Below are 60448 nucleotides of genomic sequence, written 5' to 3'. Positions count from 1 at the left end.
CAGCTACATAATGACTCACATTCATGATATTCCATCACTGAGGAAAACTGCTAAGAATGGTCCGTGTGTGAAATAATTCCTTAGAGAAACACGGAGTTGGAAAAATAATCACTGATTAGACCTTAAAAATAGTTCACTGCATAACATGACAAAAAGCACAAAGGCTCATTCAGAGAACATACTCGTTGTTCTCCTACACTGTAATAGTTATAATTTCACCATGACAAACACCAGACATTAAGATTAAGCTAACACTGGTGTTTCTTTTGCTCCCCCCCTTTAAAAACAAAATATATAACTGCATGTCACTATAGCAACATCCAAAACAAATCAATTTGTTACAATCACTATTTGGTAGAGCAAACTTTACCCCCAAAAGGAAAAATTAAATTAAAAAAAAAACTTTAAAAAATTTGAAGACTTAATTTTTTGTCATAGGAATACATAACACCTACAGTATAAGTTAATAAATTTCAAGCTACTGTATAGAAATACAACACTAGCATGCACAATATTGTATCAGTGGAGTAATGGAGGCGTAATCATTTCACTGGAGAGACAGTATCATAGGCAAGTGCATTTCTTTTAAAATAAAGAAAAGAAAAGAAACCATTCAAGCTGCTTAAATATCAAGTCTCCCATTCCCTCTTCATTTTTAGCCCTCAAGTATGATTTGATCTTGCATTATTCTAAAAAGCAGCCAGAGCCAAAGCTGAAATTTAAAGGAAAAATAGGTTTTGTAATTCCAGTAAATCATTTCCAAATGCTACAAGGAAGGACACAACACTGCTCACTGGACATGAAGATAAGTTAGGGAAAGCCCACCTACCCACCCCCCTCCCCAAGTCGGCAAAGCTTCCTTCAATTAGCTCTTCCGGTCAGCTTCAGTTAGATAGGACTTCTGCTCTAGCGTAAGGAGGGGGCCTTCTAAGGAAAGTCATGCTGGGTAAACTGTGCAATGTTACAGAGCATATTGATTCTATGGTCATCACCAGGCTTCTATCTTCACTGTCACCTGTATCCTGTTACACATACTCAGTTCATAATTGTAAACTCAATTTTGGTATTAGCAAAAGCATCTGTCAGTTTTTCCTCCATTATTACTCATGCCTCTCCTTGCCTAAATAAAAGAACAAACAAAAACTAGTCTGGGGTTATTACCATCTCAGGATTTCTCACTGTTACTGATTTTATTTAAAAAAACAAAAGGAAACAAAAAAAAACCCTGAACACACATGTAGCAGGTCATGTTTACAGATAGACAGATTTATCCAAAATGAGAATGAGGTACCCCTAAGACTAACTAAAACAAATGTGTGGAAATAGCAATGTAATTTCCATCAATTCCAAAATCTGCACTAACTGCACAAGAGAGAAGTCAATCTCCAGTTTCTGTGCTTTCATTTTAAAAAGAAAAAAATAGAAGTAGTTTTGGTCAAGTAGGAACTAAGTATTTATTACCTGGTAATGGTTTTAGTTTATCTTCCTACAACAATTACTTAGGGAAGTAGTATTTTCAGGGAGGAAAAACTGACATACTTACAAGGCTCCTGAAATTTGACAGAATGGTTTATGAATATAGCTCTTCCTTTTGGATTTTTCTACCAGTAAGCTTCTAGCACCTGAATTTTCACACGCTGCACCACAAACCTTCTCAAAACGACCACCCAGCTTCTGCCGTCCGAGGCTTCTCAACCCGACTGCTCGCCACCAGCGCGAGGCACGGTGGGGAAGACCCAAGGGAAGCGGAACGGCAGTGTGATCCCTGAGGAAGGAGCCGTGGCAGCTTCGAAAGCAGGATATTCTCAGCAAATACCAACATGATAAATGACATACAGACCTGAATTTTCTCTATTTGTGTGGAGTTTAGCATTTCTAGTAAAATGGTTAATTACTTTTGTGGTGGATTTGAGTTTAAGAAGAAAGAAGGACAAAAATCCCACAGCCACCTGCCAAGCACCTATTAACCAAAACCTAAAGTAGCTTTGATTCTCCTCAGGCAAGTCTTTTAGCCTAGGAGACTGAGACAGCAAAACCAACCTAGATAAGGCTGAATAAGGATGTAAAGCCAAAATAACTAGCAAAGAAAAATACACGTCAATGGCTTGATGTCACATATGGCTGTAATGTAGAAATACTGTAAACTGCAATTTAGTGTTAATACTGTCAACTAATCAGAGACTTCAGAAACCGGCAAGGCCTAAACCATAAGGGTGAATATACCTTACGTTCTAAGTCTGTCAGTTTGGGATTTAAACTGTTTCCATGTCTGGTGGAGTACACCCTGAAAAAAATGCACAGCTAAAACAGATGAGATAGAAAGTACTCAGAACCGAAGACACGAGCATATGTACATAAAAATCCTTACTGGAACCACAGAACTTACTGAATGAGGGCCATTCCGTGTTTAAGTTTTCTTTTCATCTTAAAACCCTATTATCTAGCAATAAGTTAAATTAGAGACAGACAGCTCCACTTGCATTAATCTACAGAACAGTCCATACGCCAGTGTGAGGCTGCTATTCCAATTCCAGCACAGCTAGCCTGACTTTCCACTAGTGGTATTTTGGCAAAAATGTCAAAGAGGCGATCAAAGACAGGACAGGTCGTGGGTTTCTCCCTGGGAAGGTCATCCCTCCCTTTCCCTCCCCCACCCGACCCCCAACTCATGGGAAAAAAATAAAGACTGCAGTAGTAGCATCAGCGTGCGCTGCCAGTCCACCTGGGGGCCTTAATTGTTGCCTTCTCCACCATCGTCGTCTTGCTGATCGCTTGTCCAGAGCGTTAGGTTGTCGCGGAGGAGCTGCATGATGAGAGTAGAGTCCTTGTAGGAGTCCTCGTTCAGAGTGTCGAGCTCAGCGATGGCGTCATCAAAAGCGGTCTTGGCCAAGTGGCATGCTTGCTCCGGGGCATTCTGGATCTCGTAGTAGAAAACGGAGTAGTTAAGAGCCAGGCCTAACCTGATAGGGTGGGTGGGCTGCATGTGCTCCTTGCTGATCTCATGGGCTTCGCTATAGGCCTTCTCAGAGGACTCCACGACAGTTGCCCGTTTCTCTCCAGTGGCTACTTCGGCCAGGTAGCGGTAATAGTCCCCTTTCATCTTCAGGTAAAACACTTTGCTCTCGTATTGGGTCTCACTGCAATTCTTGATCAGGTAGTTATCCAGCAGGCTCAGCACATCCTGACACACTGCTTCCAGCTCCTTCTCTATTTTTTCACGGTAAGCACGGACCATCTCTATCTTCTTCTCATTGCCATCTGCAGATGTCTTCTGCTCAATGCTACTAATGACCCTCCAGGAAGAACGGCGTGCCCCAACGACATTCTTGTAGGCCACTGAGAGAAGGTTTCGTTCTTCATTGGACAGTGGCTCATTCAGCTCTGTCACCTGTTAGGAGGAAAGAATAAAAAATTGTCAGGCCACTAAAACCCAACGGATCTATCAGCTGATTAAAGTGATTAGCAGAAACTTGTGCTGTGTGGGTGCAGAGAAAGGGGATGGGGTGGACCAAGCACAAAGAAGGGACAACGACGTAGCTGGTGTCTGAACCCCAGCTTCCTTGCTAATATACATCAGGAATCCCAGGTCACTCCTGGTTTTATAAATCTTACAGAAGATCAGATACTTCCCAATCCTCATCCTCTCATGTACCTGTGCACCGGTCATGACAAGCTAACTGCAAAAACTTCATACTTCTGTCAATCTGTCTGTTCTGCTCCTACCTAGAACATTCTCCAGGATTCCTGCCCAGCAGCAAACACACAACTATCAAGAATGAAGTTACTACACACTCTTCCTCTATGGAATCTTCCCCATCTCTCCTCTCTTCACCCCACATCAACTGGCTACTCTCTCTCCTTGGGGTACCCAGTGTTCCCTATGTAGATGGACGACAGCATCTGTGTAACATCATGAAGGGTAGGGAGATGACACTTTAATGAGAAATACTAAACTGTTATGAAGGGCGCTACCAAGAGACTTCTTCCTATGTTTGAATAATTTACATTCAGTATGTATTCCACTTTTATAAATGGGGGAGGGGATATGTTTAATGAAACTGGTTAAAGTTACTACTTCAAATAGCATGTACTCCGAGATAATTACATGAGAACACAAACCAAATTACACTTTTAAGTTTACTGCAAGCAATTCATTTCTTGAATGAATTGATCAGCAAATGATACATACTCAAATATTTCCTAAACAGATTGGTAGTTTTTCTTTCCCCCCACCCCCCGCCACCCCGCAGCCTTTTTAGGAGACAAGGGTCTCACTATATTGCCCAGGCTGGTCTTGAACTCCTCCCTAGTAGCTGGGATTACAGACAGGTGAAAGCCACCACATATGGCTTAGTTTTAAAAAGTTAACCTTTTACTATCCACTATTGATTCTCCATTATAATGCCAGAGAACAGTACTTCTAGACATAGCTTAAGTGAAACAGACTGAAGAGCGGGAAAGAACAGTGCTTTGGTACTACTGGAATTCAGAGCCCAAGGAAACCAAGAAAGATGCTTTTGCTCTACAAGCTCCTTTGCCACCCCCTTCTGCAAACATCACATTTGCTGATCTCATCTCATGTCCAATTATTTACACAGTGACTATTTCTCACCCCTCACTCCTGCTGAGTTCTGATGTACACACAAATAACTCAGAAGATGGGGGCTTTCCTGGGCCCACTGTTTGCTAAGTGCCGTGGGAGGCAAGGCACTTCATTTCTCTAGGTCTTGGGGTTTTCTTATCTGCAAAACAGGGATTTCTGCCTCTTTGATAAGTTTATTACACAGCTGTATCAGAGGAATCATAAAGTGTTTCTTGGTACAGCAAAGCACTACAGAAATGTGAGCAATTACTTCTGAGAATGGCTTAACGATTTTCCTTCTTTGTAGTTCCCACCACAGGTGGTATCTACATTTCTTGCAAAATAATCTCCTAGCTTATCTTCCTGTATCGAATGTCTCTTCTCCATTTCACCCTCTTCCCTATTCTAAATTGAAACTTCCTTAGCCACCTTACATCATAACCCTTAGCATCGCACAGCCTGAAATACACTCCCTGACTGGCTGTGAAACACACTGAGGCCTTGGGCACTCCTGCCACAAGTCTGTCAGATTGTCACTGAATGTGCCGACAGCGCAGACCAGACACCCTCAGTGCAACCCAGCAACTGTCTCCACTGCCAGGAGAGGAGAGGCTAGCGTGCCGAAGGCCACTGAGATCAAGTTCTGGCCTTTCCCCTAAATCATGCTGTCCTTATTTCAAGAGCCAGGAACTATTTAAAGCTCCAGTTACTTCACCAGCACACTATACGGTTAAGTCTCCTGCTGCAAGTGAAGTCTGGCTGCAGAGCCAGGAGGTAGCAATTTGTTCTTATGTAAAGTTTGTCTAGTTGCCTCAGACAAACTGGAACATGGAGATTATGAAAGCCAGAATCACCTTTAGATGCAGTAACTCAACCACATTTGGAACATACCCAGATGGTCTCTGACAGTGAAAAACTAAGTTACAAGGAAAGGCTTCAAGCTCTAAAAAGTCTGCTCAAAAGAAAAGGAAAGTTTCTCTAAAAACCTTACATAAGAATTTTAAAAATCCTTTAGATCAAAACAACTTGTACAAGAATTAATCTCTCCTTTTTATGTTAAAATAAGAGATCCCAACCATACTAAGATAGGAGATATGTATCATTTGGGAAGGGAGGTGACATTTTTCACAACAGTCATAAAACTGCTTCTGAGAATGCAACACGTGTAAATATGGTCCCCAAAATTTACTGTCATGGCTGTTGGAAAATACAGAAAGTGTAAGTTTATGTTCTCCAGAGTTGGATGTTCTGCTTAAAAATAAAACTGAAGTTTCTCCCTTCTCAACTCCTCTAAGCTCAAGTTCAAATTTCTTTTGATGATTTAAAGATGTTACAGATAGAGAGCCTATGAGTAAAAGGTCAGAAAATCTGTGATTCTCACAAACAACTTAAAACGTAAAACCCTGTCAACTGTTCTCCCCTAAGAGTTGATGAGAGAAACCTTTTCTACTTCAGATTAGCAACTCTTTGGATTCTTGGAAAGCTACTTAGATGACTTTCTGATCTTAAGTCTTTGAGTACCAGGTCATTCACAATTTCTTTCACTTTATATACCAAGAACCTTAAGTTGTAACGAATGCAACTTTAAATTTTTAAACTTCTTAAGATAAATATTCAAAACAATCTGATAATTAATTCAAGATAAACATTGAATTAATCTTACATTATTTAAAATGTATTTCTAGGCTGGGCAAAGGCTCACATCTGTAATCCTAGCACTTTGGGAGGCCGAAGCAGGAGGACTGCTTGAGGTCAGAAGTTTAAGACCAGGCTGGGCAACATAGCAAGATCCCTGTTTCTACAAAATATAGAAAAATCAGCCAGGAGTGGTGGCACACACCTGTTGTCCCAGCTACTCAGGAGGCTGAGGCAGGAGAATCACTTGAGCCCAGGAGTTTGAGGTTGCAGTGAGCTGTGATGACGCCACTTCCCTCATGCCTAAGCAACAGAATGACACCCGTCTTATCTCCAAAAAAACCCCAAAACAAATAAAATGTATTTCTATCTTGCCGAATCTTATATAAAAGTTACAAAATAATAGTGAACACACATAAGATGCACTGATTTAATAATACTGAAGATCTCTACAAAGAAAGAACATAGGCTGGGCACGGTGGCTCACACCTGTAATCCTAGCATTCTGGGAGGCTGAGGCCGGAGGATCCCTGGAGCTCAGGAGTTCAAGACCAGCCTGAGCAAGAGCAAGACCCGGTCTCTACTAAAAATAGAAAAGAAATTAATTGGTCAACTAAAAATATATAGAAAAAAATTAGTGCATGTCTGTAGTCCCAGCTACTCGGGAGGCTGAGGCAGAAGGATTGCTTGAGCCCAGGAGTTTGAGGTTGCTATGAGCTAGGTTGATGTCACAGCACTCTAGCCCGGGCAACAGAGTCTCTGTCTAAAAAAAAAAAAAAGAAAGAAAAGAAAAAACATAAATAAGTTCACATCCAAAAACTAACCTAGGACAGATGAATAACAAGCAGAGCCTAGAGGATTTTTAGGACAGTGAAACTATTATGTATAATATTAATACTATAACGGTGGATACACGTCATACATTTGTCAAAATCCGCAGAATGCACAACGCCAACCGCAAACTGTGGACTTTGATTGAAAATGACCTGGTTATTGGGTGATAATGTAAGTCCATTAACTGTAATAAATGCAACACTCTGGTGGGGGGTGCTGACAGTGAGGGAGGCTGTGCTTTGCGTAGAGGAAGGAGTATAGAAGAACTCCACTCAACTCTGCTGTGAACCTGAAACTGATCTAAAGCTAACAGACACCAGGTATACTATTATACTATTTGGCTCTATCATACATTTTCTGGCCTCCTAGGATTCTCAAATTCTATCATCTGAAAGGGCCAAGAGGCCATAAAAAAGGTAAATGCAGTGACTGCTTTATATGAACACTACACCCTAAACACAGAAGATAAAAGATGACAAGGGGCAAGTCGTGCATCCATGTTCATGTTAATGGACTCAGTATCTATATATCATGTGGGCCGTGGAATAAACCACTGCAAATAGATGGGACATAGTTCAGCTTGATTATAATTGTGTATTCTAAAGGCAATCTATTCTTCTAAATAATAAGCTAAAAAGTTTGAAAATAATCTTTAGTCCTATCTGACATATCTGAGTAAGACGTATTAAACTTGAATTCTACCCTGTGTAGAGAAGAGTTAACACAGCAGGCTCAAGACTGCCAGCTTTAGAAAGGCTAAGTGCAAGGCTGGCCCCTGGTTGGCATCTGAGAATCTGGATACAGGGCAGATTCCCACCATTCCCAGATGACAATGGCTCCTGTCCTTAAATTAGGCAAACAATGTGGTTTATGCTTAACACCTATTTTCCGACTGGGAAAAAGCAGGAATTTTGGCATGGGCTAGTAAGCAGAGGGTACCTACACAACCACCCCAATAATAAAAACCTTGGCCACTGGCCGGGCATGGTGGCTCACGCCTGTAATCCTAGCACTTTGGGAGGCTGAGGCCAGCGGATTGCTCAAGGTCAGGAGTTCGAAACCAGCCTGAGCGAGACCCCGTCTCTACCAAAAATAGAAATAAATTAATTGACCAACTAAAAATATATAATACAAAAAATTAGCCGGGGATGGTGGTGCATGCCTGTAGTCCCAGCTACTCAGGAGGCTGAGGCAGCAGGATCGCTAAGCCCCGGAGATTGAGGTTGCTGTGAGCCAGGCTGACGCCACGGCACTCACTCTAGCCTGGGCAACAAAAGTGAGACTCTGTCTCAAAAAAAAAAATAAAAAAATAAAATAAAATAAAATAAAATAAAATAAAATAAAATAAAATAAAATAAAACCTTGGCCACTGAGTCTCTAACAGGCTTCCCTGGTAGACAACATTTCTCACATGTCACAACTTGCTGGGGGAATTAAGTGCATCCTGATTGACTTCCCTGGAAGAGGACTCTTGAAAGTTGTGCCTGGTTTCCTCTGATTTTCACTCCATCCATCTTTTCCCTTTGCCAATTTAGCTTTGCATAATTTCACTGTAACAAATCATAACTATGAGTACAACTATACACTAAGTCCCAGAAAAATCACTGAACCTCAGGGGGGTACTCTTGGGGACCCCAACACAAATTCATTCTAGAGGCCGGGCGCTGTGGCTCACGCCTGTAATCCTAGCTCTTGGGAGGCCGAGGCGGGCGGATTGCTCAAGGTCAGGAGTTCAAAACCAGCCTGAGCAAGAGCGAGACCCCGTCTCTACTATAAATAGAAAGAAATCAATTGGCCAACTGATATATATATAAAAAAATTAGCCGGGCATGGTGGCACATGCCTGTAGTCCCAGCTACCAGGGAGGCTGAGGCAGAAGGATCGCTCGAGCCCAGGAGTTTGAGGTTGCTGTGAGCTAGGCTGACGCCACGGCACTCACTCTAGCCTGGGCAACAAAGCGAGACTCTGTCTCAAAAAAAAAAAAAAAAAAAAAAAAAATTCATTCTAGAAAGCTATAAGGTCTGATGACAACATGGCCACTAACTTATCAAATAATTCACCAAGCATTCATGGAGTATCTAGTGAATATGTCATATAGTACCACACTGTGCTGAAGGCAAATTAGTGAGATATTACATACTCAAAGTACTCAGTCTACAAGGAGGAAACACAACTTATTCATATTAGACTATCTCAGCCACAGAGAAGTATTCTTAAGATAGCAAAGCTATCTGGAAAGCTTAGGGGAAATTTTAATTAGAAAGTTAACAACTTTAGCACAGTTTTCCCAGCAGCAATTGCCCTGGATAAAAACTGCACAAAAGGGAAACTTTCCAGGAAGAGGAACATCCTACTAGAGTCAGGAAGCATCTATAGCATATTCAGAGCCAAGCTCAAGGTCCAAGGTGAGAGAATGGGGTGAGAACCTGGGTTTTGCTGACAGCCACCAAGTCTTACCTTCTCTTCACAACTACCCCATTCAAGGTGGGTATTATACTCACATTCATGACTCAGAGGAATGAAATGACTTCTCCCAAAGTCACACCATAAACACACAGCATAGCTGGGAAACAAACTTGAACCCTTCAGCTTCAAATCGTGTACTTTCTCCTATGCTGAGTCTCTGATGATGTAAATACTGCAACACCTCAAAGAAAGGGCTAATTTCTCTAATATAGAAAAACCTCCTAAGAATTTATAAGATCAACTGTAATAAAAAAAATAGGCAAAAGAAATGGTCAGTTCAGAGAAAGTGAAAATAGAAAAAATGCCCAACCTCACTCATTACAAATGTTAAATTTTCTCCTATAAGATGGCCAAAGCTTAAACTTTAATGACTCATTCACTGTGAAGATGACAGTGGAACAACCTAAACAATCTTTGATTATGAGAACTAGTTAGATGATATATGTACACCATAAAATTCTAGATAGCCATTAAAAATTACTTGTATATTCACAGTGTACTTCTAGGAGGGTCTGAAAACAGGCTGGGAAGCAGTCAAGGTTGATTAGGTTGAATTTTGTAGCAGGTACCAGTAGCACCTATTCAAACAAACCCTCTCCACAATTCATCCTGTTATTCACACCTACAATTAAAGTTTAAATCCAATCGTGACAACCAAGTTTTCAAAAAAAAAGCCCAAAGCCAGTAATTTTATATAAACAAGTTTATAGGCCAGGCGTATCCTAGCACTTTGGGAGGCCAAGGCAGGAGGATTGCTTGAGGCCAGGAGTTTCAGACCAGCCTAGGCAACATAGTGAGACCTCATCTCTACAAAAAAACAGCAAAAAAAAAATTAGTTGGGTGTGGTGGTTCACACCTGTAGTCCCAGGTACTCAGGAGGAGGCTAAGGCAGGAGGATCACTGGAGCCCAGGAGTTCAAGGCCACAGTGAACTATGATTGTGCCACTGCACTCCAGCCTGGGTGACCAAGTGAGATGAACCTGTCTGTGGAAGACAAGACAAAAGAAAATAAACCCCCTCCAAGTTTATGGATGTATACAACTAACTCAAACCCACACTTTTCTGCTTTGTGCTCACTACCCAACCTCCATAAAGAATACCAATTTCATGGCCGGGTGCGGTGGCTCACGCCTGTAATCCTAGCACTCCAGGAGGCCAAGGCGGGCGGATTGCTCGAGGTCAGGAGTTCGAAACCAGCCTGAGCAAGAGCAAGACCCCGTCTCTACTATAAATAGAAAGAAATTAATTGGCCAACTAATATATATAGAAAAAATTAGCCGGGTACGGTGGCGCATGCCTGTAGTCCCAGCTACTCGGGAGGCTGAGGCAGGAGGATTGCTTGAGCCTAGGAGTTTGAGGTTGCTGTGAGCTAGGCTGATGCCACGGTACTCACTCTAGCCTGGGCAACAAAGTGAGACCCTGTCTCAAAAAAAAAAAAAAAAGAATACCAATTTCTTTAAACTCAGTTATATAAAAATCCTTCATTATATCTGTACACAAATTAGGGCTGGTTGGGACGGTCATGGTGATTCACGCCTGTAATCCTAACACTCTGGGAGGCTGAAGTGGGAGGATCGCTTGAGGTCAGGAGTTCAAGATCAACCTGAGCAACAGCAAGACCTTGTCTCTACTAAAAATAAAAAAAATTAGCCAGGCATAGTGGCACACACCCGTAGTCCCAGCTACTTGGGGAGCTAAGACAGGAGAATCACCTGAGCCCAGGAGTTTGAGGTTGCAGTGACCTATGATGATGCCACTTCACTCAAGCTTGGGCAACAGAATGAGACTCTGTCTCAAAAAAAACAAAAACAAGAGCAAGATCCCGTCTCTACTATAAATAGAAAGAAATTAATTGGCCAACTAACATATATAGAAAAAATTAGCTGGGCATGGTGGCGCATGCCTGTAGTCCCAGTTACTTGGGAGGCTGAAGCAAGAGGATTGCTTGAGCCCAGGAGATTGAGGTTGCTGTGAGTTAGGCTGACGCCATGGCACTCACTCTAGCCAGGGCAACAAAGCAAGACTCTGTCTCAAAAACAAAAACAACAACATGGCCGGGCGCGGTGGCTCACACCTGTAATCCTAGCTCTCTGGCAGGCTGAGGTGGGCGGATTGTTCGAGGTCAGGAGTTCTAAACCAGCCTGAGCAAGAGCAAGACCCTGTCTCTACTATAAAAAGAAATTAATTGGCCAACTAATATATATAGAAAAAACTAGCAGGGCATGGTGGTGCATGCCTGTAGTCCCAGCTACTCGGGAGGCTGAGACAGTAGGATTGCCTGAGCCCAGGAGTTTGAGGTTGCTGTGAGCTAAGCTGACACCACGGCACTCACTCTAGCCAGGACAACAAAGCAAGACTCTGTCTCAAAAAAACAAAAACAAAAAAAAAAAAACAACAACAACAGCAGCAGCAAATTAGGGCTGGTATATAGAATATATACTTGCACAGTTGATCCCTAAACTGATGGGTTTTAACTGCACAGGTCCACTTTACAGGACAGCAAGACCAATCCCTCCTCTTCTGACCTACTCAACATGAAGACCTTTATGATGATCTACCTCCACTTAATGAATAGTAAATATATTAACAGTTTCTCTTCCTTATGATTTTCTTAATAACATTCTTCTCTCCAGTTTATACATATAACATACAAAATTTGTTAATTAACTGTTTATGCTATCAGTAAGGCTTCTGATTAACAGTAGGCTATTAGTAGTTAAGTTTGGTGGCAATCAAAAGTTATATACTGATTTATTTATATACTGTTATTTATATATATTTATTTATATACTGACAGCACTCCTAACCCCTGTGTTGTTTAAGGATCAACTGTATAGTTCAGCCCTGTTTTGGTGAACTAACAATTCTAATATTTTCCCAGTTTATTCTCTACATACATAATCTTATGGTTTCCAAATATCACTTGTCCTTTCCTGTAATTATACCTCTTATACCTATATCACATCTTACTACATGGACAATGTCAATAACACTTTTGCTTATGAGCATTTTGTTTTGTTCTGAATTTAATGGGACTGTTTCCAGTGTTTCATTCTTAAATATTAACTCTTTTTTTTGTGGAAACAGAGTCTCACTGCGTTGGCTGGGCTAGAGTGCCATTGGCGTCAGCCTAGCTCACAGCAACCTCAAACTCCTGGGCTCAAGCAATCCTCATGTCTCAGCCTCTGGAATAACTGGGACTACAGGCATGCGCCACCATGCCCGGCTAATTTTTTCTATATATATTTTTTAACTGGCCAATTAATTTCTTTCTATTTTTAGTAGAGATGGGGGTCTCGCTTTTGCTCAGGCTGGGTTTCGAACTCCTGACTTTGAGCAATCCGCCCGCCTGGCCTTAAATAGTAACTCTTAGTTTAAACTGTATTTTTCTCTATCATGTTAAGTATTCCTCTATTCCATAATTTTCTAATAAACTTTTGTAATCAGAAATCGATTCTTTAACAAAATTATAATTCCTCTTCTAACCCTTAAGATATTCGTTTATGATTATTATTATTCCTATTCTAAAGATAAGAAAATTAAGGCTCAGAGCCAAAGAATGGAAGCCAAAGCTGACTCCACACCCCACATGCTTTCCACTATACAACTAGTTCTTAACAAAGGAAGGGAAGCTTTTTATAAAATACTCTCCCAGGCAGCCCTGCCCCTTGAAGATTCAGACCAGTACTGCATAGGAACCACATGTATCTATTTCTCCACGTTAAGAACAGTAGCATTATTCTTCAAAATGCTGAGTTAGCCACAAAGACCAAATATTTCAAGATTCCAGTTATATGAAATGTCCCGAATAGGCAAATCTATAGAAAAAGAAAGCAGATGAATGGCTACTTAGGTCTGGTTTCTTTTTTGTGGTGGGCAGGGGTTAAGGTTGCTTTTTGGGTTGATGAAAATGTTTCAAGCTAGGCGCGCGGTGGCTCACGCCTGTAATCCTAGCACTCTGGGAGGCCAAGGTGGGCGGATTGCTCAAGGTCAGGAGCTCGAAATCAGCCTGAGCAAGAGCAAGACCCCATCTCTACTATAAATAGAAAGAAATTAATTGGCCAAGTAATATACATAGAAAAAATTAGCAAGGCATGGTGGCGCATGTCTGTAGTCCCAGCTACTTGGGAGGCTGAGGCAGTAGGATCGCTTAAGCCCAGAAGTTTGAGGTTGCTGTGAGTTAGGCTGACGCCACGGCACTCACTCTAGCCTGGGCAACAAAGTGAGACTCTGTCTCTAAACAAATCACATCACACTGTGGTGATGGTTACACAAGTCTGAACATACTAAAAACCATTAAATTGTAGCCTGTAAATAGGTGAATTGTATCTCAATAAAGCTATAAAAAATTGCTGCCCTATACTGTAGTTTATATGGCACTTTCACACATACCAGTGATTGAGTATTAGCTCATTTGTTTGATGAGTTCAGAATTCCAAATACTTCATGCACTTACACAAACAAAACCCACTATAACAGAGCATGGACCTCTGGCTCTTGTATTTAATTGTAGAACTGTAATTCTCTCTCTCCCTTGTAGAGAGAGAGAAAAAAATTAGAGGTAGAGAAACCTGCTGCAAGTTATCAATATCTAGGTCATGATACTCAAACTCTTCCTCCTGTTACATACCTCCCTGCTTTTTCACATTTACACAATGCTCATACTCTACCCCTATAACCTGAGCTCGAACATGTGAATCACCAATGAATAACCATGGTACCTCAGTAATCTCTTTTGAATGTGTGTTGAGTGACACGAATCTATACATGATGTACCCAGCCCAGATTATTTGTAAAAATGGCTCTGATAATTCCTCCCAACCTCCCTTCCTTTACAATAAGATTTTGCCGCTCCTCGCATCAAAAGGTGAATGTATTTCTCCACCCCTGCAAGCTGAGCTTGGTCATGTGACATGCCTTGGCTAACGGAACCTTGGCAAGTACCAAGCAAGCCAGCCAGCCTTGCACACTTGGACTTGCTGGACCTTCCACCACCACACAAAGCAGCCTGGGTTAATCTGGAGGTGAGAGACTATGAGGGTAAGGCCATTACAGTTCATCTAGCCCCAGTGGAGCTGGCCCAGAGCAGCTACTCACTCAGCCAACCCACAGAATTGTGAGAAATAACAAATATTTGCTTTGGGTAGTTTGATACAAGCAAAACGTAACGTTAAATATACGTGTGTTTGGTTTTTTTTTGAGACAGAGTCTCACTTTTGTTGCCTGGGCTAGAGTGTCGTGGTGTCAGCCTAGCTCACAGCAACCTCAAACTCCTGGGCTCAAGCGATCCTCCTGCCTCAGCCTCCCAAATAGTTGGGACTACAGGCATGTACCACCATGCCTGGTTAATTTTATATATATATATTTAGTTGGCCAATTAATTTCTTTCTATTTATAGTAGAGATGGGGGTCTCGCTCTTGCTCAGTCTGGTTTCGAACACCTGACCTCGAGCAATCCGCCCGCCTCAGCCTCCCAGAAACCTAGGATTACAGGCGTGAGCCACCGCGCCCGTCAACAGTGTATTTCACAGCTCTAAGATCAAATGACTTCTGAAAATCAAATCATACCCAACTGAGATGTCAGTCATAGCCCTGTATCTATTTTCCCCACAAGTGCTATTGCTAAGTGCCATCTACACCAAACGAAATGAACAGTTGCATTGTGGGACCAAGGTACAGGACTTTAAGCAAAAATAAGGACACTTTATTTGCCTACCTTCATTCACCCATTGCTCCAGTCTGATCTCACTTTTAACATTAGGAATATAGGGTACAATGTACATTACTTGGGTGACAGGTACACTAAAGCCCTGACTTCATCACTAAACAATTCATCCATGTAACAAACAAACACTTGTACCCCCTAAATCTACTGAAATTAAATAAAACAAGAAAACAAATTAGGTATACGGCAAAGCTCTGCAGAAAGAAACCTCATCAATGCCTCGAAAAACTCCAGATAGACTATGTTTTAATTCTCCTTGGCTAGTCAAATAACACTATTCCAAAATTAAGTAAATCAAAATTAGTCCAAAATGTTTTTAAATGTACCCATATTGACTTCTTCATAACAATCTCCTCTTTCAGGTCTTTTCTTTGCTTCTACAATTTCTTGTGGAATCAGTGTCATGTTCACTTTCTAGAGAATTGTTTACTGGTGTCCAGACCTCTGGTCCTAATTCATTATCCTAAGGCTATTCTCAAAAATTAATTATAAACATTAGTTTAATGAACTCATCAATTCTGACAACTCACCCCAAACCACACCTTTGACCTTACTCAGAATCATTCGGTTTTAAAAGCAAACTCTTATAACCTCCAAGAGTTCCAGTCTCCACTTCTGCCTACTGGACTCACTCTTGAACCCTACCACCATCCTTCCCTCAGCCTGTTCCCCACAGGCTTTATTCTTTCTTTCCAAGGTTCATGAGGATCCATCAATTCAATTATGAATATTAACTTTCTGGCCAGGCCAGGTGGCTCACGCCTATAATCCTAACACTCTGGGAGGCCGAGGCGGATGGATCACTCAGGGTCAGGAGTTTGAAAACAGCCAGAGCAAAATCGAGACCCCCTCATCTACTAAAAATAGAAAGAAATTAACTGGCCAACTAATATATATGGAAAAAATTAGCCGGGCATGGTGGCACATGCCTATAGTCCCAACTACTCAGGAGGTTAAGGCAGAAGTTTCACTTGAGCCCAGGAGTTTGAGGTTGCTGTGAGCTAGGCTGACGCCACGGCACTCACTCTAGCCCCACTCACTCTAGCCCGGGGAACAAAGAGACTCCGTCTCAAAAAAAAAAAAAAAAAAAGCCGGGTGCGGTGGCTCACGCCTGTAATCCTAGCACTCTGGGAAGCTCAGGCAGGCAGACTGCTTGAGGTTGGGAGTTCGAAACCAGCCTGAGCAAGAGTGAGACCCCATCTCTACTATAAATTTAAAAAAAGAAATTAATTGGCCAACTATTATATATAGAAAAAAAAAATTAGCCGGGCATGGTGGCACATGCCTGTAGTCCCAGCTACTCGGGAGGCTGAGGCAGGAGGATTGCTTGAGCCCAGGAGTTTGAGGTTGCTGTAAGCTAGGCTGACTCCACGGCACTCTCTCTAGCCTGGGCAACAAAGTGAGACTCTGTCTCAAAAAAAAAACCAAAAAAAAAAAAACTTCCTTGTGCTTGTCCAGTTGGAATCACTACAAGCTGCCTGACAATCCTAGGTCACTCCTGCCTCTTCACAGAAGAATGTGATCACTAGTTAAGCCAATTATAAGGCCTTTTGTCTACAAATAACTATCCCTCCTAAGTCTGCCTCTTCTCTGAGGGCCAAAAAAGGTGTTTTTTCCCTGTGTATGCCCATTGGTCATTCTCCTTCCTGTATTCTCCCCTCTCCCATTCTTTCCTATTGACATATAGTCCACCTTCAGGTTTAAAATAAACAAACAATGCCTTTGATCCCATCCCTTCCTGTTTCCTTCAAAATCAACGTTCTGGAAATAATTCTAAACTTGTTACCATTTCTGCAATCTTTCATTGACTCCTCACTACCACTATAATCACTCTAAAGTCATCAAATTGTCTTCCTACTTCACAAATCTAGCACTTTGTCTTCACCTTAAATCCTAATTAACAAAAGAATCTAACTGATGACCACTGCTCCTTTGTGAGCACTCTTTCTGGTCTTTTCTTCCTCATTCCAGCCACTACTTAAGTACCAACCATTCCCCAGAGTTTCACATACTGACCTCAACTCTACATTTTCCCTAGGTGACAATGGTATGTGCAAGATTTCAACTACCACCGACAGACAAAAGATTCCCACTAGAATGTCAGTTCCATGAGGGCAGGGATATTACATTCTCCAGCTCTCAGACCAGCCTTGTTATTGGTGGGTCCTAAATATTTGTTTACTTAATGAATTAATAATAGGTAACACTGAGTACTTACACTGTGCCAGGCTGCCCTAAGTGCCTTTCATAAAACCTGTAGCCAAGTGAATTTGTTTCCACTTAAACATTTCCTCAACCTCAGCATAACCACAACTGAATTAATCTTTTCCATCATTTTCCCTCTTTACTCACTCCATCTCCAGCCATCCATTTCTTCCACTCATACCTGCCCTTCGGGTCCTTGTCCACGTACTCATCTCCTTTTTTTTTTTGAGACAGAGTCTTGCTCTGTTGCCAGAGCTAGAGTGAGTGCCATGGCATCAGCCTAGCTCACTTCAAACTCCTAATCTTGAGCGATCCTCCCACCTTAGCCTCCCAGAGTGTGCCTGGCCTGTGCTTATCCCTTAAGGTCCCTGCAATCTTGAACTAATCAGCCTCCCTCCTGGACTGCCTCACTGTCTTCCTATTCCATTTCCACATTGCTGCCCATGATCTGTGTAGACCAAAAATAACCTCTTTAACCTAAAATGGCTCTCCATAGCTTAAGGAAAAACAAAATTCCCCAAGGCCCTTCACGAACTGGTTCCTATTAACCTCTTTAGATTCATTTCCTGCTACCCCTCAAATCCACAAACTGCAGCATCCCCTGAATGCAACTTACAGTGAATAAATGAATCATGCAAAAGATTCCTGCTCCTTCTGCATCCTGAAATTAAATATGCTATTCCAGCCTGTGCAAGAGCTCTCTACAAAAAAACAAAAAACAAAAACACCTTAGCTAGGCATTGTGGCATATGCCCCTGTAGTTCCAGCCACTTGGGAGGCTGAGGCGGGAGGATTGCTTGAGCCCAGGAGTGTGAGGTTACAGTGAGCTATGATTACACCACGGCACTCTAGCCCAGGCAACAGAGCAAGACCCTGTCTCAAAAAACAAACAAAAAAACCATGCCTGGATATTCCTTCCTGTAACCTTTCCCCCTCCTTCCAGCCTCAAAAAAGACACTGCTCAGTCATCATTTTTCCTCTAGGAAACCTTCCCTGATGCCCAGTGTGGTGAATTCAATGTCCCGTGATTCACAGCACTCTGACATTACCTCCATTTTTTTTTGTAGAATATCCCTACAAATGTTCAATAATACCTGCATCACAATTCTATCTTCCCTATGTGATTTTTTTTGAGACAGAGCCTCGCTTTGTTGCCCAGGCTAGAGTGAGTACCATGGTGTCAGCCTAGCTCACAGCAACCTCAAACTCCTGGGCTCAAGCAATCCTGCTGCCTCAGCCTCCCGAGTAGCTGGGACTACAGGCATGCACCACCATGCCCAGCTAATTTTTTCTATATATATATTTTTGAGCTGGCCAATTAATTTCTTCTTATTTATAGTAGAGACAGGGTCTCCCTCTTGCTCAAGCTGGTTTCGAACTCCTGACTTCAAGCAATCCGCCCACCTCGGCCTCCCAGAGTGATTTTCCATCAGTATCATTCATTTCTCCCACCTGCCTGGATGTCTACAAGATACTCAAATGCCTACATTCAAATGTCTATAAAAATATTTTATTCAAAATATAAAACCTAGCATCTTTCTTTAATTCACCTTCACCTAAATCCTCTCAAAACATGTTCCATATTCCAGTTTGTGAATTCCACACAAAACCATATTACTTTTGATATAAAAAAAATTATGTTCTTTCCAAATCTACTCCTTTTGAGTGAGGTTTAAGCTTCCATTCCATTCTGAGTGGCATCATTTCACTTCCTGGCAATACCTCTAAGACTCCAATACCCAAACTACAGTACTTACCTCCTCATGTTAAGAATCTTAAGTTCTCCTTTGTTAAATGGTACTTAAACACACTTGTATTGAGTAATATATCTTAGCACTAGTTCTAAAGGGAATTTGTCCTACTGTATCCAACCTAGACCATACACCACTGTCTCAAGGTCAACTAAATGGAAAATTTGTAAAATATGCCATAGCTTAAAGGATTTTCCATGCTTCTGCAAACAACTGAACATACACTAAAATTAACAGAAATAGATCAATTGAGACCACAGCTAAAACATCTTTACCTATAACCCCTTTTTGAAAACTAAAAACCTTTATTTTTATTTTGAGACAGAGTCTCACTTTGTTGCCCAGGCTAGAGTGAGTGCTGTGGCGTCAGCCTAGCTCACAGCAACCTCAATCTCCTGGGCTCAAGCGATCTTCCTGCCTCAGCCTCCCAAGCAGTTGAGACTACAGGCATGCGCCACCATGCCTGGCTAATTTTTTGTATATATATTTTTAGTTGGTCAACTAATTTCATTCTATTTTTAGTAGAGACAGGGACAGGGTCTCGCTCAGGCTGGTTTCGAACTCCTGACCTCGAGCAATCCACCCGCCTCGGCCTCCCAGAGTGCTAGGATTATAGGTGTGAGCCACCGCACCTGGCCTTAATAACCTTTTTTTAAAAAGAGCCTTTGATTTAGGGGAAAAAAACACTTTTAGCTCAAGCCTTAGGCAAATCAAACATATCCACCTATAAAATGGGAATAATATCACATTATAAAACCGTTGTGAAATTAAATGGGAAAAATATATAAAAGTGTTTCCCAAGGTGAGAGCATGTCAAACTAGTATTTTATCTAATAGTGTGTAACTTAAAATCTTCTAAAGATTCTGGTCAGTGCAGAAATTTACAGAACAGATGTTAAAAAATTCACTGAAAAGTATGCTAAGTTTTCCACTGCGGCCCAAATGCTTAGTTAACTCAACATTTCCGAGTAGGCAGGGCGCCGTGGCTCATACCTGTAATCCTAGCACTCTGGGAGGTTGAGGCGGGCAGATAGTTAAGCTCAGGAGTTCCAGACCAGCCTGAGCAAGGGCGAGACCCCAAGTCTCTACTAAAAATTAGAAAAAAATTAGCTGGGCATGCTGGTGCATGCCTATAGTCGCAGCTACTCGGGAGGCTGAGGGAGGGGATCACCTGAGCCTAGGAGTTTGAGGTTGCTGTGAGCTAGGTTGACACCATGGCAATCTAGCCCAGGTAACAGAATGAGACTCTCTGTCTCAAAAAAAAAAAATTTTTTTTTCGGAGTAATGCTATGCTGCAACAGCTCAGTAAATAATGGTACTGATTTAAATTTTTACAACAGATACCAAGACTTGCTAAAGAGTCTTCTGTCATCATTTATTAATTCTCACACACACAGCCAGATGAACAGAGAAAACCCAGATCAAAACACAAGGCACCGTAAAAGCAAAATTGTTTCTCAGGATCTATGTGCCACAGCTCTAAATAGTCAGTAAAAATAATATTTTAAAATACATTTAAAATGTATTTTTAAAATTGAATCTGTTACTATAGCTGTTTGAAGTTTACCACATTGTTTTTCCTTCCTCAATAAATGGATCTAGTTCCAAAAATCTATAGTCTCTTTCCACAGGATCATCAAATGATGAAAAATCATTAACTAGGTCAGCTCCACATTTCTGAACATGGATTCAAACCCAAGCTATCTGGGCCCAGACAGTGCATTATCTATTTACATACACACACAAAGCATTATTGTATTTATATATGTACACCATGTTTAAACTCTATGACAAGCAGTCATAGAGTAAACTATTAAGGCAAAAATTATTTTAAAAAATATCTGAGGGCCGGGCAGGGGTGGCTCACGCCTGTAATCCTAGCACTCTGGAAGGTCGAGGTGGAAGGATTGCTCGAGATCAGGAGTTCTAAACCAGCCTGAGCAAGAGCAAGACCCCGTCTCTACTATAAATAGAAAGAAATTAATTGGCCAATTAATATATATGTAAAAAATTAGCCGGGCACGGTGGTGCATGCCTGTTGTCCCAGCTACTTGGGAGGCTGAGGCAGGAGGATCGCTTGAACCCAGGAGTTTGAGGTTGCTGTGAGCTAGGCTAACACCACGGTACCCACTCTAGCCTGAGTGAGACTCTGTCTCAAAAACAAACCAAAGGCCGGGCGCGGTGGCTCACACCTGTAATCCTAGCTCTCTGGGAGGCCGAGGCGGGCGGATCGCTTGAGGTCGGGAGTTCAAAACCAGCCTGAGCAAGAGCGAGACCCCGTCTCTACTATAAATAGAAAGAAACTAATTGGCCAACTAATATATATAGAAAAAATTAGCCGGGCATGGTGGCTCATGCCTGTAGTCCCAGATACTTGGGAGGCTGAGACAGAAGGATCGCTTGAGCCCAGGAGTTTGAGGTTGCTGTGAGCTAGGCTGAGGCCACGGCACTCACTCTAGCCTAAGCAACAAAGCAAGACTCTGTCTCAAAAAAAAAAAAAAAAACAAACCAAAAAAATATTTGAGGCTGGACATGGTGGCTCACACCTGTAACCCTGGCACTCTGGGAGGTCAAGGCAGGAGGATCACTTGAGCTCAGGAGTTTGAGGTTGCAATGAACTATGACAATGCCACTGCACTCTAGCCTGGTAGTAGAGTGAGACTCTATCTCAAATAAAATTAAATTAAATTAAAATAAAATAAATGTTTGGCAGGCAACAAAACCAAAACTGGTTTATTCATATAGCCCTCAACAAAACAACTGGGTGTTAGCTCTTCTATCAAATTAGTAATCATTATCAAAAGCAACAGAATTGCCCATTAAAAAGAGGGGGGCACCAAAAATGGGGGCCAGAACAGTCCTGTGATGATAGTAGAACTCTGCCTTTAACCCACGACTGGGACACCATCTTTTCTCTACCCACTCAAGACCCAGCCAGCTTTCATCCCCCCATGGGAGTCAAGGCTGAGGAAGGCAGTGCGCCACTATCAATTTAAAGGAAGTGTTTCTTTTAAAATCAGGGAAAAAATTGTTATCAGCCATCTGGATTAAATAAATGCTTATGCAATAAACTACACCTTGAGGTTGCCAAATGTGAATATAAAGAGATTTTGCTAGTAATTTGAGCATTTGTGGCAAATAGGGATAATATTAGGTAGATAAAAAGTCATCTTCCAAAATGGTAAATGATCCCAAAGGAGGCAAGAAGAGTAGAAAAGTATATAAACACAAAACTGGCCGATATGTTGAAAACCGGTGAAACTGGGTGTATGGGGATTTATTGTATGATTCATCCGTATTTTTGTATGTTTGAAAGCTTCCATTAGTAAAAGAAAAAGGAAAAACAACCACAAGAAAGAAACAAGAGGGAGGTGGGGGGCCTTGCCCCAAGTAAGCGAGCAGTCACCCTCCCCTCTGCTTCAACATCATCTTTCTTTCTAGAGTAGAAAGGGCAATGGGTGCATTTCAAATTTTAAACCATTTGTATGTAATACCTGAACAAACAAATTTTTCAAAAAAATTTTTTTCTGGGAGGCCAAGACAGGAGGATTGCTTGTGGTCAGGAGTTAGAGACCAGCCTGAGCAAGAGCGAGACCCTGTCTCTACTAAAAATGGAAAAAATTAGCCAGGTAATTAAAAATAGAAAAAATTAGCTGGGCATGGTGGCTACTCAGGAGGCTAAGGCAAGAGGATCACTTGAGCTCAAGAATTTGAGGTTGCCGTGAGCTAAACAGACACCATGGCACTCCAGCACGGGCAACAGAGTGAGACCAGGCCCCCCCCCCCAAATTTTTTTCTTGGTAGAGACAGGGTCTCGCTCGGTCACCCAGATTGAAATTAAGTGGCTAGATCATAGCTCATTGCAGCCTCAAACTCCTGAGCTCAAGAGCTTCTCCTTTGGCCTCCCAAAGTGCTGGGATTACAGGCATGAGCCACCACACCCCACCTTTTTCAAAACTTTTAAAAGATAACGTTCAGTACAAGTGAGAGCCTTAAAAATTATTCTTATCTATTTTTCCAGCAATTCCACTTTTGAATGTGTCTTAAATGCATAAATTGTGTTTAAAGCTTTAGCCATAAAGACTCCAGATGCTCGTCAGACTTAACAATTGGTTTACAGGGACATAGCCACAGCGTACTGGAGGAGCTTACTGAATGTCTATCACTTGCCAACCATCAAATGTTCAAAAAATGATCACAAATAACTCTCTGCATTGATATCAATCTTTATAAATGTAAATTTGGAAAACAGCCAAAATGCTATATAAAAAATTAAATTATGACACATCCACAAGATTATTCAGTCATTAGTCAAATACTAACAACAGAGAAAATATCATTGAAATAATGTCAAGTGAAAAATCACAAGGTACAAAAGCAAGCTAAAAACTATAGAAAAAGACATTATGGAAATATTCTTGCATGTTAATCATTTATGGTGATTGTCATCCCCCTTCCCCCAAATTTCTAGCATCCTAAAGGCACTGATATTTTTGTCTTCAGTAATCCCATTGATGACAGCCTTCCAAAAACTAGACTCCCTTAGACAAGTATAAGCACTCCAAAATCCCAAGATATTCTAGAATATTCCTTTCCTACTCACTTGTCCCCAACTAGCTTTACTTGCCTCAGAACACCCTTTTCCATTGTTTGTATCTTCTTCTCCTGTTCTCTTTGCTCTTCTAGATAGGGTCATTTTTTTTAACCCAGTAGGAAAGAAACTAGTCTCTACTTCTATCACATGATATAGTTAGATCCGATGTAGGTCTTACATGAAGAGTGGGATATGATTTGAGAATAGTATCCACCCAATATAGCCTAACCATGCCAGGCAGGCGGCCCTCACAGAAACACACACTGCCAGGGTTTATGATTTGCATGGCTACTATCCATGCTGGACCTCCTGCAAAGATATGCTCACTATTTCATGCTACATTGCTACAAAAGGAGTACTGTATACAACCAATTTAGTCAAAAAAAACTTTAAGCTTAATTCTACATCTATAAAGTACTATACACTATAGGCAACTTTGTTTCCTAAGTCTAGGTTTTTTAAAATGGTAGCTTAATGTCATATTAATAATTGCTTTAGTAAGCTAAAGCAATTTAAATGACTTCTACGGCTTCAAAAGAAATCCGCCTTTTCAAAGCCTTCCCCTCAGCTCACTCTGCCAATCCTCACTACTCTGCCACTGCAGCTGCTCTTCACACTCAGCCTGTGGGGGGTGGTAAGTGACTCCTCTTCAGCCACTGTCATTACATGTTCAGCTGGTCACTGCTGTCACTGTCATTTTCCCAGCCTAGACACACCTGTTCAAAACAGAAAGCTGGGTACCTGGGTCTCACTCACTAAGACTGGCTTTAGAGCTCACCAAAGATGAAGATGACCAATTACTTTATTTGGGATTTTATTTTTAATGTCATGTTAAAAACCTACATTTCTATGAACACTCCAATTACTTTATTTGGGATTTTATTTTTAATGTCATATTAAAAACCTGCATTTCTAGGCCGGGCGCGGTGGCTCAAGCCAGTAATCCTAGCACTCTGGGAGGCCGAGGCGGGCGGATTGCTCGAGGTCAGGAGTTCGAAACCAGCCTGAGCAAGAGCAAGACCCCATCTCTACTATAAATAGAAAGAAATTAATTGGCCAACTAATATATATATATATAAAATTAGCCGGGCATGGTGGCGCATGCCTGTAGTCCCAGCTACTCGGGAGGCTGAGACAGAAGGATTGCTTGAGCCCAGGAGTTTGAGGTTGCTGTGAGCTAGGCTGACGCCACGGCACTCACTCTAGCCTGTGCAACAAAGTGAGACTCTGTCTCAAAAAAAAAAAAAAACAAAACAAAAAAACCTGCATTTCTATGAACACTTTCTTTTCTACTTACCTATTCACAACCAAACTTTTTTTTTTTTTTTGAGACAGAGTCTCACTTTGTTGCCCAGGCTAGAGTGAGTACCATGGTGTCAGCCTAGCTCACAGCAACCTCAAACTCCTGGGCTCAAGCAATCCTACTGCCTCAGCCTCCCAAGTCGCTGGGCTTACAGGCATGCACCACCATGTCAGGCTAATTTTTTCTATATATATTAGTTGGCCAATTAATTTCTTTCTATTTACAGCAGAGACAGGATCTCACTCTCGCTCAGGCTGGTTTAGAACTCCTGACCTCGAGCAATCAGCCCACCTCGGCCTTCCAGAGTGCTAGGATTACAGGCATGAGCCACTGCACCTGGCCGCAACCAAACTTAATGTATCTCTTTCTGCGAGATATACCCTCTTTACAAATGAAATGGTGATGCCAATTTGGCTTAGACTTCACCAGGTCTCTGAAAAGAAAAAAAGACTCATGCAAATGGTCTCTAAGATTTATAATATTTATTGTTTCTACAAAATCATGGTGATCAAACCAATTATTTAATTAATTATATTCAAATTAAAGCTTTCTTTGGGGAACTTTTATTTTTATCACTTTTCATGTAACTAGTTTTCTACCACTCAAATGTATAAATTAATTTAGTAAAATAACAAAAATTCCAAGATTTCTACAAATACCAATTTAAAGATAATATGGGTTGGTGGTTAATCACATAGGCTGGAATACCTGGTAAAGCAATACAAAATAGTTTTAAAAAGGCAAAAGAGAAGATAGTGGTTTATTAAATTAAAAGTGATTTTTCCCTTTGACTATTAAACATATAAAGCAGTCCTTGCTTCTTCTTTTCCATGTTTCATGGAATCTGGTAGGAAAACAGAAATAATCCTTGCCAGATAAAAGGTTAGGGCTGGTGATATTGGAGGTGAGAAGAAGGGAGGAAGGCAACTCTCATTCAATTTCTATTCACCTCTTGACAACAATGGATTTAGTATCTTATACACTGGTGTCCCATCAGTTTAGACTACCATGCTGGAATAGCTCACCCCTCTCAGGACTATATAGCGTTCATCAGAGCACTACCACCACAATGGAGGCACATCATTTATAATAAAGTCAGCCTTGGGGTTGAAAATGAGTCATGAGAACACCAGCAAAATTTCCATCATCTGCAAACAATTAATGGTTTGCTCAGACATCAATTATTCTTATTTATCTGGATGAACATCATATGGCTTTTAAGTTCTATAACTTTTTAAATGGAAATACAAAGCAAAGTTAGCTAAAGCTAAGGCCCTTCTTTCAGTTTACGCTAAAAACATTGAGATGTTAGAAAACAAAGACAAAGGGATAAACAATTATCACTGGCTGTGAGCTGTTGTGGGCACTTCATTATTGACACATTCCTGAATCTGTAATCATGTTTTTAAATCCAGCCAGCAGTCGGGTGCAGTGGTTCAGACTGGGTGCAGTGGTTCAGAGCTGGCTCACGCCTGTAATCCTAGCACTCTGGGAGGCCAAGGCAGGCAGATTGCTCGAGGTCATGAGTTCGAAACCAGCCTGAGCAAGAGCAAGACCCATCTCTACTATAAATAGAAATTAATTGGCCAACTAATATATATAGAAAAAATTAGCTGGGCATGGTGGTACATGCCTGTAGTCCCAGCAACTTGGGAGGCTGAGGCAGAAGGATCACTTGAGCCCAGGAGTTTGAGGTTGCTGTGAGCTAGGCTGACGCCACAGCACTCACTCTAGCCTGGACAAAGTGAGACTCTGTCTCAAAAAATTAAAAAAAAAAAAAAAAATCCAGCCAGCCATAATAGTCCAGACCAGCGTCACTTTTTAAAAATACCATTTTTTCATTTTTTGAACTACATAGAGGTGATGGCTGCACAACATTATGAGTGTACTAAATGCCACAAGTGTACACTTGAAATTTTATGTTATGTGACTATGTTAAGGTTATGTTATGTGACTTCTACCTCAATAAAAACAAAATCATTTATAATAATTTAGCAATTGGCCTAATAAATAAGGCTTCCCCAAATACTAGAGATAAAATCCCACCCTGGGTGAGCCATTAATCCAGAAGACTCTCATAAGGATGCTCGTTTAGCAACATCTCCTATCTCAATAGAAATCAAAAGACACATGAGATTTCTAAATCAGAAAAAGCACTTAATATTCATTTCAGTTATTTTGAAGGATAACACATACAAAGCAAACTGTTAGCTGTTCTTTCTACCCCAAGGAAGAGAACAATTCAAACCACATGACTTAGAATAATAATGGTTGGCAGAACTCCACCTCTGAAGGGCCTGCAGAGGTGTCATTACTCCATTAGTGATAATGGCTATTGATCTAGCCTCCTGGAAGAGCTAGCAGGAGAAATGGAATATTTAAGATAGTAAGAATTTTAAAGCCTATTGATTTCAGTAGAGAGATTTATATAAAATTACGATAGCTTTTTGCCACCCATGCCCACCCCCACTGACTTAAATTGCTTAACCCAGTAATTTCAACAAATTTAGTAGCCCAGAACCTTTTTCTCCCCCCTGAGGCAAGTACCAGTAGCCTACTTAGAATATTAACTTCTCAAGAGGCTATTAAAAAGCCAAAGGACAAGCCAGTATTGTCTAACAAGTAGGAATCATCTAGGTATTCAATCTCTCCTCAAATGCAAGACTAAACAGTTGTCTTAAAAGACCTAACTTTTCTCTTTCCCCCTTTTCAAAATACTGCACTAATTACAGTTATTTCTCTCCTGGTCACCTACATACAACTATCCCTTTGAATGGATCCCAACAGTGCCATTACTAGGATAATTTCCTTAAATGCAAATAAATTCTATCTCTTATCATCAGGATGATTTCAGCCTTTAGAGTTCACTTGAGCAATAAGACTGAGTTTTTTCTTTGTACTTTCCAAATTCTCCATGATGACTTTCATAAACAAGGGAAGAAATAGTTACCATTTTGGAAAACCAACTGCATTCTTCATTTAATCCACACAACTTTTTCAAGTAGTTACTGTCCCATTTTATAGATGAGGAAAATGAGGGTCAACGGGAAGCCTATTTCTTCAAAGTCACGATAAACAAGTTTGAAAAGGGTTTCTTATTTTACAAACTGTTCTTTTCTCATATTCTATCAAGAAGCAGAAGCATAAATATAGTAAAAGACTACCTTCTGAAATCCTGACCTAAAATGTTTAAAATTTCTATTTTTATTCTATCATTGTCCAACATTTTAAATAAGTGAGATGAAGGTTTAAAAATATTAAAGCATCTTATAAACTTTTGTGACAAAACTAGAAATAGGAAGGTGAAGAAGGCCTATCTAGAGGTCACTGATAGGCATGTCTAAGCGTAAATGAAATTTTTATTTTTTGACCAGCTCTTATCGGAAGGAAGATGAAGTGCTCAACTCCACCTGGCTTATCAGCTAATTTCTGCATTACCTTGGACAAATGCCATTTGCATACTCCCTACCAGCCCTTAGGTGCATTGCAGCCTCTGTGTCATTGTGTGTGACATCACTGAGTTGCTATGGATATAGGTGCGAGGTCACTCGCTTTCCTGTGGAACTAGAAATATGGAAAAATTAGAAGAATCAAAATAACACAAACTAAAGATATTTCCAATATTGATACCTATTAAAAGTGCAACTTACATCATCTGAGAATTAAAATGTAAGACACCAACTGTGGCCACATATTAATACAGCAGTATTCCCAATTTCAGAACCATTTCTCTTAATAAAATAAAAACCTTTTTTGGTTAATGTAAGTGGTTTAAACAGAAAGGCACTATCATCTTTTGAGAACTAGTGAAGTTATTCAAGAATTAATCTGTAATACCTACACTACTTCATTTAAAAGATTTAACATGCAAGGTACACTCCTGCATCCACTTCACACTGGAGATGGATTTTAAAACCTTTGTTACATAAGGCAGGAAGTCAAATATTAAGATCGTCAGAGACATAAATCATTAATTTTTCCACCTTTAACAATGCTAAATATTTCCCCCCTCTAATATTAAAACTGGGTGACAGCCCATTAGATAAACGTAGTGTTAGTGACAAAATGGTGCAACATAAGCAGCAATCTGCATCCCAGACAAAATGCGACAACTGGAGATCAGCATTCTCTTTTCATCAGTATGAGGATGCACTACCTTTTTCAAAAAGCCTCAAGATATATCTAACAAAACAAATTTTTAAAAAAGACTTTTTCCCCTTTAAAATAACTCCTCCCAGCCTCCACCCAGTCTAGGCTCTCTGCAATATGACAAATGCAGAATCTTCTGGAATGACTTGAGACTGCCTCCCACCACCGCTTTGTTTGCAATATCAGATCAGACAGAATATTTTTTTCAACTTATAGGAATTTCAACAGATGCGTGCCTGTATTCAAAAAAGAAACAGCATATGTCACAAATTGAACCAGTCAGCTAAATTCACAACCTTTATTTTAAAGGAAGTGCCTACCCTTTTCAATACAAAAGCATTAGGAAAAATGGAGATGACATGTTGAGATCAATGAAAATGCTAGCGAGACACACGTTCCCCCTTCCTAAAAGCCAGAGGACTTGCTTTGGGGAATGGAGAAAGAGGAGCCTTTTGTTAAGAAAAACGTGAGCAAGGAGGTTTCGATTTTGCACTATTAAGCCCAGGTTTTCAGGAGACTACATTTTTCCCGGGGAGGTTCTAAAGGATCTGTCAGGAGAGACCCTGGAGAAGATTTGGGGGTGGGGGGAGGTGTGGAAAACCGGGAGACCTGCTGAGTGAATGGGAAAGGCGCCGCCCAGACACCAGGGAGAGAAAGAGGAACCGCATCCATGCGGTCCCCCGCCCCCACGCCTAGGCTGGGAGGAGGGGAAGTGGGGCACAAAGGATGAGCACGACCCCCGCTCAAGTCCCCTGTGGACCCGCAGAAGTGGGGGCCAGAGACCCCGCTCCAGAGACCAGCCCAGCAAGATCCCGCCCCAGCGCGAGCCCGCGGAGCGCCTCGCGGAAGCTGGGGAGAGCCCGCGTCACAACCTGGGTCCATATCGCTATCACGACCCTCCCCAGCCCCTCACTGAGAGTGATGGGGCGGCCACCCTGCAGTAGCGACAGACGATTAGCCCCTGGGCCTTCCATGCCAATGTCCGAGTCTCTGGAGGGGCTGGAGCCAAACGGGGGGATGGGAGGAGATACTCACGTTCTTCATGGCCGCGGCCATGTCGTCGTAGCGCTCCGCCTGTTCGGCCAGCCGGGCTTTCTGCACCAGTTGCTCGCGGTCCACCATCTTCGCGGGCTTCGTCGAGCCGGAGGAGGAGACTGGGGCGACCTGAAGGGCTTGGAGGGCGGCTGCGGTGCGGCTGGAGCCCGTGTGCCGGAGGGACCGACTCACGAAGCGAGCTGCTGAAGCGACAGCGGCGGCACAGAGGAGGCGACTGGAGCTGCGACCGCGGGACCGGGCGCAAGGCGGCTGCGGCTGCTGTGCGTGCCGCGGGCGACAACCCCCTGAGGCCCCGCCCACGCCGCGTGACGCGAGCCGGCCCCGCCCACTCGCCCGCGCGCGCCCCGCCCAGGCCCCGCCCGGGACCTGCCGCGGCTTAGACTTCTGCTCCCCAAGGTGGTTCGCCGCCGGCGTCTTCTGAAAGTTTCTTCCGCTTTCCCCAGCGCCCCCCAACACTCCCCTTTCTTCACTTCACCCCCGGCCCTTCGCCCCAGTTTCTCCAGACACTCCTTTGCCCTTCCCCCTCACGCCCCGCCGTGCTAGGCCTCTGTCGCGTGGGCCCCTGGGAGTTGTAGTTCTTCCTTTGGGTGTGCTGACACGTTGAGGAGACCAAGGACAAAGGGGCGGTCAGGACTACAACTCCCAGCAGACATAGCGCGCAGGCGCAGGAAGAATGGGGGTTTCTAATCCGACGGCCGCTGGGGACCCCTGGCGGGGATGAGGGCTGCATCAATCCGGGCGAGTGCTGATTCACGGCCCCGCCCCATATTCTCCGGGAAATTACGAGAGAAGGGGGCAGGGACCTCAGTCCTAGACCCTGTTTCCGAGCTAAAGTAACAGATCATGGTGGGGGGCCGGTTAGGGGAAGGAGAGGAGGCATGTCCACTGTGGAACCAAACTGTCAGGGTGGGGCCCGCCCGCGGAATGGCCGAATTAAGAGGCCAAGCCTTGGGGACTGACAGCTCCTCCACCCACAAAGGTCCAGTTCCCCACCCCACCTTGAGGTTCTTGGGCCTGACTAGGTGAAAATATGGACGGACTAATATCGGCTGGCCATACTGGTTAATCTCTAGAAAGGATGCAGCTGTTTGCAGGCTGACCCTGAAGAGCCCCTTCTTCCTCTCCAGGGTGGGGTGCTAAAGATTTAGTTCAGTTACCAAAAGCCTACCCCTTGCTTAACACTGGGTTGTGCCTAGGGGTCGTTGGTTATCTAACCCTTACTTCCCCACCTGAGACACACATACTGAGGTCATAGTCTTGCATATTCTTGCTCATAGGCTTCCTTGTTAGACATTCCACGTAGCTCACACATCCCGTAGTTTTGACTGCATATTTTATTTATCTCATTTATTCAACAATTATCTATTGAGCACCTGTTATGTTCCAAGCACTCCTCTAAGCAATGAAGTACAGCAGTGAGAAAAACAGACAAAAAGCCCTGCCCAAGAAAATAGGCAAGATAAACCTGTAGAATATGTTAGAAAACGATAAGTGAAAAATAGATTATGAAGTGTGTATAAGAATTTAGAATGGGCCAGGTATAAGCACAGTTCTCAGTAACAGGGGTAGGGAGAATAAAACACACAATAAAAAAGCAACTAGCTGGGGCGGTGGCTTAAGCCTGTAATCCTAGCACTTTAGGAGGCCAAAGTGGGAGGATTGCTCAAGGTCAGGAGTTTGAAACCAGCCTGAGCAAGAGCTAGACCCATCTCTACTAAAAATAGAAAGAAATTAATTGGCCAACTAAAAAATATATATAGAAAAAATTAGCAGGGCATGGTGGCCATGCCTGTAGTCCCAGCTACTCGGGAGGCTGAGGCAGTAGAATCGCTTGAGCCCAGGAGTTGGAGGTTGCTGTGAGCTGGGCTGACACCACAGCACTCTAGCCCAGGCAACAGAGTGAGACTCTGTCTCAAAAAAAAAAAAAAAAAAGAGAAGAAGAACTTAGAATGAAAGAGTTTCTGTGAGGGAATATTCCAGGCTGTATCCTAGATGCTAGAGCAACCCTGTGCTCAAAGAAGTCAGAATGTGTTAAGTGCTGTACATACTTTGTCCAAAGAAATTATTTCAGGATGGATAGGAAGAGGTTCTGAAAAGCTTCTCCAGGGAAGGTGGTAACATTTCCAACCTAATCCTTAAAGGATTGTAGGATCTGAAAGCAGGCAGAAGGCACAGGCAGCAAGACTCAGAGGTAAGTTCCTCCCTGACTTACCTATTCACTTACTTATTTTTTTAGAAGTGAGGTCTTGCTGTATTGCCCAGGCTAGCCTCAAACTCCTGGGCTCAAGTGATCTTCCTGCCTCAGCCTCCCCAGTAGCTGGAGCTACAGGGTGCGTCACCGTGCTAGGCTTCCCTGACATGTCTGTTGATAGGCAGAGAATCTGATTTGTCCCGTGTCTTAGGTGATGGGTAATGGGGGTGGGGACAGACTCAAGGGTTAGAATATGAGAGGCAATGAATGGCAGGCTAAGGAGTGAAGCTGTTATTTTGAAATAAATAGCAAGCTTGAAAGAGATTTTACCAATGGCAGAAAATGATCAGATGTGTGTTTCGTTGTCTTCATCATCACCATTACCACTATACCCGGCACATGGTAAGTATGTAGAATAAATGAAATAAAGAAATGAATGAGGTAAGGAAGGAAGGAATGCACTTCAGGGACTCTGCTCTGGCAGGAGTGTAGGAGATGGACTGAGTGGGGAGAGAGTCTAGAAATAGTTTTCTCCCCCTCCTCCAACATAGGATCTGGCCTGGCCCCTCTTCTCTTACCACACCACCCAGCAAAATGCAATCCTGCTGGTGAATAAACCCTCCCACTTCCTTCTGTCTCTTGTATGAGTGTTCGCCAAGTCATTCCTCTTCCTTTCTCTTCCTCCCTGCAGGGCAGGCCTGAACCACTCTAGCCTGATCATTACAAGTCGTGGGAATGAGCCCTTACAGCCAACCCCTTCTTGTCCACATGTGGATTAAACATGTCAATGATCCAGGGCCAAATGATAAATCTCAGGAACTCTCTCTGACCTCTCCACCTCAGTTCCTTCCCACAACCAGTTTAATGCAATAAAAAAAAAAAAAAAAAGAAGAAGAAGAAGAAGGAAAAGAAAGAAAACAAAAAAGCTCAAGCCAAATCTGTTTGGCAAAAGTAAAGCAGATGCAAAGAAAAGGATGTTCCACAGCCAAACAGGAATGACATCTGCAATCTCCACTTCGAGACTTCCCTCCAATGGTGCAGGGGAGAGCCGGCCCTACTTTCCTTTCCCTTTGGACTGTTTAAAGCTCTAGGCTTATGCTGGAGCTGCCCAGCAGCCTTGGCTGTTTAGAGGGCTGCTTCACAGGCATGACGACATTACACAGAGCAAATGGCTTCAGATCCTGGCTGTCTCCTCCACTGCCTGATAGCGCTGAAAGAAACCCAGAGCAGGGAGGTGGAGAACTAGCATTCTGGCTTCTGCCTGGCTCCCAGCCCTGTGTGCAAGGCCTGCCCCTCTCTGGGTCTCAATTTCCCCGCCTTGAAAACAAGAAATTAAACTAAATGAGCACTAGCTGCCCCACCCAGCTGTGATGAGTCATAGTTCTAGATTTGGCATGTTCTTCTGAAATGGAAGGTACTGGCATTCTTTAGCTGTGGAAACAGGGAGTCTGTGCCTGCAGACTTGGGAGACAGTCAAGGCCCAAAGGTCAAGAGGCTCAGAATCATCCCTGTTTTTTAGACAAGGCAGCCGAGACACAGAGAGGCTGTGTGACCAGCCAAAGGTCACACAGCCAGTGACTGACAGAGCCTGAATACAAACCCAGGCAGACCTTCTGACTCCCAGTAGCAAAGGCGCACTTTCTTGCCCAGGCTGCGAGGATCTAACCTCCTTGGCATCTGCTCAGGAAAGGAAGGCCCTTGCCTTCTGATGCCTGACCTGACACAGGGGAACCCTCCACCCCCTTCTCCAGTGCTAGAGGACATGACCTTTTAAATGCATCCTCTCCAGCTGAGTTGGCAGACAAGCAGGCCAGCCAGGGACATTGTTGTCCTGCTGTTTCTGTGCAGTCGTAAATCACCACAGCCCCATCCCCTGGCTTCTGGCTTCCTCCTGCGGCTGGAAAGCTCCCTGATTAGTGTAGAAGCAGCAGCAGCATCTTCCAAAGCCGACCAGCAATGCTCCCTGCCCTGTCCTCTGGGAACATGTCCCCATCACTGCCCTAGTAGGCTGGCCTGCAGTAGGGGCAGAGAACACTACAGATTGAGAAGCAAAGATGATGGGAAATCTCAATAGTCTGCCTCACCTTTGGATAATCCTGGGCCAGTGGTGGAGGCCTATGCTGGGAGGCAGGATCCACAAGTTGAAGTCCTGACTTTGACATTAATCTTGCCAGGTGACCTTGGGCAAGTCACTTTACCTCTCTGCACCTCAGATTGTACATCCATAAAGTAAAGGCATTGGAAGGATGCTTCTTAAGTTCTTCCAGGCTCTAGCAACAGCCTTTCAATTAACTGCCTTGTCTCAGCATCTTCCCATCCGCCCCAGTGAAAGACCTGAAAGATCTTTCTAAATGTACATCTGATCTCCTCCTTCCCTTGCTTGGGCTGCACCATGCGTGCCACTTCTGTTGCACATGGGGCCAGAGTCCCTACTCTTTAGCCTGGAATTCAAGGCCTCTGCTGAGGGCCCCAGCGTACCTCTCCACCTGCATGTCACACATGGTAACTCAATGTACATTTCCCGACCACACAGTGCCTCTTCTAACCCTGGACCTTTCCAGAAGCTGCTCCTTCTGCTGGAAACTCCTTCTGCTGGAAACTCCTCCTATTCTCACTCCCTTTGGCTGCCACCTGCTCATCTCTCAGGCAGTGTAAGTTGAACTAACTGCTCCCTCCTTGGTCCTTGCAGGCTCTCATACTGTGTGCATCAGAGCAGGGCCTAGACCACCGTATTGCACTTACATGTGTATGAGCCTGTCTTCCTCAGGGTTATACAAATGAATTCCTCAAAGACAGACTCCATCTGAGCCACCTCTAATCTCTGAGCCTAGCATGGAGCAGGTGCTCAGGGAAGTTTTGTTCAATGAAAGAGACTCTCAGCTTTAAGAAAGGAATCACCAGGCCTGGTATAGTGGCTCATGCCTGTAATCCTAGTACTTTAGGAGGCTGAGGAGGGAAGATCGCTTGAGGTTAGGAGTGTGAGACCAGCCTGAATAAGAGTGAGACCCTGTCTCTACAAAAAATAGAATAACTAGCCAGGAGTGATGGCATGCACCTGTAGTCCCAGCTACTGGGGAGGCTGAGGCAGAAGAATCTGGGCTTGAGCCCAGGAGTTTGAGTTTGCAGTGAGCTATGATAATGCCACACACAGCACTCTACCCAGGAAGAAGGGAATCACCCTGGTGATGGTCTTACCTCTTGAGGAAGACTTGAAAGGTTTTGTCCCAAAACAAACATTCATAGCCAAGATGCAGGAAAAACCCAGAAAGGCAGAAATATAGACAATCCGAGGAGCAACTTGGGTCACAGCCAGAAAAAAAATGATCTTGAAGAAGATCCAGACAAAAGATTTTGAAGAAAGGCCTGTTGACATGGGGCTGACAACCCACAGAAATTCTCCGCTCCAATGCACTGGGGCCGACCATTCCTCACCAAACCAGTTTCTCTAATTCTAGGGCTTCACTCTCAGGTCCTGTAAAACTGACTGGGCTAGAGAGAGGGAGAGATTTAAAAGTCTAATACATCTTTGCATTTTAAGTTTTGCATTCTACTGAAAAGAGCCAACTTCAAAATTTACCCCACCAAGAGAATGTGTGTCACCATAAAAACTGGGCCACTGTCTCAAACACAGAGACAAGCCGTAAATTCTCAAGAGGCAGAGGAGTATGGGCTAGAATCTTCTTCTGAAACCCAGCCATGTGAACTTGGGCCAAATGCTTAACCAGTCTGGACCTTAGGTCCCCCACTGAATTGTAAAGAGAAATCTACACCCTGCCCTTTGAATTGGACTGTGGAGTGAATGGTGGTATTCTTTGCCTTGGTAGAAGGGTCTGGAGTGAGTGCTTTGATACTTGGAATTCCAACAGAGGGCAAATGACTCATGAGAGACCCACAGTAATGGGGCTGGTCACAGCCTGCTCATCACATGGGGTAAGCCAGGTGTTTTTTGTTTTTAGAGGACTCCAAGCTGCAGAGAGCCCATCAATTTCAGCTCAGTTCAAGGAAGCATTTTCTCCATCAGCTAGAGCTGTCCGGTGATGGCATGGGATTCAGGGGCCAGGGACCATAGATAAGCAGGGCTGGAAGACCAGCCACTCATAGGTGATGGTGAGCAGTGGTCCTCAGCCTGCCTGTGCATTGCAATCCCCCTCAACACTTGGGGAGAGCTAATGTAGACTAGAGTCCCAGACCCAACCTAGACGTAATAGGTCAGAATCTCCAATGGCAGGGTCTGAGAATCCGTATGTCTTCAAAGCTCTCTGGGGGATTTCTCTACCACCAGTGGATTTCTCCACCACCAGTGGTCTGCTGGGGTGACCACAGAAGGCTTTGGCAACTCTTAAGGAGTCTGGCCTGGGTTGCCCAAAAAGGAAGTGAAGTGGCCATGAGGCCATCTGGGAGCAGGCCGGAGTGGGTGGAGGAGCTGGCATTTTCTGGTGTTGGCCATTCTGCCAAGTCAGCCCAGCACTAATGCTTCAAGAGTGCAAATCCCACTTGGTCATGTAATAGGAACGCTGGTGCTGACACAGCAGGCAGACAAGCACCCAGGCTGCACCAGGGGCAGGACATAGGTACAGACACTCAGCACCAACTCCTTGCTCTATGCCTGGGGACAGGCAGGAGCAAAAGGCACCCTCTCCTCCCCAGTCTTCAGTGACTCAAGGTGACTCAGAAGCATGGAGCCTGCATTGCCTTCTGGTTTCAGAGCCAGCCAGGTGCCCTCCCTGTCTACCTGAAGTTTGGGGTTGGTGACCTAGAAGGGATTGCAGAGAGACTCTTTTTTGTCCAGTAATGGGAATTCCCAATGCAACATCCCAGCTCCTCGTTGTCAGCCCTAGCTAGCATACCCCCGGCCACAGGTGATTTAACATTTCCTGAGGTCCCCCACCATGGTGGGACAGCCCTCACTTTCCCATGTTCCTTTTTCTACCTTATGGTATTAAAAGAAAAAGCATAACCCTTCTTCTCCCCAACAGCATTTGCATATGAGGTCAGACTGCGTAAAGCCCTCTTGTCTGCACATTGGACAGTTCCCAGAAATAGGTTTGCACCAGGTGCTTTTCTCCTCCATAATGCCTGGTGCACGATGGGAATGGGAAGATGGCCAAGGACATGCATGGCCAGGACATGGGGTTCTCAGCTTCTGACACCACCCCCCTTTGAGATATGTGTGCAGAGAGCATAATACAAGGCCTAAAAGCACTTTATGACAAGTGAAGGTTTGGCCTCCAGCCCCAGGGCCACCACCTAGAGGGTGGGCTACATAAAAGGTCACCTTGGGGTCTATCATCAATGCTCTGTCTTCTTTCTCCCAAGTCCTCACCTCAGTCTGTAACACTCATACAGTAAGGAAAGGCCAGTAAGTGAGAAGAAACAGGGCAGCAAGTGTGTTTTCCCCCATGTCCCAGTGGACAGCAGGGAACCACAGTACATATGAGGAATCCAAGGCACCGCAAGGCAAAGTCACCTGTCCAGGCCACACCCCTAGTAAGTGGAGAGACCAGGTCAGAAACCAGGTTCAAGTGTCTCCTTTCCTCATCCCACCTTCCAGAAGCACCACCTCAGTGGAGAGGATTTCTTCTTTGTTGGCCTCTTTCAGAACCAGTGAAGCCCAGCCTGCCTCCCTCCACACAGTGGGGTTTGTATATAACCTCATCTGTGGCAGGATGCAGAGAAAGGTAGGTAGAGGTGGGAGGGGAGAGAGGGAGGAAGTGAGTGACCTGGTTACTCCTGGGAGTGAGAAGGAGTGTGGTCTCTGGGGACAGGGGGTGAGTGAGAGCCAAGGCCCTACCAGAGAAGCTGGAGGGAGAGCAGTTTCCCCGTGAACTGCCTAAGGCCACAGCCATCCACAATAGATTCAAGAGCCTGGGAGGCAGCAGACAGAATACTGGAGACCTGGTTCCACTGATAACTTGCTAAATATCCTTAAACAATTCCTTCTCTTCTTTGGATCTCTGTCCCTTCTTTGCAAAATGAGGAACCAATGATCCATCAGCTCAAAACAAAATGCTTCGGTTAATACTAACACCTTCACATTTTCTTGGCTTTGGTGAAATTATCTGAACTCTAGTCATCCTATGCAGATCAGAAGTGTTCAAGGAGTTGGGTGCATTGGCTCATGCCTGTGATTCCAGCTACTCAGGAGGCTGAGGTGGGAAGATCACTTGAGACCAGGAGTTCAAGACCAGCCTAGGCAACATAGCAAGACCCCATCTCATATAAAGAAAAAAGAAGAGAGAGAGAGAGAGAGAGAGAGAAGAAAGAAAGAAAGAAAGAAAGAAAGAAAGAAAGAAAGAAAGAAAGAAAGAAAGAAAGAAAGAAAGAAAGAAAGAAAGAAAGAAAGAAAGGAAAAGAAAAGAAAGAAAGAGGCCAGGCCCAGTGGCTCACACCTGTAATGACAGCACTCTGGGAAGCCAAGGCAGGAGGATCCCTTGAGGTCTGGAGTTCAAAACCAGTCTGAGCAAGAGCAAGATCTCATCTTTTTTAAAAATGGAAAAAATTAGCTAAGTGACTAAAAATAGGAAAAAATTAGGCGGGCATGGTGGCACATGCCTGTAGTCCCAGCTACTTGAGAGGCTGAGGCAATAGGAACGCTTAAGCACTGGAGTTGGAGGTTGTTGCGAGCTAGGCTGACACATGGCACTCTTGCCCAGGCAACAGAGCAAGACTCTGTCTCAGAAAAAGAAAGAGTAAAGAAGAGAAAGGACTCAATGACATTTTGGGGATTTCCTAGCTATCAGTGACATCATGGGGCTTTCCTAGGTTCTGGGGGGAGGGGAGGGGAGAACAAATAAAAAGCTTCTCAGAAGCACCAAGGTCAGGAACTTGAGGATGGGTTAGATGCTGCCCATCAGATTCTTCAGCCAAGGGGGATTTTAAGCAAAGGAGAGAAGGGGTTAGATTTGCATTCTAGAATGGTCACTCTGGCAGCTTGGGCTGACTTGGCTGTGGGAGGAGAGTGATGTCCAGATGTCTAGGAAATGAGTGGATGGGGACAGTCCCATTCTCTGAGATAGGGCGGGTTTAAGGGAAAGACAAGGGGTTCAGTGTGGGAAGTGCAGAGTGTGAAAGAGTATGCAGGAGAAATGCCCAGGTTGGGGCTGGAAATAGGAACTCGAGTTCTCAGCGGAGGAAGAGTCTTCAGCCCTAGAAGAGTGTAAATGACAGGGGGTGAGCTATTGGTGGGGGGCAGCAAAGGGGCCTAGAAAGAGACCTGGGGAGGCACTGGGGAGGACCTGGGGTCCACGTGTCACAGGGATCATGGGAGGATGTGGCCCACAGCACCCAACCACAGCACCAAGTGCCCCCAGAAAAGCCACACAAGGACAGAAGAAAGGGACTTTTCTTTTTTTTTTTGAGACAGAGTCTCGCTTTGCTGCCCAGGCTAGAGTGAGTGCCATGGCATCAGCCTAGCTCACAGCAACCTCAATCTCCTGGGCTCAAGCGATCCTACTGCCTCAGTCTCCTGAATAGCTGGGACTACAGGCATGTGCCACCATGCCTGGCTAATTTTTTCTATATATATTAGTTGGCCAATTAATTTCTTTCTATTTATAGTAGAGACGGGGTCTCGCTCTTGCTCAGACTGGTTTCAAACTCCTGACCTCGAGCAATTCCACCCGCCTCGGCCTCACAGAGTGCTAGGATTACAGGCGTGAGCCACCGCGCCCAGCCCTGAGTGGGACTTTTCATGCATTGGGGCATCTTTGTTGACCTTGGCAAGTGCATTTTGGAGGGACCAAGTATAGTGGTTCAGGGCAGCAGTGGCAGAGAGGCGAAGAATGAAGATTTGGAGACGACTGTTTTCAACCATCACTTAATGGTCAGATGAAGAAGGGAAGAGCTGATATTGCAGTGGCTCAGGGCAGGCGCAGGAGGAGGGTTTCCTTAGGTCGGAAGAGGCCTAGGGTAGTTTAAAGGCAGGAGCCTGGGAAGAGGGAGGCCGGAGAGAGAGGGGTGAGGTGGAGGGCACAGGTGGGCACTTGTGGCAAGAAAGGGCAGGGGCACTGGAGGAGAGTCCGCTGAGCTGGGAGGTGAGTGGATGGACTTCTGAGCAGAGAGCAGGGAGGTTCCTGGGACCCTGTTTCTCTGACAAGCAGAAGCTGAAGTCATCTGCTGAGTCATGGGAGGAGGAGGGGAACAGGCTGGAGCACAGGCTGGAGCCTTGCAGGAGCCTCCAGAGAGGGTGGGGAAGCGAGCTGGGGAAGGACTGGTCTGTCAAGGACCAGCTGTGCCTGGAGGCCACCTGCCCACCCCTCGGGTTTTCTCCTGTGGCTTTCAGCGGTGTGGGCTCCGTGTGGGCTGGGAGCCAAGAAAGTCAAAGTCAGACCACCCAGAGCAGGCAGTGGTTAGTTATGGCCCAGGGACGAGGGGACAGGGAGCCCAGGATGTCAAAGGAGTGAGTGCCCAGATTGGCTGAGGACCAGGCCAGGGTGGGGAGGGAAGGAAGGAAGGAAGGAAGGACGGAAGAAAGGAAGGAAGGAAGGAAGGAAGGAAGGAAGGAAGGAAGGAAGGAAGGAAGGAAGGAAGGAAGGAAGGAAGGAAGGAGGTGGTCAGGGGCTAGAGGCCTTGGAGACACAGGCAGAGGGGACAGTAGAGCAGGGTGCCAGAGAATGAGGAGAGTGGAGTGTCATGGTTCTGGGAGGTCCCCCAAGATCCACAGACGCCCCTGGGGAGGGAGTGCTGATGTAGACTGGAGCTGAGCCCCAGGTTTGAAGATGTTCACCCTGCAATGCTCTGATGGGGGACACTGTCTGTGTGTGCTGGACTCCCCAGGATGAAGAATGGCCTGGGGAAAGAGGAAAGCTGCAGTCAGGGGTCAAAGGCCTTGGAACCAGGCTGCCTGGGCTAGGTGACAGCTCCCAGACCTGAACCTGAAGAAAGGGGTTTGCCCAAGGTGTCTGGGAGCAGCAGCTTGGCAGGCGGCAGCTGGTCACCTGGGCTTTCACACCTTTCAGTTCTGCCTGGGACAGGGGTCCTGCCACCCTCCTGTGTTGCTCAGTAACTCTGATCTCTGGGTGGCACTTCCACTTCCGTAAGACGGGGACAATTTGGGACTCTTGGGCTTCATAGTGAGGAAAGAGGAAGCCACAACTATGGTACTCTCCTCCCTTGTCATTTTTTCTTATCTACTCACTCATGCAGGTGACTGAGGAGAGGCACTAGGCAGAGCAGGGGCAACTGTGATTCCCAGAGGTTTGGATGTCCTGAGCTTACTTCCGGGACAGGAGAAAGAGCAGGGTGGAAACCCCGAAGCAGACAAAAAACAAAAAGCGGAGATAAGAAAAGGGTGATGGCAGAGAAAGACACACAGTGGTGGAGACATAGCCCCAGAGAGAGACTGAGAGAGAGAGAGAGAGACAAGGACCTGACAGAGGGACAGACAAGGAGACAGATGCTCCAGACAGAGATGGGGAGAGAAAGTGCTGAGCAGCCTGGCCAGGTGCCCAAGACTCATCCCGGAAGCTGCTGGGCTGGGCCCAACCAGCGCAAGATGGATGGCTGCTCTGGGCAGGCTGAGGCCACCAGGCCAGGCAGCTGGGCCATCTCTTCCATCTGCACAAGCTGCTGCAGAAAGTCAGCCCAGTGACCCTGTTTCCCCACAGACAGACTAAGGCACGCACCTAAGGGCTTCCTCAAGGGCAGAATGAGGTCATAGAAGGTGCCGCTTTGGAGGCACAGACCTCAGTTCCGCCTCCCACTAGCTGTAGGTTTGGCAGCCACTGAGCCTCTTGTAGTCTTCATTCTCATCTGTAAAACAGGAACAACCACCCCAATCCTCAGTGATCCTGCCATGTTCTCACCCACTCCACAGACGCATGGACCTAGGTGAGACTGGGGCACAAGGGTGTCCTTCAGGTCCAAGAGAATCTTGGAGTTAATAAATGCCTCCTATACCCAGCATCCTTTGGGGAGAGTTTCAAAAATCCAGCCAAGCAGTTTGAGCTAGGGGTGGTGAGTAGTGAGAGTAGGTTGTGATCCCAGCTCCCAGAGCTGCACAACTTATAAAGATGCCACTAATTAAGGGGATCCTATCCACCACTCCTTTGTCCCCAAAAGCCCAGGACTGAGCCATTATGCTGGGTGCCAAGCCCTTCTGCAATAAGAAAAAAGGAACATGTTTCACTGCTGTGTCCTACCCATCCAAGGGATCTGCCCCAGATGGTGGCCCCCACAAGTGGGCTGGAAGAGACCCACCTGGTCACCAAAGCCACCCATAACCTGTCTTCATCTTGCCTCTGTACCATTCATTTGCCCATTCATTCATTCAAGTGTTGAGTGTCTATGAGGTGCACAAAGTCTGGTGAGACAAATAATGACAAGCAATGAGAGAGCAAACCCAGGGAGGGGACGTAGAGGGAGCCCATCTCCCCACCCCACCCACCACATCCATGGTCTTCAACCCCAGCTAAATGTTCTTTCTTCCAGAAGGCTTCCCAGAACTTCTACTAGGCATGACTTTTCTTCTGCCTCCCAACCTTACAACATTTCTCCTCTAAAAGCTCCCAACCCTGGGGTCTTATACAAGAGCTAGAAATGTATACACATTATATTCCTATAAACTGTCTCCTCTTTGGGGACAGAATCGATATCCTGTTCATCTTGGCATCCTACAGAGCCCAGCACAGTAGCAGGTGATCAGAGTTCCGAGGCTATATATTACATGTTTTTGAACCTCCACGTAGTTCAACAGATACATTATAATTTTAAGCCTCAGTTTCCTTACTTATAAAGTAGGGGCAATAATTTTCATTTCCCACTGTGGCCAGGTGGATCAAATGAGATATTGCATGCAAAGTCTCTTGGCAAGCTGCAGGCTGTTAAGCTCTGCACAAACGTGGGCTGTTACTAATAATATAGCAATCTTGAGACTGGAGCTGGACTCAAGAAAGGCAGGGAGCAGGCATCCCTCCGACTGCAGCTTCTCCTCTCCTGCCTAATAGTGATGCAGGCACTCTCTGAGCCAGAAACAACCCAAATGTGGGCAGCTGGACTGCAGAGGGAAGAGAAGCCAGTGAGATCCCAGATACCCAGGTTCCAAGTCTGCCTCTAGCTCAGAGTAGGTGACCTTGGGTGGTCCCCTCAGAGCCTGAATTTCTCCATCAGCCAAGGTGGAATAATAATGCCTTTCTGGCAGCAATGACATGAGGCGAGGCCCTGGCAAGAACAGGAACAAACAGGAACCACTGTGACCATGTCCAAACATTGTGCAGTTATGGGGCCAGAGTAAAAACCTCTCTGCAGACATCACCCCTCCCACCCCATCACTGGGTCAGGCAGCAGCCCCTCTCCCTGGAATGCTGGGCATAATTTCTGGCCCAGAGTGATGCTCAAATATTTGTTGAATGAATGAGAGAATAAACAAATGGGGCCTCAGGGAAGGAGCCTGAGCACTGGATGTCTCTATGGACAGGCCGATGATTTAACAATTCCTCCTCTTCTTGCTGTCTCCACAACCACCATAGTCCAAACCATCAGCACTTATCCCTTGCATTATTACAGCAGCCTCCAAACTGGTTCCCTGCTCCTAACTTATGTTCCTACTATCTCTTCTCCATAGGACGCCTGATCTTTTTAAAATTCAAATATTAAGTCTCTTCTGTGTTTAAAACTGTCTAGTCAGTTTTCTAGTGCACCCAAGAATTATCATGTCCATAATCTCTAATGAGCCTACAAGGCTCTCCTTACATCTCAATCCACTATCTCCCTTGAACTTCTCTTCTAGCCATGTGATTCTTGTCCATTCCTCCAAAGAGTCCAGGCTCCCTTTTGCTTCATTAAAAGTTTACTTTCTTCCAAAAGCAGCCCACTAGACTAAATTAGGGGCCCCTGCAACTTGCCCCTGGTTTAGCACCCTCTTCTCCACTGCAACTTTCATCAGGCTTTGATGTAACCATCGGTCCGCCTGGGGGCTGGACTCTACACTCCAGAAGAGCAGGGCCTTGGCTTGCCCTGGGACTGGTACAGGGAAGGGACTCCAATACAGGTTGAGTAGCTGAGCGAGCTGGGATGGAAGGAAGCCTGCAGGAGTCTTTGAGAGTAAGAAAAGCTCAAACCAACCAGGAAACATCAAGAGCAGAGGCTGTGGGGATGGGTGAGGAGGGGCAGGGCAATGTGGAAGACTAGGCTTCTGGACTAGACGTAAGAGAGGCACCACCCGGGAGAGCACCTTCATGGATGGCTCACCAAACCTCTGAGGTCCAGAAACTACCCTCCCTGTCTTGCCTACGCCTACTTCTCAAAAGCCCTCCCAGCCAACTCTGGAGACCACATAGGCCACATCCACACAGTGACCCGACCCCGCATCCCCACGCCTCTGCTGGGGTGCCTCTGCACAGCTGGTCGAGTTAAACTCACGCTAGTGTGCATGTCTGCAAGTGTCCAGGGGCCCCTCCCTTTCTAATCCTGGTTTTATTGCAAATTGGGTTTATGATTTCAGCAGGCCTTTCTGGGTTAATATTGACCTCTGAAAACACGAGTAAAGACCACAGCCCGGCCCTGTGAAGGGGGTGGGAGGAGACAAACGCTCTTTGTAAGCTGCAATGGCCTCATGGACTAATAAGGTCGCCTTCAAGCCAGGCTCTCAGGGGCCCTCTGACCCTTCCTTCCTGTCCCTGAACAGGCCGCAGGGCTCCACGCCCAGGGTCCATCCAGCTCCGCCCCTCCAGTCACTGGTCCCGGGATGTCCCCAAAAGCCCCGAGGGGCGCGGCAGGATGGGCGGATTCGGGGGAGGAGAGGGCGTCGTATTAGCCTTTGGTCCCGCCCCACCCGCGCTCTGAAGCTTGCTGTGATTGGCTCTGTGGTTCCCATACTCTCCAATCATAAGGCAGCCTCGGAGCTCGGGGTGGGGCTTTGGTTCCCACGCGGGGCGGGCTCCCCCTAGCCATCTTCTCCCGAGCCCCGCCCCGCGCGGAGGCCGTGACTCAGCAGGAAGGCGCGGCTGCGGCGGCCGGAAGGGCCAAGTCACGCCGCGCCCTTCCTCCTCTCTGCGGGTCTACGCCATGGGTGGGGGGCGGGATCTGTGGGTTGAGGTGGGGGTCCCAAGACCTGGTCCCTGATCTTTTTGTGTGACCCAGAAAAATTCCTGACCTTTCTCAGGCCTTTAGTTTCTCTTCTGCACAGAGGAGATCAGAATAAACACTTCGTGGGACGGTCATGAGATAAGACAGTAGGAGGAGCTTTGGAGTTTGGCAGTTCAGGGTGCAAATCTGGGCTGTGTGATCCTGGCCAATCCCTCAAACCTCTTCTGTAAAACTGGAGAGTGATTTTGCCTCATCTCTCGGGCTGTGTCAGTGAAATGAAGTGGTGTACACAAACGGAGAAGGAGACAAACCGACTTCGGTTCAGAGGTGGCTGCTCAATGAGGAGAGACAGCTTTGACTGGCAAAATAAACGGGGCAATTTTTGAAGGCTAGTCCTCCCTAGGCTCTGGACAGGATAGCTAGACAGTTCTGCATTTAAAAAAAAAAAGAGCAAAAGTCCAATCGAGAAATGGGCAAAGAACTTGAATAGATGATTTCTCCAAGAAAATAAACAAATGGCCAATAAGTACATGAAAGGATTCTCAACATGATTAGTGACTGGGGAAATATAAACTAAAACCAGAGATACTACTCCACACCCACTAGGATGGATAGAATTAAAAAGAAAAAAAAAGGAAAATAAGTGTTGGTGAGGATGTGGAGAAATTAGAACCCCAGTGCACTGTGGGAATGTAAAATGGTGAAACCACTGTGAAAAACTGTTTGGCATGTCCTCAAAAGGCTAAAACAGAATTACTACATGACCCAGCACTCTACTCCTAAGTATATACCCAAGAGAACTGAAATCAGGTTCTCAGACAGATGCTTGTACACGAATGGTTCATAGCAGCGTTATTCATAATCATCAAAAGTTGGGAATAACCCAGTTGTCCACCAACAGATGAATGGATAAAACGATTTGGTAAATCCATACTATGGTATATTATTTCACCATAAAAAGGAATGAAGTACTGATACATGCTACAGTGTGGATGAACCTTGAAAGTATTATGCTAAGTGAAAGAAGCCAGACACAAAAGACAACATACTGAGAAAAAAAAAAAAAGACAACATACTGTATGATTCGATTTCTATGGTATGTCCAGAATAGGCAAATGCATAGAGACAAAGTAGATTAGTAATTGCCAGGGGCTGGAAGTAGGGCAGAAAGGGTGAGTGGCTGCAAGGGGCATGAGGGTTTTATTTGAAAGGAGTGATGAAAATGTTCTGGAATTAGTGGTAATGGTTACACGACCCTCTGAATATACAGTTGGCTCTTGGTATTCATGGGTTCCACATCCTTGGATCAACCAAACATGGATCAAAAGTGAATTATATCTTATTAAAACAGTTTTGTTTTTTAAAAAAAGCAATAAGCAAAAATGTGGAAGTCAGAGTTTACAAACTAAGGAGGAGAAGCAAGGAGGTTGTAGGAGAGGGGGTAGGTCCCAGCCCTGGGGTGGGCAATTAGAAGTAGAGATTAGAGAGGGAAATTATCTGAGAATGTGTATGTATGTGCCAGGGTCAGAGGTGGTGATGGTGGTATATGTGTGTGTATGTGAATATACAAGGGCCTTTTAAAAACAGTCTGTAATTTTCAATTTTCAGTTATTTGTTGGACCCTGTTCCAAATCATCAGCCAAGTGTGCTATACACCTGGCCTGGAATTTGTGTTCCTTTCAGAGTAAAGGGCTCAGCTTTTTCCTTGAACAGAATAAAGGGAGAGTGAGAAAGGAGGCAAAAGCAGGCAGGAAATTTAGAAATTAGCAAAAGTCAGGGCTGAGTAGTGGACTCTAAGCTCTTGGAGAATTCCTGAGATTTTGGTAGGGATGCTGGGTATTTTATTGATACCTTCAATTACATCTTCAGGGCCAAGGTACACACATTAAGTTGAGAGATGAGAGGTATTTAAGAGGCTGACATTTGGGGTGCCTGTATCAGTTACTTTCCAATGGATTCTCATACCTTTAGAATAAAACACTCCCTCCCAACCCTGCCCATAGCCTAGAAAGCCCTGAGTGGCCCAGCCCTTACCAGCTGCCCTGACTCATCTCTTAACACATTCCTCTTTGCTCCAATCACAATGCTGTCCTCTCTGGTCCTTCTGCCAGGCTAAGTCTCCACTGAAGGACCTGGAATGGTCCTCCCCAAACTGTTTCACAGCCAAAAGGTTCCCGGCCAGCTCCCTCTTGCAGCTCAAGCAGGGCTCAAACCTCACCTCCTTAGATGCCTTTTCTGACCACACAATCCCTACCACAACCACCTGCTTCATTTTCTTTATAGCACGAATCACTAGCTCAGATTATCTTGTCTATTTGTTCAATGGCTTGACATTCGTCTTCTCCTCTTGAAGGTCACCTCTGTGTCATGCAAACAGGAAACCTGGTCTAGGGCTCTTCTGCTCTGTAGCCCCAAAGCCCAGCACCTTACTTGGCCTAGTACCCAGGTACTCCAGAAATATTTACATGTGTAAAGGCAGCAGTCTGATGAGATGCAAGGGTGAGTGTGGTCACCGGGGAGGGTCAGGGTGTTGTGGGGACTCCCAGTTCAGACCAGGAGTAGGTGTTCATGAAGGCCTTCTGGAGAAAATGAAAGCTGAGCCTTGAAGCTAAATAAGAGTTGGCTAAGGGGAAAGGGGAGGAGAGAGTGATGTGTATTCCAGGCAGAGAGAACAGCATGTGCAGGGGGCCCATGGGAAGAAGCCCGGACATTAGAGGAATTGAAAGTAGTTCATCCTGGCTAAGTCCTGGAAGCAAGTGGCTGAAAACGCAAGCAGAGCCAGACCGTGCAGGATGTTGTAACCTGAGCAAAAGAGTTGAGGAAGAGCACTGGGGAGCCATGGCAGGGGTTTGAGCAGGGGAGTGGCACCATCAGATTTGGAAATATGAGAAAGCTCACCGTTCCTTTGGTCTGGAGAAAGGGTTAGAGACAAGGAAACAATGAAGAAGCCATGGTAAGAAATGTAGGAATGGAGAGGAGGGGACAGATTCCAACAGGACTTAGGAGATAAAATCATTAGGACTTAGTGATTAATTAGTTTTTGGGGGCCAGGATTATTGGGGCTAACACTCAGGTTTCTGGCTTAAGCTAGTGGTTTGGTAGTGCTACGTAGCAAGCAGTGAAACTCAGGTTTAGGGCTAGGTGACTAAGTTATGAGTGAGACAGGCTGAGCTTAAGGACAGACCAGGGCACTCAAAGGCAGTTTTGGACTAGTAAACAACCCCCACTCTCAGTATTTTAAACAACAAAGATTTATAGTTCCTCACTCTATTTGTCCATCTTGAGTCAATGGAAGCTTTGTGGTGACCTTCATTCAGGGACACAGGTTGATGGAGCCTCCACCATCTGGAATGTCACTTGGTTACCTTGAAAGAAGGGAACTTGGCAAATTGTGCCACATGCTTAGGGCCATGCCTCATTCCAAGAGGGCTTGGAAGGGCAAATCTGCTACATGCCAACAGGGAGAACTGGTGATACTGGTGACCAGTCTTAACAGGCACCAAGAAGCTTAGATTCCAGTCCTGGCTCCACGGTGCAAACTTAGACAAGCCATTTCTCCTCTCTGAGCCTCAGTTCTCCCTGCCTATATAATGGGACGATAATACTACCTTCACAGGGCTGCCATGAGGATAAAATTAGCCGGGCATGGTGGCGCATGCCTGTAGTCCCAGCTACTCGGGAGGCTGAGGCAGTAGGATCACTTGAGCCCAGGAGTTTGAGGTTGCTGTGAGCTAGGCTGACACCATGGCACTCACTCTAGCCTGGGGAACAAAGTGAGACTCTGTCTCAAAAAAAAGAAAGGCCGTGCGTGGTGGCTCACGCCTGTAATCCTAACACTCTAGGAGGCCGAGGCGGGCGGAGTGCTCAAGGTTTGGAGTTCGAAACCAGCCTGAGTGAGACCCCGTCTCTACCAAAAATAGAAATTAATTGACCAACTAAAAATATATACAAAAAATTAGCTGGGCATGGTGGCACATTCCTGTAGTCCCAGCTACTCAGGAGGTTGAGGCAGGAGGATCACTTGAGCCCAGAAGATTGAGGTTGCTGTGAGCTAGGCTGATGCCATGGCACTCACTCTAGCCTGGGCAACAAAGTGAGACTCTGACTAAAAAAAAAAAAAAAAAAACAAAAAAGAAAAAAAAGTGTATAGGAGGTTGCGAGTGGGTTATTTGCAAATACTACATCATTGTCTGTAAGGGACTTGAACATCTGTGGAGTTTGACATCCTCATGAGGCCCTGGAACCAATCAATCAAGGATACCAAAGGACAACTGTACTTTGCCTAGGCAGGGAAAGGAGTCCAGATATGGGAAGCTATGATGTTTCTCAGGACCACAGAGAGGCCCCGTGGTGGCTGGAGTGGCCATGACCAGAGGATAAGCAGAATCTCTGAATGTGCTGGAGACTACAGGGCAGCTAGAACACCCCTGTCCCCCCTGCCCCAACTCTCCGAATTATTACACTTCCATATCTTTCATCTCTCCAGGTCTCGTCCCTTCAATGACACAGTGGGTCTCAGAGAGCTCCCTGACAAATGGAGACAAAGCCATTACTGCCAGGAGTCCACAGAACTTGGAGCCAAAGTGTCTGCCTCACTCCTTGGCTGACAGCCAACTTTGCTCCCAGGTTTGGGGCCTGTTGGAGGCAGAATAATAAACCCCCAAAATGTCCCCGTCCTAATCCCTGGAGCCTGTGAATATGTTACTTTACATGGCTAAAGGGATTTTGCAGATGTGATTAAACTAAGGACCTTGAGATGGGGTATTATCCTGGATTATCCAGGTGGGCGTAATATAATCCCAAGAGGCCTTAAAGGATGGAAGAGGAAGGCTTAGAGTCCAGATGAGCTGACGGGGAAGCAGAGGTCAGAGTGATGCAATTCCTGGCTGGATGGAGGTCACGAGAGGGCGTGGGGTGGAACATCCTCTAGAAGCTGAAAAAGATAGGGAAATGGATTCCCCCAGAAAGAACACTGCCCTCCTGACACTTTGAATCTAGCCCAGGGAGGCCCACTGCCAACTTGTGACCTTAAGAACAAGAAAATGACAAATCTGTGTGGTTGTAAGGCACTAAGTTTGGGATAATTCCTTACAGAAGTAACAGGAAACTATGGAGCCTGCAGGCTGGACCTAGTGGAAGGCTTGACACTGGACAGTTGACACTGGCAAGTCACCCTTCCTGGGGCCAAGAGGGAGGATAGCCCACTTCTGGGGCGAGGCCTGAGCAGAGGCAGAGCACGTGTGTAAGGCACCCCAAGGGCGGCCCTGGGGATGCCCCAATGCTTGTTTTTCTTCCTTCATCTCCCTTTCTGCCTCCTCTCCAAAACTTTTTAACACCTTGCTATGTGACCTTGAACAAACCCCTTCCTTTTGCTAGCTCTAGATTTCTGTATATGTGAAGGAAAGAGGAGATGGGTTAGGGGACTCTGGGGGCCTGGGAGGCCTGACACTGTGAGGCAGCATTTCCAGGGAGTGATGAGCCTGCTGGGAGTTCTCAGGTGATCCTCATGGACTGCCCTCCACCCCAAGCCACCTTCCTCCCAAGAATCCCACCCAGAGCCTCTCCTGCTGCCACAGACAATGCATTTATGTTCAAACACTGACTTCAGTTACAAGACAGGGGGACAATGCTTTATTGACTTGGCACCTATGAATGGGTGGCTACAGGCCCCCAGGGTTCTTTGCTACTGCAAAGTGGAGGCTCTGTGGTGGGAGCAGCTTAAATTAGAGATGCTGGTTCCAGCTGCAAGGAGGGGCCACTGTCCCTGCTTTGGCCCCTCTAGTCCCCTTGTCCAGCCCATCTGAGTCCAGAGCACCATCTGAGTCCAGGCCCTCACGGAGCAGGGCAGGGCAACGACCCAGGTTCTTCTGAGGCTCCTAGGAGTCTACGGTAAGAGCTGTATGCCCCTCCTGCCTTCCCTCTTCTTGGGGATCCCAAAACGGGCTGGGGGCAGGGGAGACACCCCATTTACAAAGAGCCCCTGAGCCTCCTGGAACTGGGTAGAGGAAGGCAGTGTCAGGGGTGCTGTAACAGGAGCCCCAACAAAGAGAAGAGTTAGGAGTCATTTTCCCTCCCCTCGTTTTTGTTTTGGCTGAGCAAAACATGGGAGCTTTCATTGAACAGCCTACAATAGCTGTTGACAGGCTGAGGTCACACAATAGGTCGAAGGGGGTACAGCCAGGCTGCCCCATGCAGGACAATATTGGGCAGGCTCTCTCCCAGGCAAGGGGAAGGAGGGGCAGAGTAAACTGCAGCAGTCACACAAGGAGGGCTTCCTGGAGGAGGAAGGGCAGGTCACAGAAGGCTCCCAAAGAACAGGTGGTCTGCATAGCAGGTTGGGTCATGACGGTCGGCACAGGACACTGGCATCCTCACTGTGGTCACAGTTGTGGGCATCCCAGCGAATGTGAGAGCAGAGCAACAAGGTACTCTCGTCCCCACGACACTTGACATTGTCCAAGAGGATGGGGCCTCGGCCTGGGCCAAAGTGGGCCTCCCCAGGGGCTGCCAGGGCCTGGCCACAGCCCAGCTGGCGGCACAGGACACTGGCTGCCCGCAGGTCCCAAGCGTCATCACAGATAGTGCCCCACCGTTGCCCTAGGAAGAGCTCTACGCGACCCTCGCATCGGTGGGCTCCATTGGCCAAACGTAGGTGCCCTGTTGGGGGACAAGGCCTGGGGCTAAAGGGGCTGGCCCATGCCAGGCCACCCCCAAGCTAGGCCAGATCAGGGGTCAATAGAGGAGGCAACGGGTGGTGGTCTGAGACACAGCACTGCCCTAGAAGCCACTGGATGAGGGCAGACAAATGAGATTAAAATAGGTTGGGAGTCAGTCCAGACTACAATCTCAGGACTGGAAGAAACAGTGTAAACATTTGTTAATTGACCCGTGTGCTGGGTGCTTCATGTCTGCTCTCTCCCTGGTCCTCTGTTCATAATCCCAGTACCTCAGCCCCAGCCCAGCTGTTTAATGACTGTGATTATGTCCTCTGTGTCCACTGAAGGTCATTGTCATCTTCCCCCCGCCCAACTTCCTGAGCTACATTCTTAATTCTTTCATTGCTCTCTTCAAGACAGGATCCTCATCCCCTCATTCGGATAAACCTCTAAAAACCTCTAGATTTCTCTAGCTTAAAGCCCACCTCCTTCTTTCTGGACACCACACCCCTATTAATGAGGCCTGAGACCAACACGAAAGGACAAGAGTTCCTGGACCAGGTACACATCTGCTTCATAACCCAGCCTGTAACCTCCCCCAATCTAGATCCTTCCTATCCTGGTGCCTCCACCTCACTTTCAGGGAGCTGTGGGCACCTACCGTCCCTGGGCCGAGGCGTGGGCACCCGGGTGGTCTCAGAACCGTCCTGCTGGACTTGCAGTCCCAGCTCCTCTGGGCCTGGCTCAGTAAGAACAAAGAAAAAGAGGAGACTGTCACACTGGGAAACATGTTGTTAGGGCCAGGTGGCATCCTCCCCTCCCCAGGGAAGCCTGTCCCAAGGACAGAAAAGACTTCACAGGATCCTGAACTGCCCCTTGGGTCAGAAATGGGGTTGTGCTTCTTTGACGCTGGGGCCCAAAGCATAGTCCTGTGTAGCCTGGCCAAGCCTCCGGGAGGGAAATGTGGGCCTGCTAGGCCGGCGGGGGGGGGGGGCACCAAATGAGGGTGAAGATATCAATTCCCACAGCAATCAATGTACAGGAGCATTGAACATTTTACAACATCCTGCCAGACTGCAAACACCCCCTTCCCTTTGACTCCTCCCACTCCTCACACTCTAGCTCTGGAAAGGCAGATCCACATCAACTCTCTCTGCTTAGAGCTTTGCCAGGGCCTGGGCTCAGCGGGGAGCAAGTGGCCTGGCCCTTACAGACTTCAGACTTCATCCCTCCACACAGCTGTGCCCGGCTTCCGACCGCGTCTCGGGCCCCGCCCATAACTGCCGCAGCACACAGCCCCCCATGCCCCACCCACTCGCCTCTGCAGAGGGCACGCCCTTCCGGCCCGCCCTGCCGCGCAGCCGCAGAGCGCGTCGGTCGGGCGGCTCCTCTGCGGAGTGCGCGTGCTCCCCGGGGCGCGCTCCCGCTGCAGTGCCGCAGAGCGCCCGCCCGCGCGGCCCCGCCCTGGCCGGGCCAGACCTCGCCCCGCCCCCGCCGCAGTGCGCGCTCCCGCCGCGGCCCCACCTGCGCAGAGCGCGCCCGCGTCCTCATGGTGGCCGCAGTTGTGCTGGCCCCAGCCCAGGTGGAAGCAGTCGCTCAGACGGGCCTCGGTTCCCGCACAGCCCACGTTGTCCAGCAGCACCGGGCCACGGCCGTAGCCAAAGTGGCCGAGGCCTGTGGCGCCCAGCGCGGGCCCGCAGCCCGCCTCGCGGCAGGCCACGCGCGCGTCCGCGAAGTCCCAGTCATCGTCGCACACGGTGCCCCAGCCCCCGGCGTACAGCACCTCCACGCGGCCACGGCACGGGCCCGGGCCGCCCACCAGCCGCAGCCGCCCGCCTGTGGGGCGCACAGGCCCGCGGCCAGAGGGGCTGGGCTGGGGCGGCCGGCTCCCAGGCAGAGCCCGGGCCCCACCCTCTCCCACCCCCCGCGGGACCCGGGCACCGCCACTTACTTCGCTTCCCCACGGGCCAGGCGGCTGTGGTGGACAGGGCAGGCTCCCGGGAAGGCTGGGGGCCAACTCCAGTAGCTGCGGAGACAGGGCATCTGGAGTGTTTGGAGGGGACAGGCGGCCTCTACTCTGCAGCAGGGCCTGGGACGCCAACTGAGAGATCGCAACCGTACACCCACGCTCACACTCAGCCCCGATCCCAGAGTCGCCACTTTGTCTGGCGTGTGTTGGATCTCCAGGAAACTTGATTGGAATGAACCGAATCCTAATTCCAGGTATTATTATCCTAACTCAATCCCAGTGATAGTTCCAGCCCGAATTCCAAAGGCACTTTGAACCTCAATTCAACCTTCACCTCAATCAGCCCCTCACAAGGCCACTCAGCACCATCCCAAATTTTCATCGTTTTGCAGAAACCTCTGACCACCTCTTCCCACCCCAGTGAACTTTCCAGAGCTCTGGGTTTCATCCTTGCTCCATCTGTTCATCGTTCCCTCACCCACCTCTGTACCAACTGGCCAAAGCCCTGGCCTGTTAGTCATGGTCCCCCCCCTGTGGACCAGGGCAGCCTCTCCCCTACCATTCCAGCCTGGAGGGCTGGGCCGTTTACCTGCTGGCTCTGAGTGCCAGGCCCCGTCCTCTCTTGTGGCTGAGGGTGGCAGTGCTGAGAGAGTTGGGAGCCCCAGGACTAGAGCAGGAGAGAAAGGGACAGGGTCAGAGGCTGAGGCTCTGGTTCCCAGTCAGCCCTGTGCTGTCAGGGGAGGATAGGAGAGTCTCCCTGGAGAAGAGACAAATTTTACTTTCAGGGCAGGGGGCTCAGCCCCAGCAGGCATCCAAGGAGGTCTGCCCCACTTTGACAGAGGTAATTTACTTGCGCTGCACAGGTATACACTTCACAGTTTATACGGGGCTCTCACAGACAAGCTTTCATTTCTCTCCAATGTCCAGTGTTCTCAGAATCCCATTGTTGTGTCTAAGACACTGACAAACTGAAGGCCTTGCCCATCAGGAAGGGCCATGCACAGTCCTGAAGGGCTTGCGAACAAGACTCATCCTCCTCTTACAGATGAAACAGGGCTAGAAACGACAGGGTGCACACTCAAGGCTGTGCAGCAAGGTGGCTCTGCCAGGGATAAGGCTCTGCCTCTCAGGGCCTCGGTTTTCCCGCCTGTAAACTAGGAAGCTAGCCCTTGGTTTGCGCTGAGTTAAGAGTCATGGGCAAGCACTTTCTGTCTTATAGAGTGGAGTCCATCTGTGAAGTGGTGTTATTGGCTCTGTTATTTCTATTTGCTGAGACCTCTGAAATTGGAGAGGACCCAGGTGGGGAGAAAATACTATTATTAGAGGATTAGGATTACAGAGGGCTGTGTAAGTAATTCTGCTACAATTTGAGAATTTTGGTGTATTTCTCAGGCAATTCTAGAGTGTTATTTCATTCTGAAATATTCCATGAAGAGTACTTGGAAAGTTCTGGAAACATTTTTATGGTCCTCCTGTGTAATTCTGGAGTACTGGGGGCACAATACTGCAGCACTGTTACATAGCTGTGGAGCGTACCTCAAGGAATCCTGAGGCACTTCTAGAGCAGTAGTGAGATTTTTTTTTTTTTTTTGAGACAGTCTCGCTTTGTTGCCCAGGCTAGAGTGAGTGCCGTGGCGTCAGCCTAGCTCACAACAACCTCAAACTCCTGGGCTCAAGCAATTCTCCTGCCTCAGCCTCCCCAGTAGCTGGGACTACAAGCATGTGCCACCATGCCTGCCTAATTTTTTCTATATATATTAGTTGGCCACTTAATTTCTTTCTATTTATAGTAAAGACGGCCTCTTGCTCTTGCTCAGGCTGGTTTCGAACTCCTAACCTCGAGCAGTCCGCCCGCCTCGGCATCCCAGAGTGCTAGGATTACAGGCGTGAGCCACCGTGCATGGCCAGTACTGAGATGTTATAAGGAATTGTGGAGCCTTCCTGGAGAGCTCTGGCAAACACCAAAGCAGCCCAAACACTCTCCCAACCCACCACCTCCCTGCCTGCCTGCCTGCCTGCCTTCCCCAGCGTCCAGACAAGCCCCGCCCTCTCCGCCCCCAGCCCCGGCCCCGCCCCTGGAGCTGGCACCTGCGCAGAGCACGCCCGCATCCTCGTGGTGGCCGCAGTTGTGCACACCCCAGCCTAGGCTCAGGCAGGCTGCCAGGTGGGGCTCGCCGCCCTCGCAGTGCACGTTGTCCAGCAGGATGTGCCCCGTGCCATAGCCGAAGAAGGCGTTGGTGGTGGCAGCCAAGGCCACCCCGCAACCCAGCTGGCGGCAGACCACCGTGGCGTCTGGCAGCCCCCAGTCATCGTCGCACACTGTGCCCCACAGGCCGCCGTGCAGGATCTCCACTCGGCCCTGACATGGGTTCGCGCCCCCCACCAGGCGCACGCTGCCCTCACCTGGTGACGGGGGCAGGGGCAGGCGTGTCTCCCACAGGGCCTCCCCTGTGGGTGCGATGCTACCCACCCCCACGGTGCAGCAGGCCCTCTGCACACCCACAGTGCTCGATGCCCCAGGACCTAAAACCAGAAGCACCTGCTCTCCACCCTACCCTGGGTCACTGCCTCCTCAGTCCAGATTGAGGCGGTTTATGGGGTCACCCCTGCCTCAAACCACCCCCTTCCAGTGTCCCTCTCTTCTAGCAGCCTAGGACGCGCTGCTTCCTCTTCTACCACTGCAAATGAAGACCTCACCTTTCAGAGTGCGGCTCCCACAACTATGAAGCCGCCCCTCACCCACGATCTCCTGAGGGCTGGAACCCTCTTCCACCTCTGGACTTCCTTGTTTCTTTAACTGTCCCTCTTTTAGTGCACTTTTCATTTTCTTGTCTACATCAGGATTGTCATTCCTGTGCAGTTTTGATTCTCTGGGAAGATAAACTCCATCCCCCACCCCCACCTTGCTCACTCACTCCAGCTTTCAACTTGCAATCCCTCTCCTCCCTCTGCCTAGGGGAGGTTCCCGTGGTGCCCACATGACCCTACTTACCTTTCCCATTCTGAGGAGTCGTAGGGGACACTCTGCTGGTTAACACCTTCCTTGTTGGGGGCTGCGTGGGCAAGAATTCTGGGAAGGAAACGGGGTGGAAGGGAGGATACAGGGATATTTCTGTTCTCTATCCTCACACCCATAGTGTATGTGAGGGCAGAAGCATAGGACCCTGAGGTGTCTGCCCCCACGGCCACTGGCCACAAAAAGAGTCACAGCCAGGAAACCTGGAGTGTGAGAAGGGAAGGGGCCACCAAGAGTCATGAGCCCTCAGAAACATAGTTCTCAAAGCAGTTGGTGTCCCTTGGAAACTGTCAGAGATGCAAATTCTTAGTCCCCACCCTAGACTTGCATAATCAGAAACTGGGGTGGGGCCACAAGCTGTGTTCTCATGAGCCCTCCAGACAATTTTCTTGAAAACTCGAACCACTGCTCTCAAGGTCAGAACTTGTCAGGGTATCTGCTGAGCTCTATGACACATGGAGCCTATGGCCAATGTGACCCACCCCAATCATTTGGTTTTAGAAATGGCAGGGGGGCCCTGCATGGAAGCAGTGGTGCTGGTTTTCTTGCACAGGGACCCAGAGGCACTGCTGCGACCCAGACACCAGGCAGGCAATGCGGCCTCTGGCTCAGTCTTCTGCATGGAACAATGTTACACCCAGGAAGTCCCTCTAGTTATCTACCCTACAGTCCTGCTGCCTGCCACAGTCTACCTGCCCTCCAGGGTCGAAGTTCTCTGCTCACCATCGCACAGGACAGCCACGTCCTCGTAGTGAAAGCAATTGTGGACACCCCAGCCCCGGCTGCCACACTCGCTTAGCGCAGCTTCCTGCCCGCGGCACTCCACATTGTCCAGCAGGATGGGGCCTCGGCCCTGACCAAAGGCGAGGGGCTGCGGCACTGGCAGTGCCAGGCCACAGCCCAGCTGACGACACACCACATTGGCGTCTACCACGTCCCAGTCGTCGTCGCAGACGCTGCCCCAGGAGCCGCCATGCAGGACCTCCAGGCGCCCTCGGCAGCGGCTTGGGCCCCCCACCAGCCTCAGCTCTGTGAAGAGGGTTGAGCTGGCACCAGGGGGGTTGCTGGGCCCAAACTATGGGATGCCCACTTTGCCATGAAGCCATGGGAGCCTTGGGATCGTCCCTTCTGTAAAATGGGGAGACTGTAGCAGTCCCTCTGAGCGGGGCCATCTAGGGTCATGGAGGGCTGGTGGGCTTCTGTCTGAGCGGCTGGAGCACCCCGGGGGGGCAGGTGAGGGTGAGGAAAGGTGGGACAGGGCACCTACCTGGAAAGGGCAGTGCAGTGGGCTGAAGGGCGCTGGCTGAAACAGACAGAGTGAGGAAGATCTTCCACCCCTCTGCCCACGCCGTTGGCTGCCTGGTCCCTGGAACACAGCCTCCCTCCCCCACAGTCCTCACTCCCTCCTCTTGGACTTCACTGCCCCTGCTTGTCCAAAGCCCCTCTCCTCCCCAGACTGTCTTGATTGGCCTCCCGGTGTCCCTCTCTCTAGCCCAGGCCACCCAGAGAGATTTGCCTGGGACAGACCTACATGTCTCACTCTGTTGCTAAATCCCTTAATGACTCCCTGTTACCTGCAGGAATCTCTGCCCCTGAGCTTGCTCTACAAAGCCTTCTAAAATGTTCTGACCAGCTTGGCCTTACTTCTTAATTTCCCATCCATCTTGTCTCCAGGTCTTTAACCAGTTTTGTTCTGGCTTCCCTGCTCATTCCAGCCCTGCTGATTCTTCAAGACCCAGCTCAAAGGCCTTTCTTCCAGGAAGCCTCCTGGAGCCCTCAGCCAAAAGTGCTGTTTCCTCTGAGTCCCTGGGCACTACTACACGCCTCTTTCAAGGCCTTCTGCCTGGTGATGTGGCCATGCCTGTCTCAGCTGTGTGTCTGCCAGGGCTCTCTGCTCAGAGCCTGGTACCTGGCAGATGTTCAGTAGCTCCGCCTTGAATATGCATAAATCGGCTTGGGGATTCATTGTGATTTGCTCCTCCCACCAAAGATTTATTTGTGCAAGTCCTGCATGTGTGTGGTCAGTGCTTTCTATAGACTAATTGGCTTAATCATTAGGACACTTTATGAGTTAGGTAGGAGTTTGTGGGTGGGGCAACTTCAGGTTTAAGGAGGTTAGGGAACTTGCTCAAGGCCACACAGCAAATAAGTGTAGAGCTGAGAGACCCCCAGACAGCCACACTCTTCTTCAACACAGTTCTGAGCACCAGGCCTGAGAGGGGAGGTGGGGAGGAAACAGGGAAGGTGGCCTAGCAGGGAAAATTGAAAACCCAGAAAAAGCCCCTCACTTATGCCCAGGGTCAGACACTTTCACAGACGTTACCTCATAGAATCCTTACACCCACCCTCCAAGGCATGTACCAGTGTACCCATTTTGCAGATGAAAAAACTTAAGACTCCGGTTTTTCTTTTGTAAGTTAGGATAGTTCCCTAGGTCAATTGATTTCATCTTTTACCAGCTGCCTTTCCAACAGCCTCTATTGGTAAGCCCACCTGGTCCCTCCTTCCCTGTGCCCACTGGCCCCTAACTGCCCACTCCCTGGGTACATTTACCTCTCACCTCTAGTACTGAGCTCTCCATCCCCAAACTCAGACTCTTAGCTTTCATCAACCCTGGGCAAATGTCAGAGCTGGAAAAAACCTTGGAAACCAGCTCATTCACAATCCCCCTCCCGGTAGAATTTTACAGCTGGGACAATTGAGCTCCAGAAGGAGGAAGTAGCAGGGGCTGGCAGGGGCGCACTCACCCAGTGGCAGGAGGAGGAGGAAGGACAAGGCTGGGGGAAGAGGGGGAGGGGCAATGCTCCCATCTCCCGGCCTCCACCACCTGCCCTTCTCATCCCGCTGGGGACCGATTGGCATCTCTGCTTCTTTGTGTGTCCAGCCAGTGGAGGGTCTTTCAGTTGGTCCCATCAAGGGGCCGGGGAGAAGTAACAGCTGGAACATCTGGAATTGAAGATCTAAAGTGTTTACTTCCAGCCAGAGGGGCCAGCTTCGGGGGGACATGACATTTCCACTTGGGTTTGGCATTCTGAGTGGCGGCAGTGATGGGGACAACAGCTGGGAGGTGAGAAAGATGGCGTGTGGACGGAGAGGAATGAGGAGTTGGGTTTGGCTGGAGCTGAGGATATGTGAAAAGGCAAGTGGCGTACAGTTGAGAGGGTTGGCTGGGCCCAAACTGTGATGGGTTCAAAGGCTCTGGGTTTATCCTCCAGGGCTGTGCAAAGTGTGGTGTTGGTGACGCTGGTGGCAGCCCACTTAATTGTGAGGGGATATAGATATACATTTATTGT

At 46.9% G+C, this 60448-nt stretch overlaps 2 protein-coding genes across 3 annotated transcripts; both read right to left on the bottom strand.

Moving 5' to 3' along the window:
• Positions 1-358: 358 nt before the first annotated feature.
• YWHAG (tyrosine 3-monooxygenase/tryptophan 5-monooxygenase activation protein gamma) lies at positions 359-30589 on the bottom strand. The gene is made up of 2 exons (XM_012759202.2): positions 30280-30589; positions 359-3388 (listed from the first exon to the last, which is right to left on the bottom strand). Exons 1-2 carry the CDS (start codon positions 30364-30366, stop codon positions 2732-2734), a joined length of 744 nt encoding a protein of 247 aa, XP_012614656.1. The 5' UTR covers positions 30367-30589; the 3' UTR covers positions 359-2731.
• A 20533-nt stretch (positions 30590-51122) lies between these two features.
• Positions 51123-60077, bottom strand: SSC4D (scavenger receptor cysteine rich family member with 4 domains). 2 transcript variants are annotated; one of them, XM_012759483.3, is made up of 10 exons: positions 59903-60077; positions 58423-58458; positions 57879-58184; positions 57132-57209; positions 56228-56542; positions 54729-54806; positions 54122-54196; positions 53695-54006; positions 52832-52909; positions 51123-52171 (listed from the first exon to the last, which is right to left on the bottom strand). In XM_012759483.3, exons 1-10 carry the CDS (start codon positions 60066-60068, stop codon positions 51855-51857), a joined length of 1761 nt encoding a protein of 586 aa, XP_012614937.2. In that variant the 5' UTR covers positions 60069-60077; the 3' UTR covers positions 51123-51854. The 2 variants fall into 2 exon arrangements, 1 of the variants encoding a protein (XP_012614937.2); XR_001152728.3 differs by lacking the exons at positions 53695-54006; positions 54122-54196; positions 54729-54806; ... (3 more) ...; positions 58423-58458; positions 59903-60077 and adding an exon at positions 53286-53472 and having other exon boundaries at positions 52129-52171.
• Between the last annotated feature and the right edge of the window lie 371 nt (positions 60078-60448).

Source organism: Microcebus murinus, chromosome 19 (genome assembly GCF_040939455.1).
Source record: "Microcebus murinus isolate Inina chromosome 19, M.murinus_Inina_mat1.0, whole genome shotgun sequence".
Taxonomy (NCBI): Eukaryota; Metazoa; Chordata; class Mammalia; order Primates; family Cheirogaleidae; genus Microcebus; species Microcebus murinus.
The sequence above is the reverse complement of the archived record's forward strand: the minus strand, read 5'-3'. Positions and strand labels throughout refer to the sequence as shown.

Coding starts and splice junctions, on each gene's coding strand:
- YWHAG (XM_012759202.2), bottom strand. CDS start 30,366: ATGGTGGACCGCGAGCAACTGGTGCAGAAAGCCCGGCTGGCCGAACAG. Junction 3,389..30,279: donor TGGCCGCGGCCATGAAGAAC/GTGAGTATCTCC, acceptor TCCTCCTAACAG/GTGACAGAGCTGAATGAGCC.
- SSC4D (XM_012759483.3), bottom strand. CDS start 60,068: ATGGGACCAACTGAAAGACCCTCCACTGGCTGGACACACAAAGAAGCA. Junction 56,543..57,131: donor GACTCCTCAGAATGGGAAAG/GTAAGTAGGGTC, acceptor CCCCGTCACCAG/GTGAGGGCAGCGTGCGCCTG. Junction 52,172..52,831: donor CACGCCTCGGCCCAGGGACG/GTAGGTGCCCAC, acceptor GTCCCCCAACAG/GGCACCTACGTTTGGCCAAT.